This window comes from Heterocephalus glaber, unplaced genomic scaffold (genome assembly GCF_053883595.1).
Source record: "Heterocephalus glaber isolate CG9 unplaced genomic scaffold, H.glaber_assembly_v1.0 deba00001537, whole genome shotgun sequence".
Classification (NCBI taxonomy): Eukaryota; Metazoa; Chordata; class Mammalia; order Rodentia; family Bathyergidae; genus Heterocephalus; species Heterocephalus glaber.
In genome coordinates this window covers 2,060,065-2,130,560 of record NW_028258332.1, presented here as the reverse complement: position 1 = coordinate 2,130,560, position 70,496 = coordinate 2,060,065, and the positions used below count along the sequence as shown (strand labels likewise).

Below are 70,496 nucleotides of genomic sequence, written 5' to 3'. Positions count from 1 at the left end.
GTAGGGGTAGTGGGAGGGGCAGGGGAAAGGAAAGAAGGGAAAGGAAAAATGATGAAAAATGGAAAAAATGGAAATAAAGTCTTTGTAAATAGGGAAGGGTGGAGGGCATGAAGAGAGGGCTAGGAATGGGGAAAAAATAAGAACCAAGATGCATTATGTAAAGGTACAATTCCCAATGAGAAATGTAATTGTGTTGTATACCTACAATGTACCAATAAAAGAATTTAATACAAAAAAAAAAGGATAAACTTGAGTCATTTGCAGGAAAACAGCTGTACCTTGAGATCATAATTTTAAGTGAAATATAGCAGACACACAAGCACAAATACCACATAACTTCTCTTACATGGAGAAACCGGAAGCATAAACAATTTCTTAAAAATCAGAATAATAGGCCCATAGTAGGAAACAGGGAGACAGTTCATTTGTAAATGGGAAAGGGATCTGGAGACCAGGAAGGAGAATGAAAAGCATGCAGACGTGTTGCGTGCATGTTCCAACTCCCTAATGTGAATGGAACTGTTATGTACTGCAGATATGGAGTAACAAGAACACTGAGAAACTCTCCTGCCTGCAGCCAGCTCCACACAGATCTCAGGGTGTGAGAGAGCGTCTGCAGGCCCCTGTTCAACATGACTCCATGAAGAAAATGCGGCCGGTTCTGTCAGGCGGGAGGCTCTGGCTTAGCTGTGAGAATTTGTATGTAGGGTGACCACCAAGTGAAAGCATGCCGAGCCCAAAATATAGCCATAGTTTTTCCCAAGAAAATACAGGGAAGTGTCATGGTGCGCCCTCCTGCCTGAGGCCCCCTCAGGACGGGCTGTGTCAGCGAGCAGAGTCACACAAAACACAGAGAGGGAAAACACCTAGCGGAAAGTTCAACCTTTCCAAAAATTAAGCTCATAAAATATTTTTGAGCAAATGACTCTGCTTTTAACAGTTATTTACTGGTTTTTATAGCCCAATGTTAACCAAAGTCATAAAAATATAATGACTTAGACCGAGCAAACTAGCAGAGCTTTTCAATTTTCGCTCCCAGAATAACACCGCATGGTTTTAATGTTTACTTGGGATTGTTTGAATGTCCCCAAAATGTGTTATGATTTGTTGCAGAAATTAGAATTTGTTCAAGAGAAAAACAAGACACATTGTATCTCTGCCCAGTTTCCCACCCACAACCCCAGGACACTGGCTTTTGTCCCCAGTGTCCCCAGGTGCCAGCCCAGCTAATGAGGCTGACACTGGGCGGGAGCCTCACTGATCAGACACAAACCTTTAACAGCCCTCTCCTAGAGCCGCCTGCCACACAGAGCAGGCATTCCTGCAGCAGATCTGCTGCATAGGAAAGCTTCCTGCTCGTTCCGACTTCCAGGCCAGATTGCTAAAGGTTGCGTAAAATGAGGCCTTCCACAGGCCTGGACAGCAGCTGCCCCCAAGAGATAGAAAGTGCTTCGCCCATGCCTCACCTGTGCGAGAAGCAGGAGGCGATGTTACTGCAGGGCCTGCACAGCACGGTCCTGGGCCAGGGCAGGAGGTTGCTGGAAACCCAGCCTGCCCTGGCCCACAGGCTAGGCCCGGGGCATCCACCAGAACCTCTGACACTCCGGCCTCCACCGGCTCCTCCCGGAGGTCCATGCGGTGTCCATGTACCGAGCTGGGCCCCTGTCCTGCAGGGCAGCGTTGACGCTGGACAGCATTCAGAGGCAGGAGGCTGGGAGCTCTCTGGAGCCAGCATCATGGCTTTGCCTGCCTGGGGGGGGGCAGGGGGGGGCAGCCATGTGCCACACCTCACCTTCTCAGTACCTGGGGCTGCAGGAACCCAGCCCAAACAGCCCAGTGTCTCCTGACAGCCACCAGCCTGCCAGGGCCAGGGATTTGCTCTGCCTCTGTTGGGGACTAAGTGCCAGCCTGGCTTCCTGGCCACCTACAGGTGTGGGTCCCACTGAGCTAGGCCCCAAAGCCCCTGCACAGGCAGGGGAGAGAGGACCCCACCCAGTGGGGACGAACCCTGTCAACTCGGGACGCGCTGCACAGTTGGCTGCAGCCTGGCCCCCTGGGAACTCTACTCCCTGGGAAGGTGGCAGAAAGTGCAGCGGCCTGGTGGGATGCAGTGCAGTCCTCACCATGAATTCTTGTCCTCCCTGCACCCCAGAAAAATGCAGAGAGCAGTTGGAGTTAGGGGAAGGGGACTGTGGGTGTCTTCAGCTGCGCTGTCCTGGCTGCCTCAATGTCCGAATGGACTCAAAACGTTTCCCTCTCGTGGTCATTTTGACTCGGGAAGAGCCAGAGCACAACGTGGCAGATCGGTGGATGAGGACACCACTATGCTTTTCCAGCTGCCTTTCAATTAAACTCCCAGGAAAGAGGACTCCAGCACTGCTTCAGAAAGCGGCCCGAACAAGGGGATGAACGTGTTACAGAGAGGAGAGGGTTCTGAGGGGAGCTCTTGGTCATGTGTCTTTTACTGTAGTAAGTTTTTTCATATAAATGTCCATGGTATATTTTGGTCACTGCTTGTAAAGCGCGCCTCACGGCATCCTGGAACTAAGCGTCCTCTTCTTCTACTTTCATTTTGTACAGGGCCTTCCACGCTGGCACAGCAGGAGCATGCGGGTGTGAAGAAATTGACTGCCTTTCGCCAGCCCAGCTGGGGATTGCAGCTGGAAGAGGAGCTCCCAGCTGTAGCTAAGTGACTTCGGGTCACTGGCCCTTGCTGTGCATTCACCTCGGGCCCCGTCCCTGCCTCCCTTGGGTGGGCAGGGCTCGGCATCCCGCTGGCCGCTGAGCAGAGCCTGTTCCTGGACTCGGTGGCGCTGCCTCCTGTGCTGTGCCGAGGCCCTGTCCCAGGCTGCATGGAGCCACGAGCAGAAAAGCCTGCGTCTGACGACTGTGGAGAGAGCAGGCAGGCGACACTGCTCCCCATGCGGCTCCTGTGGGTCCCTTCCCCCGGCGGCGGAGGTGTTGGACACCATCCAAGGGAGCCCCGTCTGCAGTCCGAGCCTTCCGAGGCCTCCGAGGCCGTGAAAGGTGTCTGGAAACATCAGAGAAAGCGGAGCTGCCCACACCCATTTGTGCGACAGCTCGGTTAGCACACTGCGCTGCACGTGCACCAGGACGCGGCGTTCAGTGGGAAGCAGATTAGGTGCTGGCGAGGTCCTCTCCTTCCAGCCGGGCTCTCCCGAGCCACTCGGCCTTGGGGTGGCGCTCTGCTGGCTCTTGGTGGTCCGTGGGCAGCAGAGAGGACTGTGACTGCAGGAGGAGGGCCACGTGGGCCACGTCCAGAGCTCAGGGCGCTGGGGTCCCGGCCTGCTCCCACCATGGGGCTCGGTGATGGGGCTCCAGTCAGGCACCTGGTGACGGCTCCGCGGTCTGTGTCTGTCGCACATGCTGTGTGCCGCAGGGCCCAGGACCCCGGGGTACCTCTGGCATCTGCCCCAGCCCGGAGGGCACAGCGGGCAACCCCAGCCCACGCAGCCGGGGATTTCGGCAAAGTGTGCCACTTAGAAGCAACCCTTTGAAGGGCAATTTGGCCCAGTCCCGCCCTGGTCGATGTAATCCCTCTGGTGAAAGACAGGAGCCTGCGTGTGAAGGAGAAGCCCGGGGCCGGGCGGGAGGGAGACCGACTGGGCATGAGCAGACCCGGCCCAGGGCGCGTGCCTCGGCTTCCACCTGGCTCCCCATCGGCCCTGTCTCCCGGGTTCTGCTGGTCCGAGCCACCCCTGCCCGGCCAGGGCAGCCCGAGTCAGGGGCACCCGCAGCTCAGGCCCCTTCGCCGGCCTCCTTCCCTCGCCTTTCCCGGTTCCGGCAGAAGGGCTGAGCTCGAGGCCAGGGCTCAGTCCCTTCCTCCCCCAAGAGCGGGAGCGCCCCGGTGAAGGCGCCTGCACAGGTTCCCAAGCCTGGATCCTGGCACGTTTGTTGAATGACTCTTGGCCCTCCTCTGTCGGCAGGTGGACAAACAGGGACAGGGATGGGAGAGCACGGGCTCAGGACAGCCGCGATCCACCCCACACCACAGGGGAACGTGAAGCCTGCAGCTGAGTCGGCCCCAGCGGTCCCGCAAAGCCTCTGCCTGGACTGGACACAGCTTTCCTCTTCCTGCCGGGCCTTGCTCCGGCCGCTGCCTGCACCTCGCTCTGATACCACAGCTCCCGGGAGTCAGGTGGGGACAGAGGGAGCGGTCCCCTGCCTAGGGGGCTCCTGGAGCAGCCCTGCAGGGCCCTGAGACCAAAGCCCCTGGGCAATGGCACCCGAACTGTGGCCCTGAGGGCCTCAAGGTAGCTGCTAGGACTACAGAGCCTGCTAGGGCTTCTCTGCACCCCAGGAGACGTGGCCACCGCTCGGGACCTGAGTGGGCCCTGTTTGGGAAAGGCCCGTGCCGGGGAATCAGGTTGAAGTCTGGAGTGGCTGCCAGGATTTCAGCGGGGCAGCGTGCCAAGCCATCACCAGACTCACAAGAGAGAAGAGGACCGGAGGGGAGGGGAGGGGAGGTGGGACTGGAGGGAGGTGGCTCAGCTGGGGTGGAGCAGGCACAGGAGCCCCCTCCCCGGAGCCCAAGGGAGCCCAGAGTTGGGCTGTGGCCTCCAGAACTGGGGGAGCAAGGTCCAGAGCCAGAAACAGGCAAGGGGGACCCACCAGAAGATGGTGACACTCCAGGGAGGCTCGAGAGGCCAGCCCAGAGGGCACAGGCACTGCACGGAACCAGACAGCATGCCTTCCTTCTTTACAGCTGGGTAATGTTCCTTGGTGTGCCTGTCTCTGTGGTGCATGAGACTCTCTTTGTCAGACTTAGGAGTGAATCTGACTTGGGCATGTTCTCCTCGAGCAGCACTCGTTCATAAATAGGGGACTTACTGCACCCCGTTTCCTTTGTCCATTCGTCTGGTGATGGGCATCTGGGCTGCTCGCAGGGTGTAGCTGGGAGTGGAGCTGCTGAAAACAGGACGTGCAGTTTCTCTGTAGGTGGATGGCTTCAACTCGTCCAGGAAGATCCCCAGGAGGGGTACAGCTGGGTCCACAGAATCTCTCATTTTAGTTTGTTGGGGAATCTCCGTACTGATTTCCACAATGTCAGACACAAAAAGTCAAACATCACATGGTTTCCCTTATATGAGAAACCCGAAATATACAGAAAGAATAAAATAAAGGGGAGACAGTAGGAAGCAGAGGCAGACTTTCTGGAGATGGGGAGGTGGCCAGGGAAGGGGGTTGAGGGGTAGAGCTGACCAAGGCGTGATACCCGTGTGCACCAATTTCCCAAAAGGGATGTAACCAGTATGTGTCACAAACGTATACTGATGTAAAAGAAAAGAAGTGGATCCTCCCCTGGAAGCTCGCCGTGGCTGGTGGGCAGACAGCAGGCTTGGGAGGGGAACGTGGCCCTGGGCAGGACCTGGCCGCTGTCCCTTCCCTCGTGCTTTTCAGCCCCACCCCAGGAAAGCAAAGCGCTGTCCCACTGGGGCTGGGTTCGCTCTCTAACTGTGTCCCAGCTTCCTCTGTGGGTGGCCGTGGCTCAGGGGAAAGGGACCCAAGGAAAGGACAGAGGTTTCTGAGACTCAGGCAGCGAAAGCAGGGATGCTTATGGGTTCTGTGACCAGTGGGGCACGAGGTGGGCCCACAAGAGGAGCAGCATGCTTTAGGAAACCAAAGTTTGTGAAACCATTTTATGTGCTCAAACCAAACAAGGGGCCAGCGTGCCAGCAGTGGTCACCAGGAAGCCCCTGCCCCCGTCTGCCCCACTCACCTTCAGAGCCCGGACACCGAGTCCAGTCCTGACTGCTTGCAACCGGGTTCCCGAGGGAGAGTGTGGTTCCTCACAGGGTCCTTTCGCGGGAGGGCGTGAAACCACTGAGATACCTTTGTAACCGGCCTCCATGTTAATTTTAAAAAATCGGTATGATGCACTGCTGGCCGAATATAGTGTAGCTCTGTAATACAAATGAGACCCCCCTTCGATGCCTTTGAACTGCAGTGTGTCAGGAATAGGGTGTTCAGGTTAAAAGATATCGAATGGGAACACCAGGATTTACATGAAATTATCACTCTGACTTTGATAGGGCCCTGGACTGACTCAAAAGAGCAAGCTTCTCATGAGGCTGGCTCATTCCCTTGAAAGGGCCTTGATCTGTGAGCAGCCATCTATTAATTATATTACAGATAAGGTAAATAAAAGTGTGCAATAGGAAGATCAGAGCAACCTTTCTTCTGGAGCAGACGCAAGGTAGGAAGGAGCCTGTGAAGTCCGGCTGGGAGCGAGGGCCGATCAGCATTCCGGAAGCAGAGGCTGCATTTGGCTCGACACATGATGGGGAGATCTGAGGTTTAGTGGCTGGGAGCAGACCTGAAAGGGAAGCAGAGAGCACAGAGCAGGCCCAGCAGCCCAAGACTGAGGCCAGGCGTGGAGCGGGACAGGCTCCTCTCAGGGTGGTGGTCACTCGTATTTTAATAGGCTTTATTTTTTAGAGTAGGGTTAGGTTCACAGGATGGATTGGGAAGTGCAGAGTTCTCATACCCTCCTACCCCCTGCAGAAATCCACCACCTCCCGGCTAGCGATGGGTCTGCTCCCGCCACCTGCATGGACGAGTGTCCACGCCCCAGGCCCATGGCTTGCAAGAGGCTTTCTACATTACTCTGCCCACACATCGTCCCAGGCCTTCAACACCAACCCTGCCTTACTCTGATCGCTGCTGTGACAACCCACTGTGGATGGAGTGGCTCAGACTGCCCGTCCACAGGTCTGGAGTGCAAGTCCAGCATGGCGGCCCCGAGGGTTGGTGGCTGGTGAGGGGCAGCTGCGGACTGAACGCGTCCCCACAGCACCTCAGCTGGGGCTTCACCCGCAACGCAGCAGGGCCGAGGGGAGAGCTCAGGGCACTCAGTGAGGAGGCTGTGCCCTGGTGACTGTGTGGTTGCCGCTCTCCCCGGGAGTGAGTGTTCTCCAGTGAGTCGCCCCCCCCCGTCCCGTGAGCTCTTGCCCCTGTGCCTTCTGCCACTGCTCGGATGCTGACCAGGATGGGGATGGTGGTTCTTCCCAGCTCCTGGACTGTGAACTAGATAAAACTCTTTCCTTCACAAATCACACGGCCTGTGGTATCTGTCACAGCAGTGAAGCAGGCTAAGAATCCACATTCTGGCTCACAGATGCTCTGGCTGTGTCCTCGGGGAGGACAGATGTTCTCTCGGGAACTACAAAAGGACACTAATCCTGTGAAGGGGCCCCAGCCACAGGACCTCCCATGGTAGCACCATCGCCCAGGAGCAAGGGGTCACTGCACAGTCTGGGGAAGACAGGCCCTCAGTCCCTTTCGAAGACCCGGGGCCTCCTGTAGGGCACACCCATCACCCAGGATCTGGGACTGGGACTCTGCAATGTCGGGGCACAAAAACAACACTTCTCCCTGCTCTACGATGGCATCCAGGGTCTCTACAGTGACTTGCCCCTACGTGGGAGGAGTTCCCGGCTTTGGAGAACCTTCTTAAGAGCCAGATACCTCCTGGGGGCAGGCTTCAGGTGCCAGGTTGTGAGTGGGGGCCTGGGCTTGGGGGCCTGCACTTGGTAAAAGCCTGAAGCGGGTCTACGTGGGCTGCCTCCGAGCCCACAGAGGAGCAACACAGCCATTGTCCATGCTGCTGTGCCCTGGTTGCTTCCCGCTGAGGCCTCTCGGGGCCTGGGGACAGGGTCTGCCTGGGTCTTGTGTGGTCTTCTGTCTGCTCCTGCCTGTGTCCTGATCTCCGCTTGTATGAGGACACTGGTCACCTTGACTGGCACCCACCCAACAGCCCCTTGTCAACATAGCCAGCCTTTAAAACCTCTTCCCCACAGACACAGCCGTTCTGAGTCCCGGGCAAAGACCTGAGCACTCGCATCTGCCTGGAGTCACAGCTCAGCCCAGGCCCTGAGGATGGAGCAGGTTAGGAAGCAGTTATGAAGCTCCAGGCTGGGGTCCCCTGGCCTGGAGGACTCACCCCAACTACAGCTCCCACCACCGTAGCCCACCAAGGTCAGCATGAAGCTCCATTCTCCCCGACCTTAGTTGCTTAGAGTCCTCGAGAGCAGGCCCTGACTCTGCCTTAGCAGCTGTAACTCCCGGGCAGAGCCTGGAAAAGCTCTGCCAACTCGAGCTTCCCTTTCCCACCTGCCTGCTTCTCAGCCATGTTCCTGTGTGAAGCCTGGGCTCCTACTTCCGCTGCCCCTGACACGGGGCTGTGCGTGTCTTTGGTTAACCTTGTGGTGCAGTGGCCTGTGCTGCAAACCCCTGGGCCTCTCAGCAACAGATGGGAAACCAGGAAATGCACAGCAGCAGAGGCCCCTCTGCCCCTCATCCACGCCAGTGCATTGCGTGCAGGTAGAAGCCAAGTGCATGGCCTTATTTTTAACTATGACTGATTAGTTGATTCCTTCCGTTTGATGTTTCTCAGAAACCCTTCTCTCTGGTGGCTGAAGACTCTGAATGAAGTCTTCCCCTGCAGTCTTCCTGGCTTCATGCAGTCCAGGCAGGGCAGGGACCAGCCGGCTCTGCTGCTGAGGTGAAACCCGGCACAAGACCGTTAGGACAGGACTAGGTCCCCTGACAAGGGCGAGGCCCGGGCGGCTGTGAATCGGGACAATGCAGTAGCAGATCCAGGACAAAAATATTTTCAATGGATGGCTTTTATCAGGAATACGTCAGAGCTGCTCTGGGTAAGTCTAACTCACATTTCAGAAAGAAATAAGCGCTGACTACCGTGTTGGGGAGGGAACAAGTACTGCCGGGGGGCCCTTTTAACAGTGCCTTAAACGCACCCAAGGGAAGACGGGCTCGGGACAAGGACGTCCACCTTCTTACCTGACCCCGGTCCCCAGAGCGCAGTCTGAGAGCAAAAACCAGGGCCCTGGACATCAGCCCTCTAAGGGACAAGGAGGACCTGCACCTACGAGCTGCTCACCTTGGTCTTACATTGCAGCGTCAGGGCCGGCAAGAGCAGCGAGGGTGGAGCCCATCCGGAGCAAGCTGCCTGCCAGAGAGACAGACTCTGCAGCTGGAGGAGCAGGAGGACATCTCCACCTCTTCCCCGAAATGTCCTAGGCAAAACCAAAGCTCCTGCTCCGGGAACATGGCTCCAACATAGCCCAGACCCGATTCCATGCAGCACAGCAGCCTCAGAAACACCACTGAGCGCCCCCAGGACTCTCCTTCCCCACAGGGCACGACCTTGGCCTGGGCCCTCACCCCTTCTGAGAGCCATAGCACCCAGGCTTGGATGGACCACTGATTCCATGAGCTGCTTGAATTCAGAACTGCTTTCCACTGTGCCTTTGACTTCCTTCAGGATTTACTTCTGCAGAGACCATAATGATAAACTGCATCAATCACCCATTTGTAGCTATAGAGAACCCAATTCCATAAAAATTTGTTTAGCCTATTTTGATGCTGATCTTTTCACTGGAAGGGGGAAGAGCTAAAGGAACCGAGTGGACTGCAGGGCAGCCGAGCGCCGGCTGCCTCCCTGACTCAGAGCGCTCTGTTACCGATGCAGCAATGACATTTCCGATGGAAAAATCAATCCCCCCTCACTCCTTTTAACCTCTGGTGCCTCCTTCTTCCCTCACCCGGATCCAGATAACATCACTCGCCATGAAAGCCAGACAGAACAGCCTTGGGCATGTCCAGGGGACACGCGGCGCATCTGACTGAGCAGACTCGCTTTCCTCCGGCTTCGAGAGCTGCTGGACCCAATCGTACCTTTCAGCTTTGCCTATTAACACCACTGTTCCTGGGGAAAACTAAAGCCTGTTCCTGTTAATAATGCAAGCCAGAGAGAGCACAGGCGGCTGGTGCTGGAGGACGGTGACCACTTGATTACTGGACATGGAGCCCCCAACCTCGCACAGCACTGGCTACCTCAACCCCTGCCCGGCCCGGCCCACTGCAGAGCATGGCGGTTTTAAGGCACAGGTCTAAAAGCTCTAGGGCACTAGGAGGAAACAGCAAGGTCTCGAGTGCCTCTGAGACCCAAGCAGCCATCGGGAATAGCGGAAGCCTGGCACAGAGCTAGCACAGCCTCGGCTTTGCAGGAAGAGCGCAGCCAGGGCCACACACACCATACCTCACATCCCAGGAGCACCGTGTGTCCCAGCCAGGGCCGCCTTCCGACAGGGACAGCTGCACTGCACCGGGAACCACACCTGCTGGCTTCCCTGAGTGTCCTGCTCACCCAGCTCCGGACTCCAGCGGCAGCGGACATGTAGCAGGGTGCAGGCCAGCGCTGCAGACTGGGCAGCCTGGGCCCTGCGGGAGCTCAGTGTGTCCTCTCCTGGCAGAGAAAACCATAGCCCATCAGCGTGGTCCTCGCTGCAGAATGGAGATCAGGACGCTCTCCTCTGTCTGTATCAATGATTTCCCTAAGCGCTGACACCTCTCCCCGGAACCGGGCTGTTCATGGTACAGTAGTGGCTTTCTCATGCTGGCTCTGCTCACCAAAGTGCCACGACTGAGGGCTTCAGACAGGAAGTGGCCACTTGGCCCAGCTGGGCAGGTGGGGCTCTCTTGTCCCTTCAGCAGCTCTCCAGGTGCCTCCTCCCTGGTTCATGGATGTCAAGTGACAGGAAGTGTAAGACAGTTTTCAAAGCCTCTTCCTAGGCTCCAGTCCCATCCGGGAGGCTCCATCCTCCTCCCTGAACCCCCTTTCTGGCCCCTAGGGCCATCAGCAGTCACATTTCAACACAGGAACTGTGAACCACACGCCTTTCAGTGCAGTCATTAACTATTACAACGCCAGTGTCATGGCTTCAGTCCCTTTTCAGAACAGACCCTTCATGCTCCTGTGTGACCCCTGGTTCTTTTGAGAGGACCACTGAGGCTCCTGGGTGTGGGTGTCAGATTATAACCTCCTCAGATTGATACTTCCCTAGCCCTTCCAGGCTGCCTGTACCGTAGCTAATGAGTGCCAAAGGTAAAGCTTTCCAACAATGGAGGGCAGTGAAGGTGGGTATCGTGGGCTGTACCTAGATGTTCCCCCAAAGGCTCCTGTGCTCATGGCTGGGACTTCGGGGAGGTGGCCGGATCTAGGGTGTGTGACTCTGGAATCAAGGGTGGGTGTCTTAGTTACTTTTCTCATTGCTGAGGCAAAATACCCAACACCCAAAGTTTAAGGAGGGGTTTATTTGGCTCGCAGTACGTAGAGGTTTTAGTTCATAGGAGGCCGGCTCCAAGCAGGCGGGCCTGACAGAGGGCATCACAGGGGAGAAACAGTGCATCGCAAAGAGGAAGGCAGCAAGGCAGCAGGCCACGTGACAGGACAGGAGGGGCTCTCTTTCTGTCCCTTGTGTCCTATCCAAGCTCTACATCCCTGGGGCGGCAGCACTGGCCCAGGGCAGGGCTCCCTTGGCCCTACCCAGAACGGCACCAAGCCAGTCAGTGGGCTGATTTAGCACTCTCATCCTTGATCCCAGCACCACATACTCTAGATCCAGCCACCTCTGAAAAGCCCCATGACCGCATGCGGCTTTGGGGGCATCCAGACACAGCCATAACCACGTTAGCCCACTGATAGGTTTAGCACAGTTCTGGGTGTGGGTAATGGGAAGGCCCACCTGGGTGTGGCTGGCACCACCCAAAAGGCTTGTAGCCTGGAGGGGACAAACGGAAAGGGAGGCTCCCTGTTGCTGCTTCCTGCCGGCCCTGCCATGGACTGATTCTCCCCTCTGATGCTCCTCTGCCTTGTGGAGTTGAGTAAGGACTTAAAGCCCTTCAAACTGTCAGCTAGAACAACCTCTCTGCCTTTGACTTGTCCCGGGAAAGAGGGAATAACTAAGACAATGGGGCGTTAGTCCAGGTGGCAGGTGACTGGGACCAGGCCATTGCTTCTTGATTTTGGCTAACAACAAAGGCAGAAGTGGCATCAGGGGAGCTGGCCATAGTAGAGAACACCTATAATTCCAGTATTCTGGGAGGCTGAGGCAGGAGGATCTGAGTTCTAGCCCAACCCTGGTAATTTAGGAAGCTTGTGAGCATTATCTCAAAATAAAAAATAGAGAAAGCTTGGGAGTCAGGAGAGTTACTGGAAGTGGGACACACAGTACTTCTAAGAAGCTATAGGATGATGGAAAGAGAAATAAAAAGCCTTCAGGATTTCAGCCTGAGCCCTGGAAGAAGGTGGGCAGTTCTTGCCATTCGTTCTGAAGGGGCGGGTCTGAGGTGGAGACCAGCACCTCTGTAGGCTCCAGGCTGGGAGGGCCCTTTAGACACCAGGTGAGGATGCAGGGCAGCGGGCAAGGTCCAGGGCATGGGGGTCTGGATTCCAGGTCACTTGCCATTAAAGCTATTTTAAGTCCTCCAAAGCAGGAGAGGAAACCCAGGGAGAGAGTGAGTAGAAAGGAGAAGATGACCCAGGAAGGCTTAGCATGAGAGGGTGGGGCAGAGGCAGCCACTGTGCAGGGCAGAGGCAGCCAGCGTGCCTGAAGAACAACAGGGCAGGAAACACCAGAGCCCTCGCTCAGCATCCGCAGGGCACAGTCCCGGACCCAGGAGCCAAATCCCTGGCCTGGAAGCCCTCATGTATGAGGTGTCTGCATGGACCTTCCCTTCCTCCTGAGGATGCCACAGCGTCTCCAGGTGACGTCTGACACATGACACATGCAAATGCTGCACAGCAGCTGCCCTGGCACTTAGGGAAGGGGAGCATGCATTCTGCATCTTCAGTGCACACCAACCGTCAGGGCGAACCACAGGGACAGCTGTGCTGCTGGGAGCCTCAGAGATTCCTCACAGCTATGAGGACAGAGGAGGCCAGAGCCACCAAGAGGCTGAGCGGGGGCGAGAGACAGCACCCCACCGATCCACAGGAGTGGCCCAGGCTGAGCTCAGACATTCCCAAGCCGGCACTGAGGGAGACGGGGCTGTTTATCAGGTGGAAAGAAGAGAGCAAGCCCAGGAGAGAGCCCAGAGGAGAAACCAGGTCCCCAAAGCAGTGGAGGACACGGGGTCCAGGGGACTCATCCTCCCTGTGTGGGGCAGGTCGGGGCTGTAGCTAAGAGTGGGACCCTGTCAGTGGCTGACTGAGCCCCTCCTTCCTGTGTCAGTGGCTGACTGAGCCTGGTGGCCCCTCCTTCCAGGCAGGGACCCAAAGCCGGGCCGGGCCGCGCTTCTCAGTGTTCCTCCTGCCCCACAAAGACATGCAGGGAGCTTGCCGGCGGGTCCAGAGGTAAGCCTGTCCTGGACTGGAGCTCTCCCCAGAGTCTCCATGATGCCCACTCACCAGGCTGAGGAATCCCAGGGAGGGCAGGAGGCAGCCACAGTCTTGCAGATGCTGTGGGCAAACCTGTGTCAGCACCGGCCTGGCCGCACCCAACTCTCACTCCCTAACATCCACCCCGGGTGGGACAAGAGCCTGGGGCTGGCCTTGAGGGCTCCCTGAACACTGAGTGGGTGTGGGATCCGCTTAGCCCCGCACTGAGGGTTCTCCTGACCCTCACAGGCTCTCAGGAGGTTTGTACTGCTCAGACAGAGGCCAGGAGCGGAGGACTGCTATCCCGAGGCCTGTGCTAGTGACCTGTGAGCCTGGAGCTGCATCAACAGCCCGCAACCTCTGTGTGTCCTTAAGGGGACACAGTGTCCCACCTGGCGAGTGGGCAGGGCAGACAGAGGCAGGTGCTGGGGCCCTGGCAGCATCACCAAGCAGCTAAATCAGCTGGGAGACTCCTACCTTCAAGGAGTCCCACTGGGGTGGGGCAAATGACCACAGCATTTCTGCCACCTCTGGGGACACTTCCTTTTACAGCAGGAAACGAGCCAAGCCCTGAAGTCACACACGCTTGCTGTCCTCCCATGTATGTGTCCAGAGCGGCCTGCTTGGAAGGTGTGCGAGCCACAGCACATGACCCCAAGTGAGGACTCCTGCCGGACTGGAAGTGCCTCCTCTTCCTCACACCAGGGGCCGGCCCAGGTCCCTGTGACAACCCAGACCCCTCTTGCAGAGCACGGTAGACACCCAGTTGGTGACAACTGACCTTTGACTCTAGAGCAGAATAAAATAGAAATAAGCATGTCGCACACGCTCCTGGTGAGGGTGTTTCCAGGAAGCCTCTCTTCAGCCATAAGAGTACACGTGTGTGACATGAGTGTGTGTGTGTGCATGTGTGCGTGTTGCGTGTGTGTTTTATTTCTGTGCTGTGAGCCAGTCTGCTTTGTAGCTCTGAGAAGGATAAGCACGCTTGAAGCCATACGCTGAAGGGTCCCCACCTGAGACTACAGGAGCTGCTGCTGCCAATAGAGGAAGAACACCAGCAGCCACACCCCAACTGGTCCACCCAGTGAATTTCTTGGTTATTTCTGAGTATAAAATAATTTCATGCTGTTAATTAGAAGAATCCTATGGGGTTCGACCTCTAAAAGAGCTGTATGAGAGAAACAGCAAGAGAGGCAAGTCAGTCCATAGGTTTTAAAAATTGAAATGATGCTAACTTACCATCCAGACTGTGACGTCCTCGGACAGGCGGTGTGCTGTGGGCTGCGCAGTCCCTGGGAACTGCGCCTGGCAGCTGAGGGCAGCAGGGCCTCGCCCCAAGCAGACAGAGAGCCAGTGTGCGCCGGGCAGGGAGAGCACTGTGCTGCCCGGCTAATGCCTTTTACTGCCACCCATGTCATGGCCTCGACATGAGACCACGTAAGCATGTTTTTGTGAAGAGTCATTCCCAGGCTTCTGTGGGAAGTGGGTGACTGAAGTCAAAGGTTTGCGGCCAGTAAGGACCTGGCCCTTGTTACTGTTTTGATGCCAGGTAGAGTGAGGGGTGGAGCCTCGATGGGGCCTGGGGCCTGCTAGACACATTTGAGGCTCCAGTGCATGACTCTCGGATGCACAGCTTGGGGACCAGGTGAGCCACATGAGGCGGCACTTGCTGGGGAGGAGCACAGGGCCCCTGTGTGCCAGGCCCATCCTGTGCCCAGAACACGGGGCGCTGTCTTTGAGGCCCCCAGTCTGGTGAGGGCTGCTCTGTGTCTGTGATGGTCTGAATACACATCTTTGGCAAAGTGGTTTTGCATCTGCCTGGTTGGGCTGGGACACACACACACACACACACACACACACACACACACACACAAATGCCCAGTTTTACAGGACACTCAGGGTACAATCCCAGGTCTCACAGTGAGCCAGCTCAATAGATTTTATAACCGGAAGTGGAAATTATTCCAGAAATAGTTGCAGTATGTTCTGATTGTGGAATGTTTCTTTTTTCATTAAAAACTGTCAGAAGCACATCCAAATGGAATGAAGGAGCAGCACCCACCACTTAAGAAGAAAGCACACTTATATTTTTGTAAATTCCTCCGCAGAGTGTTTCATGGTATCTGTATCTAAAGATGCAGATGCGGCTACATACCCCTCTTTCCAGATCTGGCATCAAATAGCAGCGTTGTCCGTATATCTTCCGTCACTGGCGTTCAGAGGTAACTATGTTCATCTCTGGCCATCGCTTCTCACACTTCTGCTCTGTGGTGACAGCGTCCTATACCCTCTCCCAGCTGTTTGGAAGCACAGCAAACCGTGGTCTGCAGCCGCCAGCCTCCCATGTGCAGAATGGACCCTCCCTGCGGCTGTGACACCCACCCCTGACCCCCCCCACCCCCCAACCCCGCCGAGCGCCTCTCCCTCATCCCGCCCTCCGCGCCTCCCGTCCCTGGAAACCACCCACGTACCCTCCCTTCCCCTATTATTACACGGCAATTACAGATAAAATAAAGGTCATTGGAAAACTTTCTACTGTGAAATCATCACTTTGTGACTTGTTTTTTAATTCCTGCGTCACTTTCCATCAGATGGTCGCCTCAGTCATTCCATTAATCGCCTCACGGAGCTGTTTTCGTTTCTGTCTGCAGTCCTAGAGGTGGAGCCCAGGGCCTTGCACGCGGGTCAGTTCCCTACACCGCTGAGCCCAGCCCTCGCACCCGGACTCTGAAGCTGATCCCCAGCTCCTCCCCTTGTAAATAGCCCCCAGCTCAGATCTCTGCGAAAGCTCAGAGTCGCTGCCCTCTGCCTTGCACTAGTCTCCCTATGACTCCCTCTCCTCCTCCTCAACTCTCCATCTCTCTTCTTCTTGCAGTTTAAGCGGGAGAATTCCCTGAACTGCTCTGGGTTGGAAGCTGAAGTTGGTGTTGTGGCCCTGGGAGGGGGGCAACACTAGGTGCAGACTGAGGTCAGGCTGACATCGGGGCTGCCCTGGCTGGTGTGCAGGCATCTGCGTCCCTCGGCGGGGCTGGCAAGGCCAGACTTCCCAAGGTGGCAGGGCTGGCTCCTCAGGGTGGAGCCCGGGGGCAGGGCACAGCATCTGCCCGTGACACCAGGACAAGGTGCCATGTGGAGATGTCAGTGTCTCCTCCCTCTTAGGAGCCCTGATGTTTCAGATCTGGCCCTTGTCCCACCTGTTGATTGTGGGCTCTGAGCACAGGGGTTGAAGGAATCCAGCCTTTCTCTTGAGCAGGCTGTGTGTGGCTAACAGGGCACATGTGCCCATGTGTCCATGTGGCCCAGGACCCGGCTCATCCGAGCCCAGCTTTGGTCTCCAGCGTGGAGCTCCTGCCTCCCCGGCTGATCCTAAGGGCCACGGGCTCCTGTGTGTGTGACAGCGGTCTCGAGGCAGCACTGGGCCCGGAAGCAAAGGTGAGGGTGAGAACTGTGCCCTGGCGACCGCAGAAGGAAGCAGACCCAGAAAGGCAACTTTGTCTTTTTCCAAAATAACCAAGAGTGGTGGGAGTGTAGACTGGTGCAACCACTGTGGAAATCAGTATGGAGATACCTCAAAGAACTAGGACTGGACGTCCCATCTGACCCCGCTATTCCCCTGCTGGGGATCTCCCCCAAAGAATTAAAAGAATGTAATGAATATAAGAAGTATGCTTATAGTGGCACAGTTGGTAATAGCTAAAGCTTGGAAGCAGCCCAAGTGCTCATTAATGGATGAATGGATAAAGAAGATGTGGAGTTTTTTATACAACAGAGTACCACTCAGCCATAAAGAATGAGAAATGAGATATTTGTAGCTAAGTGGATGCACATTGAGACCATACTCTTAAATTAAATAAATAGGACACGAGAAACTGAAAGCGTAAATGAGGACCAAAACGTGTAATAGATATTGTGAAATAGGAAGAAAATGTTGAAAGGGGAAGGGGAACTAGGGAGAGAAGTGGGGGGAAGGAAAGAAGGTAAAGAAAAAAGAAGGAAAAATGGAAACAAAGCTTTTGTAAATAAGGAGGGGTGGAGGGGGTGAAGAGGGGAAGGGAATGGGAAAAAATAAGAACCAAGATATACCGTGGACAGGTACAAATTCTCTATGGTGAGTGTGATCATTGTGTGCATCTAAATGTGCCAGTAAACTTAATTAATTAAAAAATAAAATAAGCAACAGTGCCTAGGGCTGTTTGCTTCTCAACATGGTGTGGAGTCTGCTGCACTGATGCCTGGGGTGGGCAGGGCAGTGGACCCACTCCCCTGCCCAGGGGCCCGGGAAGGCGGGAGCCCTGGCTGACCTCCAGGGCCAGACCCCATCTTCCTGGACATTTCCATAGCCTGCAGGAAGCTGACAGTGGTGGGACCCTTCCCTCTAGTCTCGGGCTGCGACTCCATACTTGAGCTTGGGGCAAAGGTTGCTGAATGTCCTGGATGCACAGCATGGCTGCCTCGGGCCAGAGCAGCCATCTGAAAACCAGGCCCCATGTGGAACTGAGGACAGAGAGGCCCCTCCACATGGTGGCCTCTACTTCCCTGCTTCCTGGGGTGCCTACCCAGAAGTTGGGGGATCCGAAGTACCAGGGAACATCCCCTACTCCCAGCCCAGATGCAGGTCGGGTAGACTCCCCCTTGTCGCAGGGGTTAAGGGTGACAGCACAGTCAGGGAAGAACACAGAGATGGGGGCAGTCAGAGGCCTCAATCCCAGGGCTCCCCGAGACAGTGACATCCGGCTGTCCCTCTGCTCCTGCCCTGGGGCCTGCAGACCCTGCTCGGCCACAGGCCAGAGGCTGGTGCCCAGGACTCGAACCTTGGGCCTTGCTGAGGCTCAGGACACTACCAGCTCTCACGGAGGTGGACATCAGACCCAAGAAGACGGTGGCCTGGGGGACAGTGCTGTCACATGGACAGAGACATCATAAACTGGGATGAGTTCACGTGTGAAAGACACACAGCACCGGAGCAAGAAAGCGCTCCGGGCTGGGAGGCCCCCAGGGAGGCGCAGGGACGGGCTGCTCTGTGCAGCGAAGGTTGCCCTGGGCCAAGTTCAGGGTGAGAGTGACTAGGGGGATGAAGTCACTTACAGGGTACCGAGGGCCAGGCAGCAAGAAGGTCCCAGTGTCCCTCGAGCGTACAGACATCTGCTGCTGAGCAGAGCAAAGCCTGGGCGGGAACCTTGGGACCAGAACCATGAGCCATTCGTACCCTCCAGGTTAGGGCTGCAAACCACATTTTGATCACGAGATCGGGTCTCCTGAGGCGTCGTCCTCCTGGTCAAGGAGACAAGTGCCTCGGAGGGTGGGGGAAAGTGGCGGGTTGACGCTCGCTGGCCCAGACAAAACTGGGGAGGCTCAGCTGTGGCTCTTCAGCTCCCGCTCTGAGCCGGTGTGTCTTCTCCTCTGTGGCCATGGGGCACTGCTGGCAGTCGTCCCATAACATTTTAATATTTACCCCGTGCTCTGTTATGAGAACACACGTCTCGGACACAGCTCGAGGCACTGGACGCAAATGAGCAGTTGTGCTCACTTTGTAGTGGCCTGAATGTAGCATCAGATGTGCAAACTGTGGCGGGAGGTTTCGGCGGGGCATGAAGCCGAGCCACGTGCCGCACGCTATTTGTGGCAGGTGTGACCATCGGCGGGTGATGACATTTCCTCCACACCAGCCAGTCTGTGCCTCGACTTGGAAGTCTGTGCGATTCCTGGAGGAACCCTGTTTTCTTCCTGGCCTCACATGGTCTCAACATCGGCAGTTATCAACTGCTTTACTTTTTCAGTCAGACACGATCCTGCCCACTGCAGATGTGCCCAGGGCCGCTTCGGAGTGGCCTGCAGAGGCCTTGCTAAGTGTGCAGGCCCACGTGCTAAAAATAAGTGCAGCGGGGTGTGCGCTTTTCCTTTCTACTCAGTCCAGCTACACGTACCCGCACACATTCCTCCGTGCATATAAATAGCTGGCTGTCCCGTGGGCTCCATGCCTCTCAGCCCCAGGACCTTTCCTCTTCATGCCAACGCCCCCTCGCTGAGCTCCCCGCCCCCAGACACCCATCAACTGCTCTGCAAACGCAAGTTTATTGCAGAATGGCTGCAGCTTTATTAAGTAACTGGATTTACAGGCAATAACATAATCAATATAACATTAATATAGCACATAATTAAATAAGATTCCTACAAGGCCCTGCCTGTATCTTGAAATATAGAGATGTTAATTGTTTTCACCGACGGCATTAACTGGAAAGATCTGAGACCAAACTTGGAAGAACACAGTTCAGTTGTTCTTGGTTTCTACCTATGTCGTCTGCATGGCCCGGGGAATGGACCCGGCAGCCCTGGAGAATGCTGGGTCCCCTCCGAACCCTGCTGCCCCTGCTCCCCCAGGCCCTGGGCGCAGTCACCAAGCCCCAAGTGCTCTCAGGATGTGTCAAGGACCAGAGGCAAAGGACTAGCTGCATCTCAGAGGCTCCCCCAGTAGCAAAGACACCCCCTTCACCCACCATGGAGGGGAGACTCCTGCTCCTGCCATCCGGGTACGGGGGCGCAGCCCCCAGGACCCAGCATAACACTCAGAGATGGGGAGCAGCGTATGGGTGACTGCCCTGGCCAGCGGTGGCCCAGCCACCGGCCAAGGTCCATGCAGAGGATGGGGCGCAGCAGGTGAGTGGGGGCCACACTCTTGGTAGAAGGAGGACCCAGGAGACCGGGGCAAACTGACCGGCTGCGAGCTCCTCAGCCCTGCCTTAGGAGGAGCGCAGTCTGCGTGACCCCGGAAATCAATGTCTCCTTCCGGCAGGCAGGCAGTCCAAATGCGGGCCGCACACGCCAGCCTGTGCCATGGGCACAGAAACTGCGGCGGAGAAGAGAGACAACACAGCGGCCTGAGGAGAGAGAACTCACAACCTGTCGACACCTTTCTGTTTCGTTTTATTTTTTGAGACTGTGGTGAAACCCAAGGTCTTTGCCCTGAGCTACAGCCTCGTCGTCCCGCTGTTTTTTCTTTTTTGACTGCTCTATGCTTGCCATAATCATTATATTCATCTTGGGAATGGGCACCACACACATCACATCTCAGTCATTTTTACTTCCTTTTCTCCCTGTTCTCCCAGCTCTTTTTAAATTTTTTAAAAAGTTTTATTTTGAGATAGAGTCTCTCACTCACTGAATTTCTAGGCTGAATTTCCAGGCTGGGCTTAAACGTCCACTTCTCCTCTCTCGGCCTCTGGGAGTACTGGGATTACAGGTGTGCCGTGCCATTCCTGGCTGCAACCCATCTCCTCCCATCCCCTGGCAGGCTGTGTCGCTAGCTGAGCAGAGAAACCCTGGGTTCCAAGGAGAGTTCTTCAGCAGTCCCACCAGAGACATGCGAATGACAGTCCAGCAAGACCCTACAAACCTGTCCCTGCTTGAAACTACAAATAACGCCAGGCACCCAGCACCTGCTTTTCAGAGACCAGCAGTTGTGGCCATCGTGAGTCAGTCCAGCTTCTCCACACATGAGTCCCCAGTCACGGTCATCGTGTTTCCCCAGGCTGCCGCTTGCACGTGCATGGAGGGCCACGTGTCTGGGCTGACCTGGGTGGTCGCTCTCTAAGGCGTGGGGTGGCTTCACTTCCCTGTCACAAGAGCTACTGCTTCTGCCCATGAGCTGCATGTAAGCTCCCGAGAGGAAGCTCCCTCAGAATCTCCAACCAGTGTGCTCCTCAGAGGGCAGCAGGCAGGGCGGGGGACAAAGTCATTGCCACCCTGGCCAGAGGGCAGAGGTGGGGCAGTCCCCACTGTCCTTCCCAGATGAACCCCTCCCTGAGCCCAGAAAAATGGTCTTACAACTGCTGCTCAGGAAAGCTGAGGGGTTAAAAACCTGAGCAAAGGCCATGTGCCGGGAAGAAGGCTGTGCAGCTCTGAGAACGCTCCCTTCTGCTGCCCAGGGAGGAGAGAGAGTACAGAGTGATTCTGAAGGCCTCCGAGGGATTTCTGCACATTGAAAGCCATCTGAAATGAACAGGGCACAGCGATAGCTGTAAATGTATCAGCAACACGGGCTTGGACTCAGCCCCGCCAAGCCCTTCGAGGGTGTACCCCACCGCAGTGTCCCAGGGCCTCACCCTTTCACAAGTCACTTGGGGTCCCACGCACAGGGGACACACACGCAGTCCTGTGTCCAACTCATTTTGCACTCTGCTGTGAACATTTTTGTTGTTTTCTTGTTTTTAGCAGATATTTGAGGCCCAAGAAACTAGTTTGTAAAAACTCTGCAGAAGGGACTAGGACCTGTTTCCCTAGAGCAAATGAACTCCAGTCCCCACAGGTTCCACGCCTGCAAACCTGGCTGAGTCTTCATTCCCGCTTTGACTTGCAGCGCCAGTGGCAGAGGGAAGACTACAAGGGCAACAGGAGTGAGCTCCATTAGCTCCGGGTTGCGGCTCTTTGGGGAAGTTTGCCTGAGTTTTGCTCTCCTTGCCTTCTTTCGGGAGCCATCCGTGTCCGGTGCTCAGGGCTCACTCCCATGTCGCACACAGTTGTTACTTCACTCTCAAATCATGTCATCATCCCTGTCACCCATGCGCCCTTCACCACGTGGGTGTTCTGCACGCCCTAGGCCCGGCCATTCAGTAAACGAGAAATGCTCTCCTGTAAACCTTCAGCTAAGTCTTGGACAGCCGCCACCTACTTTTGGAATTAGCAACTGCATGAATAGTAAAAGAGGAAAAACTGTAGTGCACAATTAAAGGTAAACCATATGCACACATAGTCAGCGACCCTCAGGGGCAGGGACCTGGGACCTGGAGCGTCCCTGGATTGCCGGGCTCGGGGAGGCTGCCGTGGCCCGTGACAAATGGGCCATCTCAGTACATCTTGGTTCCCAGGGTGAGTGAGGATCCAGGCAGCAATTCATTGTGCCCATTTCCACTGCCAGGAGTTGATAAATGGCCCTGAGGCCCGAGATGCAGCAGGGCGTTGTGCAGATCTGCACTGCTGTGGATGATCTGCAGTGGCCAACGTGTCCCCAAGGAGCCAGCCAGAGCTAGGGAGCATTGCAGATGCCCCAAAGATGTCCTCCCTCTGGCTCGCATAAATAGTTTTCACATTAAAGATTAATTTGCTGGGCTCTGCAATGCTGTAGCACCTTCCAGTCCCAGTTCAAGTGTTAATTAAACCGGAAGACTGACACCAGAGCCTGGTGGCCGACACTCCTTCAGCAGGATGGGTTTGCCTCACTCAGAACCCAGGCTGTGTGGGGGCCCCCATCAGCCTCAGGGTGACTCAGAAGAAGGGCTCCCACAGCCCCTGCAAAACCAGGAATTAGGACAGGGCTGGGGTCTGCACTTGAACAAGCTCCAGGGGTCCTTCTGCACCTCCTCCAGGACACATGCATGTGGGAGCAATGTGGGGAGTGGTGTCAACAGGGTAGATCACCCAGGAAGAAGCCCCTCAGCCTGCGCGTGCACGCACACACACACACACACACACACCCTGTCCTGGGCATCTCTCTTGAAGACCTGGTCTGGGCTCTGAGCACATGCTCCAGTCCCCCGCACCTGAGGATGCTCCCCTGATAAAGGCTCCCCTTCATCATCTCACCGTGACCTAGCAGGGTGGTACAGCCTTTCTCCAGGGAACCTCCCTACCTGCAGGATCAGGCAGCTTGCATTTCCTGTCAGGGAGAATGCCGGCACACAGCGAGTTGTGCAATTCCAAGAGTCCACTATATTCCCATCAACAGGGCTCCACACTCCCACACTGACAGGCTCTGGTGTGTAATTACTCTCGGTCCAGGTGCAAACATACCTAATGCTCCCCCAGGAGCACTGAAGTCAGAGCAGGGCATTCTTTTTGTATGCTAAACATACTTCTCCTGCATGCTTCCATATGCATCACTGCCATTATCACCACATTTATCATTAGCTTTTCTCCTTTCATAAATAAAGTGCGGTCTGCTGAGCTATCTGAGGTTAAACTTGCAAACTCCATCCCAACACCTTGCTGAGCAAGGAAGCTAGACTGCTGACCACGGGCAGCCTCAGAAGGAAAGATGATGAGTCCCTCTGGGAAAAACAAAAACAAAAGCATTTGGGGCGCAAGGGAAGTGGTCAGCACGCTGGTCCAGCCCTGCAGAATCGCCAGCAAAGAACTGTTCAGTGTGGAGAATGGCACATGGAAGTGGCAGACTGATTCATAAACAAAAATATCCTTAAAATGTTCTTGACATCTGGATCACAATGTCAGGGTCACTCGAGTGGGCTGAGAGCAGAGAAGCAAGGGACGTCTCGGATGGATTCACGTCTTCCCCAGGGGCGATGCAGCGGGCAAGCAGTCCGGGCACCTCAACACGGCAGACACCCTGACTCCCCCTTCTATGCTGAGACTGGCAGAGGCTGCCATGTCCCTGCCCGGGGACCCCAGTCAGGAGCCCTGCTGAGGTGCATTCACTGTAAGGAAACTTTGGAGCTGGAAACCAGCACAACTTCCAGCTCTGCACCCTTGATGCCGAGGTCCCACTTACAGGCAGGAAATAAATGCACGCATGTTGACACCAATAAGTAAGAACTGTGTGTGTGAGGAGGAGCAGGAAAAAGACCTCACCAGGAACTTGAACTTGCCTGGTCTAACCTCCTTTAAACCCCTGCCTTCAATTATGCCATCCTGAATCTACATGGACACTAATATGTTTACATTGCTGGCTTTCATTTTATTTTCTTATAACTCACTGCAGGATGGCAAAGTCAAAACACCACCATTCTGATGAGCAGGACACATGTGTGGTGAATCCACACAGACGCAATTAATGTCCTGGTGGTATTTTTACACTGGGGCCTAATGCAGGTCCCCATTATATAAACAAAAACTCCAGATAGGTCCTGCTGCCTGATAAAAAATAAATCAGATTGTAGAGGGCTGTGTTGGCCGAGGACTGCTACAGGCGATGACTTGTAACAAGGCATCCCAACACTAATTATGAAGCTTATTAAAGAGAACTGCGGAACAATCACGTTAAAGAAGGCTGGCCTCGGGCACAGGCAGTCCGGTCACCTAGCTCCACGGAAGGGATCACGCCAGCCCAGCCAGTGTGCGGATCGAATCACGGGAACGATGTCATTGTGCCTGGCAAATTGGACAGGATAAAGCTGAGGAGAGGCAGGTGAGGCTCGCAGCCGCTCGGTAATAATTCACACATCAGAGCTCTCCCTCCGCAGGAGCATCTGCCGGGAAGCGCCGGGCAACTGTCAGGCACAAACACTGCCGACACAGTATTTTATTATTAAACTTACTTGGGATCTTCTCTAAGGTTGCAAAAGCAATATTTCACTGTACTCTTTCAGGAGGGTAGAGAAAAGAAGATTAATAAAGATGTTAGGGAGCTGAACTGCTGTGAGATTTGTTTAATTATTCCCCACAGCACTGGCCCAGCAATCTGCTGACATTTAGCCCCGACCTCGCAAATCCTCAGTAAATATTAATATATCAGCTCAAACAGGCGCCGTTGTTTTATTGGTTCATGGAGCTCGGAGAGATTCACCACAGCAGTGCAGAACAATGTGCAGAACTGAGGAGGACAGCCGCTTTGATTCCACCTTCTGCTGCACTCAGAAGAGGGGCACGGAGGTGCCGAGTGGCCATGAAGCTGCACTTCACACGCCTCCGCCTCCCTCTGTGCGCTGCTGGAGTGAGCCCCAAAGCACAGGCGGAGATTAGAAGGCAGGCAGAGGTGGGGAGACCACACTTCCTTATCTGGGAGAGTGAGATGCTAGGAATCCGGAAGTCTGAGCTCGGGCTGGTCAGCACCTCCGTGGAGTGAAAGGGAGGGAGCCGAGCCCGCATCAGCCCTCCTGCCTGCGACCCAGGCCCACAGTCTGAGAGCAGATCTGAGAATGGAAATGACTGAGAGGTGGCTGAGAGGCCCTAAAAGGGGAAGAAAGGCTGCTTTTCAAAAATTGCCCTGGGTGTGTGTGTGCTTGTGTGCATGTGCACTGTGCGTGTGCATGTGTGTGAATATGTGTATGTGCACGTAGCTGTGAGCATCCGTGTGGGTAGTGCTGATGCTTCTCTTCCTGGTGCCCGGATTTAGATATCCGTTATTGACTCGGCCCAGCGTGAGTATTCTGAAATCCCTGATGGCCAAGTTGGCCAAGCTGTGGGCCTAGGAGCCCTCAGAGCTGCAGGGAGGGAGGAGGGGATGCCCTGGCCACATTTGGGTTTCAGATGTCCTGTGCCGCAGAGTTAATGCGTGATTAATTTTATTCATAAAAATGTTAATCACTTCATTGTGAGGTCTTTTTAACATTCAGTGCAGCGAGCACCTTGTTAATTTCCCTTGCCCACCATCTCGCAGATGTATTTAATATTTTCAGATGTTGCTTCGGCTGTCCACGGAGCTGGCAGTTAAGCATACGTTTAAATTTCAATAACAAGCAAAGCTACAGAAGCAACAAACAAGGAAACAGCAGAGACATCAAGCCTGAAACTGACTGATGTGGGGAGAGGTCCACATATTGTCCAGTTACCAGCCACCTGGGCACCTTCCGGGCACTGAAGGGCCCAGTGCCTGGGTCTACACATCACAAACCCTCAGCCAGGAAAGTGAGCTGTTCCCACTCCGGAGGGCACAGCAAGATAGAAATTTCAGAAAGAGCAATCAAAGCGCTCCTTCCCTCCCTGAATTGTGAAGGTCCAAGCCTGCCTCCTGCCCTGGCCCAGTGGGTGGTGGGCTATGTCCCTGCGCTCCCCAGAGGGTGTCTGTCTGGTGGTGAGTCTCCCGTTTCCCTGGGCCCTGGTGCTGCCTGGACATTGTGTCCCCACGGCCAGAGTGCTCGGGACTCCGCTAACAGATCAGAGGACGGGTCTGCAGAAGCCCACCCGAGGCTTGCCCTTAGCCCTGCCACGGCCAGGGTCTGGGCCGAGTTCAGGCTGCGCCCCCAGGACCCAGCCTTCCTGTCCTTCAGGCTGGCAGTTGGTTGCCGCGCAGGGGCCTGGAGCACACAGCTTCGCAGACTCTGGGTGCCCTGCTGGTTCCCACTTCCAGCCAGGCCTGGGGTCCTTCCCCTCCCTGGGTCCCCGCTGCAGGGACGCTGATGAAGAAGCCACGTGGGCACACACAGGAGGAAGCAGAGCTGCCTCCTCGCCAGCCCTCAAGCACAGGCCGGGATGTGAGCCCTGCAGGCAGCCCCTCCACGGCCCCTGCCTGCCCACGGTGACTCTCAGGGCTGTCAGGAGCCCTTCCGCCATCAAACGCGACTGTTTAAAAATACATCCCATGCCTGCTCCGGTAGACAGACAAATGTACAGATATTGTCTAGGAACTCCTTGTCTTCCATCTAAGTTACCTTTTTGTGTCCATCTGGAAACAAATCGGGCCACTTTCGAGGGCCCCTGAAAGTGGGGTCCCGAGCTCAGTGGGGTCTCCACCCACCTACAGGTCCAGCCTCCCGGCAGGGCAGATAGCCCTGTACTTCCGGAGTCCTCCTCCCTGTGGAAGGTCCCTGCGCCTGTCCACAGGCTACAAAAGGCCCAGCAGCCCCCACAGGGTGACCTTTGAGGCCTTTCAACTGCACAGCCATAATTAGAGGGCAGGAAGGCTCCGTGGGCCAAGAGGACCCCAGCTGAGCAGGGCTGGGATTGTGGGCTTTTACTAAAAGGTGGCTGCTGACCTGATGCCCCGGGGTGAGCAGCCTTAGCCAGGGAACTTCTGGGTTGGAGGGGGCAGAGGGGCGCCTTGGCGCTGGGCTTCCTCCTTCCACGTAACCCACATCACAGGCACATCAGGGAAGCCCTCGAGGTGGGTGGGCTTTGCCACCCCAAAAGGAGCCCCCCATCCTCCCACTCCCTCCCTGGGCTGGAGCCAGACAGGACCCAGGCCACCAGGAGCTCAGGTAGTGTCAGGACCCACAGCCTGCTCCTCCTTGACCACAGAGGCCCAGAGCCCAGCTGTCTCCTGGCCCAGCGCTCCATCCCGGAAGTGGCCGGAAACCCAGGGAGGTTGGTCTGTCCTGGTACAGCCCTAGCCCAAGTGGCCTCGAAGCCCAAAGCTGCCAGAGGAGCCACCCACTTCTGTCCCCAGCCCAGCAAATTGATGCTCCCCGGGCTTGGCCTCCTCTTCCCGATGCCCACATGCTGTAGCCACTGGGAAAAGGGCCTGCCACTCTCCAGAGCACAACTCGGTTTCCAAACTCATCTTCAGTTTCCAAGGACCCATCTTGGATCCTTGCTCCTGCCTTGTGAGACCAGGCAGCCTGCACCTCAGGAAAGGGAGGAGAGGCAGCGGCTGGGGACTGATAGGACAGCACTGCACCTGCACGGAGGTTTCCAGCCAGGGCCCAGGGCAGCCCTTTGCTCCTCCTGCGGCAGGGCACGGCCTCCCCAGGCACCTACACTGTCCTGTCTTCTTGTCCTTCCTCCTCACAGCCTCCCTGCCCCCAGCACCCTCTCTCTCTCTGCCAGAGTCCCACGCACAAGGACAAGGGAACTTCACAGGGCATGATTCATCAGTGGCTGCCCCTCCAAGCCAAGGCGAGGATTACATTCATCAGTGTCAGACCACTAAAACCGAGATATGAATATGAATTCTCCATATTGCAGGGGAGATAAATGTGTGGGTGAATATAATTGATCGGAGGAGGAGGAGGGAGGGCAGGATGAGAGCGGGGGATCTCAGCTGCTCTGCGGGTCAGGGTTGGGGAGGGCTCAAGGCTGGCGGTGCCTCAGTGGCTGGGCAGAAGCACGCTGGCCCTCTCTGTCACCATGCAGGGCCTCTGAGACCAGAGGTGCGTCCTGCCCCCCACACAAACGCTCCTGAAGAGAAGGTTTACCAGCAACAGAGGCTGCTCTGGACACATAGGTGTCCTTTCTAGGGGAACCTCAGCCCCTCCGCTTCACCCTGAAGGGTCCTGAGTGGGGTGGGGTGGGGGAGGCTCCATGGCAGACAGAAACCCGGCAGGAACTTGCAAAGCTTCTGTGGTAGCTGCAAAGAGTCCCCCAAGCTTCCCCCCCCCACACGCAGGGTTTTCAGGAGATGGAATCCCTGGACCCATGGGGTGACCCGCCCCCCCACCAGCCTCCGTAGATCAGGGCTGAGAAAGATGGAAGAAATGGCTCACAAAGGACAAAATGCGTTTTAAGGCTTGATCAAAAATTAATTTCTAGCTTTTTGATGGAGTGAAATAATTCTGAGGCTGGAAGGCCGATTTCTGTACACAGGAAGCCCAGTTCTCAGCAGGCCCCTCGGACCTTTCCGGACATGGAGACCACCAGTCCCGTGGGCTGAGCCCCAGCACCCATGCAATGGGCCTGGGGCCCTCAAGTGTCTTGCACAGAAAAATAGAATAGAAAAGAACGGCAGTGGGGTGTGCATGCCCGGCCGGCCTGCCCTGGCTGATTCAGGGACAATGGCCCAGCCAGCCAGTTGCAGACGTCCATGGGAATCCACCTGCTGCCTCCGGGAGCCCAGGGCAGGGCTGTGCCGGACACTGCGGGTGCCTGGCCAGCAGGGTCACCATTCTTTTTCAGAAGTGCAGGACACGGCGGCCACGGAGCTTTAGAGCAGAAGTCTGGCCAAGGACACAGGAGCCCTGCGGCCTCGGCTGTCGGGGTGAGGTCCAGACCCGACCCAGGACCTCTGGCCTGGGGAGGCCCAGGAAGCCAGTCCTTTAGGGACAGACTGGGGACCTCTCTGACTCACCAAGCTGCACCCAGAGAAACAGCTAAACAGCTGGGGGGTGGGGCGGGGCGCCCAGGCCACACTCCCCCAAGCCAGCAGCCTGCCCAGGAGGCCGGGAGACCCCCAGAACACACATACACGGCACGACCTCTGGGACACAGAGCAAGTCGCTCGCCACAAATCCTGGCGCTTCCCTAAGGGGTTCCAAAGCCCAAGACTCCCACATTTGCACCACGCCCCAAAGCGGCCTGGCGTGGTCAAGGCCCCATTCCCCTTTCCAACCATAGAGGGCGCTTCGAGCACGTCCATTCTGGCCGCGAAGCCGCTGGCCGCCGGTCGCAGCCCCAGCCGGGCCATCCAGGCCACCCGCGGCCCGGCTGCTCCTGGCTCCATCACCGGCCAACCCCGCGCCCCGCGAGCTCCCACGGGCGGCGTCCAAGAGCGCTGCGGGGCGCGCTGCCTCACCGGAGCCGGGGAGTCCCAGAGGGAGGGGACCCTTCCCGCCCTCCGTAGGGGCCCGCGAGAGTGCGCAGGAGCGCTGGGGACCCTGCTCGGGCTGGCTGAGCGGCCCCAGGGTCCACGGGCAGCGCGCTCTACCGAGAGCACCGGGTGCCCAGCACAGGCTCGGGTGGGGCGTCCGGGGAGGTCGGGCAGCCTCGCGGCTCCAAGCATCCTGCTTGGCAGTTTCCACGAGGCTGCTGTTCTCGGTTCTCTGAGACTCCGCAGGCATCTGCGCCCCAGGGCCCTGCGCCTGGTTCCACAGCCGGCGCCCCGCCCGCGCCTCCCCGCGCGGCCCCGGCCTACAGCTGGGATCGAGAGCTCCGCTGGCTCGGGAGCCTAAAGGGGCGACCCTGGCAGGCCAAAGCCTCAGGCCTTTCTTGCACGACCTCGAAAGTGCAGCCCTTCCTGCCGGTCCAGGGACTTCGAAAGACCCTCACATTCCTCCAGGTTACACTTAACCAAGTAACCGAAAAAAATCCAAAGCGTATTTATGCCCATTATCCCCACACTGCGCAGCGACCCTGCGCCAGGACACACTGTCCACACAGCCAGGTATAAACTGATCTCGAATTTGAAGTTCTCCTTTGGGGGTGCGACTGGAAATTCTTTTCATTTTCCCCCACTTTGGTCCAATTTTAAAAAATCATTCTGTGCACTAAAATTGAACTCATTTCTGTTCTGAAAGCCAAGCCCCAGATAAAAGCTCCTCTGAACCGAACCTCGCACCGAATTCAACTGCCAAGCAGAAACTGCGAGTGACGACATTCACCACTTCGGCCTTCGCCACCACCAGGGACCCACAGGATCGCTCCGTGGCCGGTCCGGTCCCAGGCCACTGCCGGGACCCCACCACGAGGATGCCGGGCACGCGTGACCCCCAGTCTCGGCGCGCGCGCAAGCGCACACACAGCAGCGGGGACGCGGGGCTTCGTTTCACTTAGTTTATTAGACAAAAATATATGATTTAGACGAGTTCGCTGACGCGCTATTTACAATCTGAAATCACTCTATATACAGAAAGGAAAACAAAGGAAAAGAAGACACAAGCGCGTGGGGCGTCTGCGGGGTCAGATCGTCCACCCGAGCCGGCCCGCGCGTGACCGCTGCCGAGCCGAGCCGCAGGCGGAGAGGCCACGCGGACCGGACGAGCCCCTTTCTGCAGCAAGCGATGGGTGAGAGGATCTTGACGTCCCGGTCGCAGTCGTCCTTTACACCAGTCCTTAATATTTGTCGTAATTGCTCCCGGCCCCCTCCCTCCCTCCCCAACGCCTCCCCTCCCCCCGAGAAGTGAGAGCGGCCCCGATCAGGCCGACGGGAGCGCAGCCAGGATCCGCGGCGTCCCCTCCTGCGGGGCCAGCGAGCTGCGGAGAAAGGCGAGCAGGCGCGGGGTCAGGGAGCGCGCCCGCCGGCTCCGCTCCGCTCCCTCCGCTCCCTCCGCTCCGCTCCGGAGAAGCCCGGCCCGGGCCCCGCCTCCCCGGCCCCCGCCCCCGCCCCGGGCGAAGAAGGCACTCACTTGTCGCGCACCGGCTGGAAGGGCGACTGGAGCGGCTGCGCCGGCGAGTCCGGCCTGGGGACCAGGTCTCTCTCTGAGGGGAGAGGAGGGGAGGATGGTGCTGGGCAAGGGCGCCCTGCCCGGCCCCGCCCGCTCGGCACGCGCCGCGGCCCGGGACTGAGCCCCCCCTCCCCTCCCGGCCTGCCTACCTGGGGGCGCAGGGCTGGCGCGGGCCGAGGCCTTGTCCACGTGGAGTGGCCCGGGGGTGACGGCGACCGGCGGCTGTGGCTGCGGCGGCGCGGGCAGGTGCGGCCCGTGGGGCGCGGCGTGGGGCGCCCCGACGCCCAGGAAGGAGCGCATGTTCAGCAGCGAGCCCTGCGCGAGGAACGCGCCGTTGGTCCAGTTGGAGAACTTGCCGATGTGGCAGGTGTACAGTCCGTGGCTGGGCAGAAAGGCGGGGTGCTGCAGCGGCGCGCCCGTGGGGGGCCCGTGAGCTCCGGGGTGGCCCGCGGGAGGAGGCGGGGACGCCTTGGGCGCGCCGTCGGGGCTCGTGGCCGTCTCCGCCAGCGACCAGATCTTCGGCTTGCTGTGCTGTGTGCCCTGCAGGCCGCCGGCCGAGGCGCCCGGGCTCAGCAGCCGCGTGCTGCCGGGCTCTGCGAGCTCCTTGGCCAGGCCCAGGGGCGAGTCTTGGGGCTTGAGCACGTCCGGCGCCGCCAGCGGCGAGCCCCGCTCCCGGGCCAGGGCGCTGGGGGCTGCGGGCGGGCGCGGCCCCTCGGCCTTGTCCTCGTCGTCCTCGTTGCTCTGGTCCCCGTCGTGCTCGTCGATCTTGTCTATGTCGATGCTCTCCAGGTCTATCTCCTCGTCGTCCTCGGCCTTCTCGGGGTCGCCCTCCGTGTCGCTGCCGAAAAGGGCACCGTCCTCCTGGTCCTTGCTGCGCGCCCCCCACGTCACCTTGTTCTCCTTCTTGAGGCGCCGGCGCGCGTTGGCGAACCAGGTGGAGACCTGCGTGAGGGTCATCTTGGTGATGATGGCCAGCATGATCTTCTCGCCCTTGGTGGGGTAGGGGTTCTTGCGGTGCTCGTTCAGCCAGGCCTTCAGCGTGCTGGTACTCTCGCGCGTGGCGTTCTTGGGCCTCCCGGGGTCCCCGTACTGGAACTGGCCATAGGGGTAATAGGCTGGGGCCGTGTGGGCTGCGAAGGTGGCTGGGTGCACCCCGGGGTTGTCCTTGAGTTCGTACTGCGAGCCCTGCAGCCAAGGCAGGAGCAAGAGAGGGGAGGAGAGGAGAGGCGAGAGAAGAGAGAGGCGAGTGAGACACAAGTGCCCCAGAGCTAGGCGCGTCAGGCAGCAGCCCCCTGGGTGCCAGGTCCGCTGGGGCTCCAGGCTGTTCCCTGGACCCCCCCAGCACGGAAGACCCCCACCCCACTACTAAAGAGCCTGAGACTCCAGGGGCTGAGCCCCCCACCGACATTTGGGGGGGGTCACTCTAGAGAACCCTGTAAAAGGCCTGCCCGCCTTTCCAGATGAGCTGGGCAGGAGCCTGGGGCCCTTTGGAATTTCCCTGAGCCCCCTAGGTGTCTACCAGCAGCAGCTCTCGATTTCCAAGTTTATCTTAGCTAGCTGGAGGACAAACCCTTGTAACTAGTTTCTCCAAAAACGGCACCCCGTTCTCAAGCCCCCCTTCCGCCCTGAAGGGGTCAATCAAAATAAACCTTCTCGCTGTTTTTGTTTTGTTTTGTTTTGTTTCCCAACTGCAAATCCGCCAGCAATTTAAAACGAAACCAGCAGCCCTTTCACCTTCAAAGTAATCTGCACGGAAGGGCTTGCCCACACTTAGAGGCCTGTCCTGGTGACAGGTAATTTAAAATTTTAATCCTGGTCATCAACAACAATAACAAAAGCACCATTTTTGAAAAATACAAAAGAAAGGCTTATCCTGTAAAATATTAACTCGAGGGAGGGCCTGAGGAGCTGGCCGGCAGCGAGAGGGAAACCTGTTCAATTTCCCGGGCCTCTTCTCTCTCCTTACTTTTATCCCTTAAGTTTGACTTTGATCTGGAGCAGACAAACACAAACTGTTTGCAGGCATACAGAGGCAGTGATTTTATCTGCAATCAATATTCTTTTTATCATCAGCAGTAAAACACAGCAAGTCAAATTATCCCATCAGGTTTTTTGGTAAATAACATTTTATCTTTCTAACAACCTCATTAGGCCTCATTATCACCATAAATTGCTCGGACAGACGCTCGCTCACAATTTTATCTCTGGACTTCCAAATACCCAATCATAACAGCTAGAAACTCAGGCCTAGAGGCCCATTGGGATTTCGGCTCCCTTCCCAAGAACCCGCTGGAGACCTGCAGATAACACAGGCACCTTGGGGAGAGCATTTTTAAATATTTTCCCCTTAGTAAAAGAAATCCAGCCTTGCCCTTTCCCACTTCGCCACAAAAGGAGCGATCTCAGATCTCACTGCATAACTCCTTCCCTGCCTTCCTCCCGAGCAGGCTCAGGCAGGGTTCCCAAGTGGCTGGCAACTGAATTCAAAATTTCGGCTAAAAAAGAATCCTCCAAATCAAAACCATCCAGTGACTGCGCTAGCGAAGGGGCACTCCGGACCCTGACAAACTTATAAAGAGCAGATTTCTTTGACTAATTACAGCAGTTTGGTGACTGAGGCTGCTCAGAGGGCCGCAGGGCCCAGATTTCGTTTCTGCTGGGTCTCAGCGAAGTGTAACTTACGTCTTTCAACTGGTTTTGGTTGTAATTGTAAGGGAGGCATTTCGGTCTCGCCTCTGCGGGGAATTTTTTTTTGAAAGGACACCTAGTAAATCTCTCCTCGCTTCCCCGCGGTCCGGGCCGCAGAACAAATGGGGGCTGCTCTTTCTGGACAGCGAGAGAGCCGAAAGGCAGCTGGGCGGGCTGCAGGGAAATAAGCTCGCTTTCAAAACTACAAGAAAAGTTGCAGGGCTACACGCCCGCGGCTCGGCTCCACACCGTCGGCGGTATTTAGTCCAGGTCTCTGCGTCACGGATGGAGGACGATCCGGGTGCCTGGAAATTGCTATCCAGCCCGCAGCGACGCAGGAGGGGCCTCTCTCCTCCGCCCGCTCTCCGCGCAGTTCACCAGCGGCCCGAAGTTTAAGCAGCAACGACCTTGGAATCAATCGCGCGAAGGAAAAAGGGCCTTTGGCCAGGCCGGCCCAAGCCCCCATGGAGAATGAAATTTGCTGCTGCCTCCCCCATCGGACACCTGGGACGGAAAGGGCACCATTTATTTTAGGCACAGGGACTGTTTTCTCGAAGCCTCCCTCCATTATGTAACTCGGGGAGAAAAGTGCTTTTCTTTCGGTGCAAATGAAATGAAAACTTTGGCAACTTAGCAAAGCAGAAGCAAACACCGGTTCAAGCGCCCACATTTATTTCAACTCCGCATTTTTAAATCTCCAATTCGCACCCACGCCGCGAGACACCTCTCCGCACCGCCTGATTCGACACCGTCTATTGTTCGGGTTCCTTTGACGGACACCACTGTGCTTCCGGGGATCCCTCCGGCAAACTCCGCCACAACTACCTGGCTCTGCCAAAGACCGAGAGGATCGAGCCTCATCCGCCCAGATCCAAGCTGGCGAGCCAGGCGAGCAGAGCCCTGGTTTCCGGGCGGGGCCGCTGGGGCCCGCGGCCTCCCAGGCGCCCAGGCCTCGCCGGGAGAATCGGGCCGCCCCCGGGCCTGCTCCCGGCCCCTCCGCCTCTCCGGACTCGGGTGACCCCCTGCCAGCCCGGGTCTCGATGGCTCGGCGGGGCCTCTCCGCTCCCCGGCCCGGGCGCGCGGCCTGGCCCCAGCCCGGCCCCCCAGCAGGACCTGCCCGCGCCGAGCCCACCGTCGCCGGCCCTCGCGCGCGCCCGGGCCTGGGAGGCGGGGGCGCGGGGCCGCGCACTCACCATCTGGGAGAAGAGGCTGAGGTCGGCGGCGTAGGGCAGGAAGGCGCTGTAGCTGGGCGCGCCCGCGTACGGCCCGGCCGCCGCGTACATACCCAGCACCGAGGTGACCGCGGCCGCGCCCGCGCCCAGCTCCGCCGCCCCGGGCCGGCCCGACGAGGCTGCGGCGGCGGCGGCCGCCGCCAGGACACCCGGGCGCTCGCCGGTGTAGGCGCCCGGCCCCGGGGCGCCCAGGTACTGCGGGTAGCCCAGCTGCGGGAAGGACATGTCCGCGGCGCGGGCTCCGGGCCGGCGGGCCTGCGGGGCGAGGGGGGCGCTGGCCGGCCGGGCGGGGCCGTCGCTGCTCCTCGGCCCGGTGCTCGCAGGCGCCCCGCTCCCGGCTGCGCCCGGCTCCGCGATCGCGCGCCGACTGCGGCGGCCGCCTCCGCTCGGCCGCCGGGCGCTCAGACACATTTGAAGTTGATGCTTTGATTGGCACCCGAGCGAGGCCCCGCCCCGCCCCGCCCCGCCCCCGCCGGCCCGGCCGCCCCGCCCCGCCCCCGCCGGCCCGGCGAGCACGTGGTGCCCGCGCCCGCCCGCCCGGCCGCCTCCTCCGCCCTCCGCCCGCCGACAACCTGTGGGCCGAGCCGGCCGGCGCTGCAGAGCCCCTGGCGGTTTCCGCGGCCCCCCGCGCCGCCGCTCCGAGGCGCGGTGCGTGTCCCCGCGGCCTCTGGGCATCCTTAGCTCCCGGCCTCAGCGTCCGAGTGCGTGCAGACGCGGAAAGCGGCCGAGCCTGCGGGCTCCTCCGGTTGTGAAAACTTGGCGGAGCCACTGCGCGCGCGGGGGCGGCGCTGGAGTCGTCGCGGACCGGGGTGGCCTGGGCGCACTGGCCTGTCCCCGGCGGGCAGGCGAGGCCCGGAGAGAACTTCGGGAGGCGCGGACCGCCCGGCCCCGTGCGCCCCTCTCTTCCCTCGGCCTCAGCGCTGCTCCGTCCTCAGCCCGGAGTGAGCAGAGAGCGGACCCCGCGGTGGCGCACGGCCAGGCTGCTTCCCGTGGCCTGGGAGCGGCTGAGCTACTCTGGGCCAAGCCGGCAAAACAGTGTGCCCTTCGCCGGCCTGCGGAGCCCGCGAGGACCCCGCAGGCCGAGTGCCGCCAGCTGGGACCCCCCCGGGCCGCTTTGAGGCCACTGGCTGAGACCCGGGCCCAGCGCCCCGCAGCGTCCGCCCTCGGCCCGCGGGGTTCTCCCTCACGCGGACCTGCCACGTGGCCTGGACGGAGGCCGTTCGGCCTGGGCATCAGGATGAAGCCTGGTCCTGGGTCTACACTGGGGCGGGCCCTGTCCCTGGTGAGCAGAGCCACAGCTCCCTGGTCTGCAGCTGTGAGGATGCTCCAGGCCTAGGGACTCGGACAGCACCAGGAAGTCTCGCCTGGGATTAGCGACAGTGTGACCCGCGAGAGTAATTACTGCTTACCCGCTCCGAAATTACCAGCTTCGGTTCTCTGACCTGCCCGGGGCTTCTTCCTGTCCACGCCCCTCCCTGCTGCCCCCCTCCCGGCCAAGGCCAGGGCCCCGTGCCGGCTTTGGCAGATTTCGGGTGGCCTTCAGTGAGCTGGCGCCGCCCGCTCTGGGAGTCCCCACCCTGCTTCCTCGCCAGGAACCCCAAGCAGGGCCCACTTCCCTCTTCTTTGCACCCCAAGGAACCCCAGCGCTGCCTGGACCTGGGACTGTCTCTCCAGCGTCCTGCTAAGCAAACACCAGTGTGGCATTTCAAGGTGACAGGTAAACACAGGTGAGGTAAGCCCTGGAGGGTGGCCGGCCTGCGGGACAGGTGGAATCTGCATCCCAGACACCTCTCTGGTGTCAGGTTGCTACCTCCTGCTCCTACTCTGCATCTGCCCACCCATCTGCAGGGCCGCTGGTCCCGCCCAGCCGCTGTGAGGTGAAGAAGCTCTGGGGCCTGGACAGGGGTGGGGTGCGCTTTGTCCGGACTCCACGGTTCTTCCAGTGTCCCCGCCTCGGGGGCACGAGCTGAGGGGTCCTGGACCCTGCACGATGTCAGTATGGTAACACAGGGCAGGCGGCCTGGGCACCAGCAAGGCTGCCGGCCATCCCGCCCCCCCCCCGAGAGCGGGCGAGGGCTGTGGATTCTGCCTCACTCTCTGACTAGGACAGGGGCTGGGGTTACTCCCCACTGCACCCCACCCCTGCAAGCTGGAGCTACAGGAGGGGGAGGGGGAGAGAGGGAGGGCCTTGCCTGCAAATTGTCCCTGGAAGAGGGAAGGGGAGGGCGCAGGGCAGGGTGGGAGCCACAAACTTGACCCTGCGCCTCAGGAGTTCCGAGGCGGCCCTGCCACTCCCATTGGGCGTCAGTTGGTCCAGCAGTTAAGCGGGGCCCATAGCCCCAAGGCCCATCTGGGAGAAGGGCTCCGCAGGCCTCGGGTCTGCCTGAATCCTTTTCAGAGGGTCCCGGGCTGTCTCCAAGGGGACAAACAGGCTCACCGGCTTGCTTGGTCTCTGCTGGCCCAAGAGGACGAGCGGGTCCGGGCTCCCCAGCGAAGCGGAGGAAGACGTCGGGAGGGCGGGGGACCCGCGAGCCAGGCCCCTCCCCGACCCACCGCCTCCGAAGCCGCCTCCCTGAGCGGACCTAGGGGTCGCTGCGAGGTGAGATCTGAGCTCCGCCCTGCCAAGTCCTGCAGAGGGCCCTGACGCCGGCGGTGGAGGAGACCGGACTTCGGCTGGGGACCCGGTGCACCCGGGTGCGTGGGCAGAGCCGCAGCAAGGCGGGCGGGGAGCGCTGGTAGGGAAAGGCGCGCTGGTTTTCAAGTTTCGGGCTCCTTTGGGTCCTTTACCAAGAACTGCCCTCCTGTCCACCACCCTCCCAGGACGGAGTCTTCCCCGGCCCCGGGGGTTTCTAAGTGAAAACCCCGAAATAATTCTCCAGGATTCCGAGGTTCTGCTGCCCAGAGGCCTCAAAGGAGAAAGAGGAGGCTGGGGAGGGGACATTTGGAGTCAGGGCCCCCGCATCCATGTGGCCCCGGTTGTCTTCCTTGCGCGTTGTCATCCACGCGTGGACTGTGCCGTGGACCCCAGCCCGGCCTCCGCCCGGCCGCGCCCTGCTTTAGGAGTCTGGGTAGTGATCATCAGGACTCTGCACCTTTCCCCAGTAGGAGCTGGGGTGTCACCCGCTGGGGACCGGGCCATGGACAAGTACTGGGTGGTCGGTGGTGTCCAAGGAGACCCTCGCCGAGCGCAGACTGCAGCCCCACGCGTGGAACCGTCTGGGCACCCGGGCCCCTCGAGGCCTGGACCCGTGAGTGAGGCCCTCTGTGCTTGTGGCTGGAGTCGCCGGGAGCTCAGGGAGGCAACACCCAGCCCCCAGGCCCAGAGGCACAGAATGATCCCCAGGCGTCACAGTAGGACGGTCCCCAAGCCCTCAGAGTGGCCTGAGCTCCAGCGAGCGCGGTGGGGCCTGCAGGACCACAGTGTGGCTGTCCCGAGTGTCACAGGAAGCGCATTACATGCGTGTGCACACACGTAAATATTTTATAAATCTCCCCTTAATTAACCAGATCATCTCCATTACGCCTCCGACAGGATCGGCAGCGACGGCGAGCATTTTCAGGGTTTATAATTTGATGTCACCAGACGGTTGCTCCGGGGCAGAGGCACAATTGCCGTGCCAGCTGCGCTTGTATTTATTTGTTTTCTGCGGTGTTCCTGTAGGGCTCCATTATGCAGTTTTTAATTAGTTTGTGTTTGTATTTCACCCGTCCCAAATCAATGCCATCCCGGAGCAAGGCGATGTAAATTCTTGCAGTACAGGTGTTGCAGCCTGCTCCGTACACCAGCGAACGCGTGTCTGACAAATGAAAGCCGGGCTGCCATGCAGCGGCTGTCAGCTCTCCCCAGCCAGAGTCGCAGATCAAAGCCCTGGGTGAGAGGGTGGGGAGGCAGCCCTGAGCCGCCCAAGGGGAGCTGGGCGGGCGGAGCCTTGTGGGCGCTCGCTCTGCGTTTCCCTGGGGTCCTGGGATCCTTTAGCTGTTGCTGCTCTGTGCTGCCCTTGAGGCCTGGAGGACAGGGCTCTGGAGGCCCGGCCCGGAGCAGGGCGTCCTGCCGTCACGGGGTCTCTCTAACTGAGGAGCAGTCACCAGCATAGTCTTGCACAGCCAGCCCCTCGCTGAGTTTGCTGGCTTTTCTCTCTTGAAACGACTTCCTTGGAGAGCATTCAAATCTGGCCCTCTTGTCACAGGGGATTCTTGCAAAGCTTTCTTTCTTTCTTTTTCTCTTTCTGTTTTCTTTTTTTTCTTTCTTTCTTTTTTGGTTAGGAATAAGAGCCTGTTCATCTTTAACTAGGCCAATAGAAATTATGATTCAACAGCAGTGTATATTTAATTAGGGTAATCTCACTTGAATTTAATTACCTAATGAATTATTTGTTTAAAAGGTACGACATCTTGTTTGCCAAGTGCCAGGGAGGCAGGCCTCTGATAAGGACTTCAGTGCTCAGGGCACTGCAGCGGGAAGCAGGCAAGCTGAGGGGCTAGGCTTGCGCTGGGACTGGTACAGCAGCCTAGCCCTAGCCATGGGGGGGTGTCATTCCCATCTGCAGCACAGAACCCTCTCCTGCTCTTGTGCACAGTGACAGCCTCGGACTCTCCGGCTTACTGGGCTGCTTTGCTGGAGAAGTTATTCCGTGCTGTTCTCAGTGGCATTTTCCTCCTCCTCTGGCCAGAAGGGACGGTTATCTGCTAGAGGGGTCACCTTCAGATTAGCATTATGGTGAAGAGGCAAAGCGGGCATGAATCTCCAGTGCCCAGCACCCGAGTGCCCTTCCCGGACCCTGACACAGCCACACCAGTGGCCGGAAGTCTTCCCAAGAAGCGTGAAACCCACGCCATACGTTACAGCCCAGACTCGGCCCTTAACCTTTGGTTCTGCACGGGGGCCAGGTCCTTTCTTCTCATTTCCCAAAACAAGAGCAGCCAGCGAGCCTCCCACCCTCTCATCAGAAAGAAAAGAGAAGGAGAACACCTCAGTCACCACAGCTGGACTTCGCTGCTTTTTTCATTAATATTTCATTAACCAAATAATTTACTTTAATTGCAGTTTGGGGCATTATTGTAACATAAATATTAAATATTATTAATATAGCATCCAACCAAGTAGGAATGGGCTTATGAAAAAATACAACACTTGATAAGATTAATTTTAAATTCTTCTTAGAATCCCTGATTTGTATCATAGCTGTTTATTTCTTTAAATTGATGCTCTAATGACCAATAGGGGTTAAATTATAATATAATCATAATCACATGCAGTGATGGCCACAGTAGCATCTTTCTTCCAAAGAACCGGAGCTGCGTAAACTTATTTTTAAGCTTATTTGTGAATTTACATCACAGGTTCTTCCAAATCACAACTGACAGTAATGACCAGAGAGAGCACGTGAGATACCAGCCGAAGAACAATAATATATTTGTCAGATCTGAGCAAACCCAAAGATGATTTCCTAGAAGATCCTCAAAGGGAACAAGTTGTGTGGGAAGGAGGGAAGGAAAATACTAACTGGTGTGTTCATGCTTGACTCTTCCCAAAACGTTTGAAATCGAGACCAGACAGGGTTCCATTTCCCATGACTTCCTGTCAGCCCTCAACCTTTCTATGTTGAAGATAAAAGCCTGCCTGCTAGAAATTCCTTTTAGAACTCTGTGGACATATATGCACACATGTATATCCCAAGCAGATGGTTTAGTGCCTTCCGGTTTTCTGAGAGATGCATGTGCCAGACCTCAGAGGGTGATAAGTTGTGATCTGTTCACCAGACTCTTGGGGACATCAGGTCAACAAAAACATCTGACAAGTTAACATCAAGGTTGGCAGGTGCAGTGGACGTTCAGGGGAAAGTTTCTGGGGAGCTCTGAAGACTTTTAGGTCACCCACAACTTCCCAAAAACATTCTTCTGGAACAAAATGGGGTGTGAAATGGATCTCAGGAGGAAATTTACACTATCCCTTCACCCACGGGTCCTTGACTCGTTCTTGCGGTGACTTTGCCTCTCGTTTAGCTGTCCCCAAGGTCAACTCCAGAGCTGCTTCAGATGATAGCTCATGGCTGGAGTCCTGAGCCCCATCCTTCCTTTGTAGGACCACATGAAACAGGGCCTCCCCATCTCCCACCCTTACACCAGCCTGGAGAGGCTGTGTGTACAAATGTGTGACAGGCCAAAGCAGGGAAGCATTGAGGCTGGGGCGGGAAAGTTTCCTTCTGCCTGACACACTGCCAGGGGTAAGGGCTCATAGTGCAGAACACATCTGTGTCCAAGCAGAAGGCCAATCGAGGCAGAATCCACAGTGAGGACGAAGCGCCCCTCCCCTGTCCTCCCTGTTCTGCCCAGTGTCCCTCCAAGACCTTCCAAGCCCACTGTCCCACTGTCTTGCAAATAACTGAATGGCTGCCAGGTGGATCATAGCTTCAAAATTTGTATCCATTTATTTGTTTGCAGTACTGGAGGTTGAACCCAGAGTCTTGCCCTGAGCTGCATCCCCGGACGTTTTCATGTCCTTATTTTGAGACAGGGCCTCATTGAGTCACCCAGGCTGGGCTTGAACTTCTCCTAGCAGTGTCCCAGGTGGACGGCTGACTCTGCAGTGAGGTTTTCTAACCCTTCTCATGAACAGCTGCTGTTCCCAGCTGCTGCTGCAGCAGAGCCAGGACCTTCAGAGCCCTGCCCTCCGAATCGGGTCCCCAGCGCTGTGTGAACAAAGCTCTGCGCTGGGCTTTTAGAACAAGCAGCACTCTCTCGCATCCTGAGGTTGCCTGGGCAGGTTCAGGCTCTGCTGAGCACCTGCCTTGGCGGGGCAGCCGCCTTTACACTGTGTCCTCTGTGCATGGCCAGGCCTGGCCAGCCGGAGTTCCAATCTCCTCTCCACCTTCCTTGGTATTGGGGAATGGAGCTCAAAGCCTCAGAGCTGCATCCTCGACCCTTTTTCTAAATTTTGAGATAGGGTCTCATTAAGTTACTAAGTTGCCCATGCTGGTTTAGAAGCTGTGATCTTCCTGCCCCAGGCTCCCAGTGCCTGGCTCCAAATGGTCTCTTTTTATAGGGACAGCAGTCAGACTGGATTAAGAGCCAAGTTAAAGCTGCATTTTAGCATAGTCACCTCTTTGAAGGCTCCGTCTCCAAATACAGCCACACTGATACACTGCAGCTTAGGGTTTCAACATAGGAATTTGGGGGATGGGGTGCATAGCTCACCCAGGACAGCACCCAGGGCCAAAGACCCCCGCCCCGTGCCAGGCCATCACCCTGTCCCACACACAGCTCATGGTGCGGTACATCCTGCAGCTTTGGGGCAGAAGGTCTGGAAAGAAGCTCGGAAATTCTCCCTCCAGCCTTGGTAGACTGTGTTAGTCTGCACATTAAACCCTCCTAACCTTGGCTGTCATCGAAGGCCGAACTTGCCACTCTGATGTGGTCTCTGCAACTCCAAGGGACTCTTGTGTTCGTGCAGTTTATAAGCTCTCCAGATGGAGAATGTGCACCCTGGAGGAAATGAATTTTGTTCCTGCCCCTGGGGATGCCTGTGTCTCACCGCACATCCCCAGGGTGCTCATGTGCCGACCCTGCCCCAATCACGATGCCATTTAGGGTGTGGGAATCTAAGCTACCCATTAAGTTCCATTTCCTCGGCCTTGCAGAGAAAGAAACCTACAGTGCTTCCCCCATCGGCTGGGTCCCCCGCTCCAGACTTTTGGGTGTACTTTAGGCTTGGCTGAGAAAAATCGCCATAAAAAGAGGAAATCCACATGCCCTCCTGCCTCCCCTCGCAGCTGCACTCCTGCCAGCACTGGCGTTTTCACTGCAGCCCTGATAGTGGTGACGCAGGATCAGTGATGGTCCTACAAGCTGAAGACTTGGTGACATTATCTAGGGTTGCGTTAAGTGGTTTGTCTAAGGTCGCCCGGCAAGTGGTAATAAATCCAGGATTAGCACCTTGGCACACTGCTCGGCAGTCTGTGCGCCTGGCCAGGCAGACCGCACGGTTGGTCTCTTGATGCATCGCTCTCCCCTAGACCCTGCAGAGCCCGACCTCCACCCCAGCCAGCGGCTCCTGTTGCCACAGGGCCAGAGCAGCACATGGCTGTCGCTGGCTCCTGGGGCCCAGCCTGCCTTCCCCCGTGCCTCCCTTCTTTCCTTCCTTTCCTTTCTCTGTCCCTCCCTCCCTCCCTTCCTTTCCTCCTTTCTCTCTTCTTTCTCTTTTATTCATTTATTCTTTTAAGCCTTTGTGGAGAATCACTGTAAGAAATGGAAATTATCTTGTGCTGCCAGAGAAACAAAGAAGAATTAGACAGTTGCCTAAGTATCTAAGGGTGTAAATCAGACCATTAATGGAACACGTGCAGACACCTCGTTATTCTAAAAGGTGGGCATAAGCATCAGGGCAGATCCCGTTATTGTTACACTGTCCCAGCTGCAGATCCCCATTCACCTCCCCCATGTGCCACCGGGTCCACTGCCCCTCTCCAGTGCCCTTTTCCTGGATCCCTTCTGCCTTCAGGCACTCCAGGCTGGGCCAAGTTCCAGGCCTGACCCTTGAGCCTCCTTGAGCCAGACCATCCATTCCCTGGGAGAGCCAGGGGTGGGCCAGGCCCCACCCAGCCTGGCTTCCCACCCTCTGCCGCTCCTGTCTCCCAGTCCTCCGTGGGCAGAAGAGTGGGCAGCTGGCTCTGAGGCAGGGAAATGCAGGAGCTTGGGCAGGTGGGCTTACCTCTGGTGGGTTAGAAGAGGCACCCACTGGACAGAATGGGAACGTGCCAGGTTGCTGTCATGCTCAGGATTTAATTCTGTTGTCCTCAGTGGAGCTGATACCCAAAGCCTCCAGGCGTCTGTACAGTGCTGCATCCACACCTGGCCTTCCCGGGCCAGACTCCGATCTTCTAGACATTGGCTCAGTAGGCAGAATCTTACAGTACTTGGTTAATTCTTTCTGATGTATAAAATGTGAACAGAAACCTGAAACACCAGCAGGTGTGTCCTTGAATCTGAGCACCCTAAGGAGCCTGCTGACGGGAAGGCCCAGCGAGTTGCCGTCTAGAGTGGCCAGTGTCCAGTGAGTTATTTAGAAGGTAGCTCGTTAAAACTTCATTTCAAAGGTGGCAATGTATTAAAAGCCTAGCTCAAACTTTAAAATTCTTCTCAGAGTCTTGTGAGAGCCATTGTCTAAAATATAATTGGAAGCATTTATGGGACCTCTGACTTTATCACCTCATTGGAGTTTCTCTGGGTTGCTAGGTTTTTCTGCCCTGTGTCTGTTCGAAAAGGGTCGCGTTGCTGTGGAGGAAGAAGCGGGACCTGCCTGGCAGCCCCAGTGTCTTTGTGGTGATCAAGGGCGTCTAAGTGGTTGCTGGGAGAGTCTCTTCCTGTGCATGTTCCTTAAATTTGCTGTCTGCCCAGTAAATTAGCACGTCTTGCTCTTTTCCCAAGTCTTCTGCTTCTATGGGTGACCTGGAGGGCCCTTCCCTACCTGCTCCGATTCTGTACTGGGCAGCCCTCTCCTCTGCCCCTTCCACGCTCCCAGCCGGACAGGTTTCCTCTTTGCATTTCAAGTGAAACATTGAGACCCTGAACTGCAACCGCATGTTGATGAGTCTTTCCTTCAGCGCCGATTCAACGCTGTTGGAATCACAAGTGATCAAATGAAAGGGGGTGCAACTGCCAGGGTTTAATGTAGCTTAACTGAAAACTCCCCTCACTGAGGACACAAGGGGAGAGGAGAGAGCTCCTAAAATTACTTCAGTTGCTCTTGCTCACGATGGAGTTCTCCGATGTGTCTCAGTTAATTGCGCTCTGAGTTTCTAGGAACTTTCATCTAGGATCTCTGGAGTCCATTGGAGGTCCTGGCACCCTCCTGTGCTGTCTGCTTCTATAAGCTAGTCCAGGCTGAGGCAGGAGTGTCTCCCAATTGGCTGCCAGAAGCCCAGATTGAAACGGCAAAGTGCAGAGCTGAGCTGAGCTGAGCTTCTCCTCCAGTGGCTGCAGGCACTGCAGGATCCAGCAGCCTCCCCTTCCACCTTCCAGTGCCACCTTCCCCCTACTTCCTGTTGTCTTAGAGGCTCTGCCCACATGCGACCTCTGTCCAGCCAGCGCCCCAGCTGGAGAGGGAAGAGAATTCCCTCTGCACCTACAGGGCACAGAAAATACCTGATCAGCCAAGCAGGCTCTGCACAAAGACTGGTCCCCAGCCAGCATGCCGTCACCAAATGAAAGATGAAGTGACACGCATTGGCCCCCGCACATGGGCTGCACAGTCTCCCCATGCCCAGCTCATTCCCATGCCTCAGCGTTTACTCTTCAAGAGGAGCTCATGTGACTCAGGGAACTCATTCCCCTCAGGCTTTACTCTGTTGCTAGTTACTTACAAAATCAGGTTGTACCCATATAGATTCTCACAGCTGCAAGCAGCAAAGTATCTGACCAGTCAGGGCATAAGTAAAAAAGTAACTATTGTCTTAGATAAGCAGCCTGAGGACTCCTGGTCCATGGGTTAATGTGCAGACCCTTTCTGGTTTACTTACCATGCTCAGCTCGTTGATATGGTCCCGTGGCTCCCACACCTCTGAACACCACATCACCAGAGAGACCCGAGGAGATAAGGAGGAAAAGAGGAATAAAGGACGGGTTACAAATATCTGAAAGAATAATCTTTCCCAGAAACCCCTCAGGAGACCTAGCTACTGGGGAGGACACATCACTGCCTGCAGGGGCACTCGGGTCTTCAGCTTCTTTGGGGAAAGTGGTGGTCTCCAGGGAGAGATCCACTGGGAGGAGGCGGGCGGTGGGGAGAGGGAGAAGAGAAAAACAAATGCCTCCCACGTGAGACTGTGACAACCCCTCGTGGCCGCCATCCCACTCTTTACCCTAAGAGCTCAACACTTTATGCTCCCTCTTACATCTGAAGTCATACGGTCTTTGTTTTTTGGGACTAGTCTACTTCACTTGGCATAATGTCCTCCAGGTGCACCCACATCATCCCAAATGACAAATCTCCTCCTTTTAAAGGCAGAGCCATTTTCTTTTGTGTCTGTGATGTGTTTCTTCATGCTCTTGTCTACTAATGGCTGCCTAGGCTGATCTGTGGCTTTGCTACTGAGAGCCCTGCTGCTGTGGGCAAGAGGTACAGACCACTCTGGACACAGATTCCAGGGCCTGTGGGCAGGGCTGCTCAGAGACAGTTGCTAGAGCAGGAGGCAGGTCTATTTTAAGTCTGTGAAGGAACTTCCATCATAGTCACTTTCTTGTCACTGGGACACAAGACCCAACACCCACAACCAAGGGAGGAGAGGGCTACTTGGGCTCATGGTTTACTTTCAGCCCATGGTCAGCTGCTCCAAGGCAGGACGGCACAGCAGAGGGGCCTGGCAGAGGAGAGCTGCCCACGGCATGGTGGGGAGGGAGGGAGAGACTCAAGGGAGGAGTGGAGTCCAGGCCACACCCCAGTGACAGCCTCTTCTACCCAGGCGCTGCCTCCTAACAGCAAGCCAGCTCTGCTCCCCCAGACCCAGTCATCTTCCAAAGTCCTGCCTCCAAGGACATGAAGCTTTAGGAGAAATCGCAGCAAGCTCCATGCTGGTGTCTGTGAAGGCTGTCGACCTCACCCCCACAGTGGGGCACAAGGCTGTCTTTTCACACCTCAAAACCTGTTCCACTTCCGTCAGCAGCATGCAAGGGCTCACTCTTCTCCACATCCTTGCCAGCCCTGGTAGCTCATCTTTTTGAAAACAACCATTCTAATAGAGTGAGGTGAAACCTCTCTGTGGCTCAGATTTGCACTTCTCTAGTGATGAATGATACTGAGGGTTTTCCTTGCACCTGGTACTGTTTCTATGTCTTCTCTTGAGAAAAATGTCTATTCAGGTATTTTGTCCTTTTTTAGATAGAGTTAATTGTTGTCTTGCTGCTGAGTCATTTCAACTTCTTAGAAATTCTCAGAATTATTCCCTTTTCATATATATAGTTTACAGAAAGTTTAATTAAGTTATTTGTCTCCTTTTGCTGTGTTGACTTTGCTTTTCAGGTTATATTCAAAATATCACTGCTAAGGCCAGTGATGGTGAGCGTTTTAGAGTTGAGTGCCCAAACTGCAACCCAAAACTCCCTTATTTGTTGCAAAGTGCCAACACCGCAATTAAACCTGAATAATGAGGTTTTAGTTTAGAAAAAAAAAAACCCTCATATGTTAACATCTTTCGTCTTAAAAGAAAAACAAATAATGCCATAAAGTCTTTCTTTTATGTTTTTCTTAATAGCTTTGTAGTTTCAGATATAATGTTTAAGTTTTGCCACCCATTTTGACTTTATTTTTGTATATTGTAAGAACTAGAGGTCTACTTTCAATCTTCTGCCTGTGACTATCCAGTGTTTGCAATACCATTTATTGAAGACATGGTTCTTTCCCCTATTCCCCTAGTGTCTCTGGCAACTTTGTTGAAGGACAGTTGTGTGTAAATATATTAATTTATTTCTGACCTTTCTATTCTGTTTCATTGATCTATTTTCTCTTCTTATGCCTGTACCATGTTGTTTTAATACATGTGGTTTTGTGGTATATTTTGAAAATAAGTAGTAAGATGCTTTCTCATTTGTTCTTTTCCCTCAAGATTGCTTTGGCTATGCAGGATCTGTTGTAGTTTCACATAAATTTTAGAAATGCTTTTTCTATTTCTGGGAAAATGTCTATTTTGATGGGAATTACACTGAATTTGTAGATTGATTTGGAAAGTATAGATATTTGAACAATATTAATCTTTCCAATCCATGAACATAGTATATCTTTCCATTTACTTGTGTCTTTTTCAATTTCTTTCATCAGTATTTTATAGTTTTCAATGTAAAGATCTTTCACTTTCTTGAATAAATTTACTTCTAGTTATTTTATTTGCCTTGTAGGCTATTGTAAATGGTATTGTTTTCTTGAGTTCTTTTTCAGATAGTTCCCTATATTCTATTTTATGTTGATTTTATATTTTGCAACTTCACTGAATTTGTTAATTGGATATGACACTTATTTTGGTGACATCTTTAAGATTTTTGATATATAAGATGAGTTGTTTGAAAGAAAAAGAATACTATAACTTCTTTGTTTCTAATCTGGATATATATATTTTCTCACCAAATTTCTCCAACAAGGCCTTGTGGCACTATGTCCATTAGAAACAGTGAAAGCAAGCATATTTATCTTGTTCTAGATCTTAGAGGAAAAGTGTCTAATTTTACTCAATATATTAGCTGTGGTTTTGCTGTACTTGGTCTGTATCATGTACAAGAACTCTTCAATACATAAATTGTCCAACGTTTTTAACATAAAGGGATTTTGAATTGTGTCAAATATTTTTTTCTGCATCTATTGAAAAGAATGTGTGGCTTTTGTTCTTTGCTATGTTAATGTGATGTATCACAGTTATTGATTCATTATGCCAGTCTCCTCTCATGCCTAGAATGAGGCCCCCTTGAAGCTGTTAAATTTGGGTTGATAGTATTTGGTTAAGGGTTTTATGTCAGTCTAGTTAGGCAGAATTCATTTTGCAGCTGTTGCATGGAATGCTCTTTAAATATCTGTGAGGTCTATTTAGTCTGGGGGACATCTTAAATTATGTTAATATTTTTGTTCTGGATCTGCCAATTGATGAAAATGGAAGGTTGAACTCTCATTTGTTATTGTATACCACAGTATCTCACTTTTAGCTCCATTAATAGTTGCTTTCCATATTTAGGTATTGCAAAGTTGAGTGCATATCTATTTATACTTGTCTCATCCTTCAATTGAACTGACACAATTATCTTATATAATGACATTCTTCCTGCTCCTCCTGCCTCTTTTTCTCCTTCTTCTCCTCCTGATTCTTCTTTTCACAGTTTTTGACTCAAAGTATCTTATCTGATATAACTACTTTTGATTTCTATTTGCACTCCTTCACTTTCAGTCCATGAATGTTCCTGTTAGTCAGTTTCTCCATTGTTGGTGCAAAATATCTGACATTCAAAACTTACAGGAGGAGAAGTTTGTTTTGGCTCACAGTTTCAGTGGGTTCAGTTCATGGTCAGCTGGCTAGAAGGCAGAAATGGTACTCACTCTGTGGCAACCAGCAAGCAAAGAGAAAAAGTAGAAACTAGGGAAAAGAATACACCCTTCCAGGCTCCAACTCCTATCAGCACATTCAGCCATGAACTCATTCAGGGATGGATCCACTGATGAGTATAGAAAACCAATGATCCAATCACCTTCCTCATAATAAGACTTTTAGGGGACATTTTAGATCTAAACCATAGCAATGTCCTATTTATGGGTGAAGAGAGTTTCTTATAGGCAGCATAGTTGAGTCTTATTTTTTAAATCCATTTAACCATTATATGCCTTTCAGTAGTGGAGTTTATTCCATTACATTCAAGGTAAGTAATGATAGATAAGAAACTAATATGCCAATTTGCTAATAGTTTTCTAGTTGTTCTGTAGGTAATTTTCTTTCTTCCTTTTTTACTGTATTTCTTTGTGGTTAAGTGATATTCTGTAGTAGTATGTTTTGATGTCTTGCCCTTTACTTTTAGTATATCTCTTACAGATTTTTGTTTTGTGGTTACTATGAGGCTGATAAAAATCTTATAACAATGACAAGTTTTTTAAGCTGATAATAACTTAAATCACAAAAAAAACTATATAACTCCACCTCTCACATTTAAAAATTTTTTTGTTATGTTTATCTTTTTATGCAGAGGACTGTAATACTGATTATGCCCAAATCAGGCTATAAAAAGTCAATCCCACAATTGGCTTGCTTATAGAAGTGAGTCTGGATAAACCCCATGTGCTAAGGTCAGAGTAACTCACACCCAAATTCTGTTCCCACAACTAAAATCTTCTGACTAGACTGACAGTATTTTCATTACAAACATATATTTTATCTGTTCTGTTCCTAATTTGAGAATGCTTTGTCTTGTCCTTTATATGCCTTGTTTACATTAATTTCCATAGAAACCACTCATAGCTTACCTTTTTTTTTCCCATTAAGTTCATTGGTACATTTTAGGTATAAAATCTAGTTACATTCATCTTTGGGATCTTGTACCATTACATGAGTATTTTGGTTCTTTTTCTTCCCCCTTCCCTTGCCCTCCCTTCACCCCCTTCACCCTTCCCTATTTGCAAAGACTTTGTTTCCATTTTTTTCGTTTTCTCATATTTTTCTTTTCCCTTTTTTCCTTTCCCCTACCCCTCCCACTTCCCCTACTCCTTTAGACCTTTTCTTCCTGTTACACAATATCAATTATACATTTTTAAAATTACAATATCAAGATCTAGGAGACATTACCACAGATTTTACAGAATTTAAAAGGATATAGAAAGCATATTTCAAAAATCTGTTTTGAAATAAATTTGACAACTTCTAAGAAGTACCTTGGAAGACAAATTAATGAAACTAACTCTGGAAGAAATATAAAATTTGAAGAGCACCTATTAAAGGAAGTATATTCCTAGCTTGAAAACCTACCTATATGACAACAGCAGGCTCATATACATTTTAGCTAATAAATTATATCAAACAATTAAAGCAGAAAAAAGAAGGAACACTTCTCCCCTCATTTTACAAACTCAATATTGTGCTAATCCTAAAACTGGATAAAGATAATAGAAGAAAAAGTATGAACATAGATAGAAATTTGTTTAACAAAATAAACTATTAGAAGTCAGATCTGGCAGTATGTAGAAAGTGGTTTTATTATAGGTATGGCAGTGTTGGTTCAGCATTGGAAGATCTACCCCCCAAGACATCATTTTAACAGAGGAAAGCAGAAAGCCATATGATCCTGTCACTAGTTGGAGAGAAGGTATTGGACTAAATTCTACAGCTGTTCATGGTAAAAGCTATCAGGAGACTAGAAGTAGAACAGAACCTTCTCAACAGATTAAAGACATGCACTCCATACTTCCAGTGAGAACGCCTTCTATGAATGGAAAAGATACGATGCTTTCTCCTTAAGGTGGGGAACAAGGGCAGATATGCTTACTCTTTATCTGTCCATTAAACTTTGAAACCTAGGCCCCACCAAAATAGTCTGGCAATAAAATGACACAATTAGGATAGGATTGGCAAGGTAGAAGCAAAATCTTTATATGTAGATGAAATGACCATCTACAGAGAAAATACTAAGAAATCTAGGAGCTCCTAGAACTTGTACTTGAATTTAGCAGGATTAGAAAACACAGGGTATATATAAAAACTCAGGTCTGTGTATATTTGCTATAAATGAAGAATTGGATATTGAAATTTAAAAGTTATGTAGGAGTACAAAGGACCTAGAAAAGTGGAAAAAAGACAAAACAAAACCAGTGTTGGAAGACGTTTAGTACCTAATTTTAAGACTTCTTCTAAAGCTACAGTAATCAAGGCAGTGTTGGTATAAGGAAAGACATATAGATCATTGGAATAAAACAGACAATCTAGAAATAGAATCACACATATATGGTCCACTGAGTTTTGAAAGCTTATTTAACATCAGCATTTTATAGAACATAAACTCAATTCAAGAGCTGAGGAAGAGATAGTGTTTTCAGCAAATGGCACTAAAACACCTGGTATCCGTATATAAAAAATTAACCTCAACCTTTTATTTCCATACATGAAAATAACTTGAAGGGATCTATGAACCTAAATATGAAAGCCTAAAAGTATAAAACTTTAAGAAGAAATTATAAGGGAAAATGTTTATGAATTCAGGGTACAATATCCTAGGCAAGAACTACCTAGGATACAAAAGACATGATGTATAAAAGAAAAATCTGATAAATGAGATTCCATCAAAATTTAGAACTTTAAATGACATCATTTAAATGAAAAGTAGTCCTTAAACAGACCATATTTACAATGCATATAACCTATGAGCAGAATATATAAAGAATTCTTAGAGCTCATTAATAGACAACCCAATTAAAAAGTAGACATAAGAAGATGATAAATAGCCTGTACAGCACAAGGAAAGGTGTGCAACTCTAGAATCAGAAAAATACTAATCAGTACAATAACAAGACTGAATTATACACTCATTAGGGAGATGAAGTTAAAAGTTTTAAAAACCTTGTCATGACTTTTTCTTTTTGTTGGATTCTCCCCCTTTGCGTTTAACTTGTCACGCCCGATGGATTCATTCTGCTGGGTTTCCTGGGGTTGTGATCCTCATTGTCTTTTCCTAGGGTATTGTCTAAAATTTTTTGGAGTGCTGGTTTGATATTCATGAAGTTCCTGAGGTACTCTTTATCATGAAAGTATCTTATTTCTCCATCAATTTTGAAAGACAGTTTTGCAGGGTACATCAATCTGGGTTGGAGGCTGTTTTCCTTTAGGGCTTGAAATACATCACTCCAAGCTCTTCTTGCCTTGAGGGTCTGCATTGAGAAGTTTGCTGTGATTCTGATGGGCTTTCCTTTGTATGTGATTTGTTTCTTTTCTCTCCCTGCTTGTAGAATTTTGTTCTTCTGTTGGATTTCTGGAATCCTTACTATTATATGCCTATGTGTAGATTTTTTTTGATTAAGGCTAGATGGAGTCCTATATGCCTCACTTATCTGTATGTCAAGTTCTTTTCCCCTGCTTGGGAAGTTTTCTGCCATCACTTCTGTGAACATTTTTTTTTATGTCATCAGCACTCTCTCCTGTTTCTTCATTGACTCCAATCAGTCTTATGTTATTCTTCTTTGCATCGTCTAGCAGCTGCTAGATTGATTTCTCATGTTCCTTTACAATTTTAAAGCAATTTTTCTTTTCCTGGTCACTAATTGCAATCTTTTCTTCTATATCTGAAATTCTATCCTCACATTGGTTCATTCTGCTGTGCAGACTTTTGATGGAGTTTTTAATCTCCTAGAAATCTGTTTGCATCTGTTTTATGGATTCCATTTGTTTCCTATGTTGGGATTCCATCATGTTCCTCAGATCCTCTATTTTTTTTATCTGTATCCTCTCTAGATTTATTAATCATGTCTTGCACCATGAGCACAATCTTTGCTGTTATCTGAGTAATTATTTCTGATTTAATTTTTCCCAGATCATCTTTTGTTGCCAGTTCAGAGAGTCCAGGTGGTTGAGCATCAGATTGTTCCATCTCGTTTCCCTTTGGGGTTGCTGTAGGTGATCCAGAAGCCTGTTTTTGAGGCTTGTTTATGTGTCTTCTCATTTCCACAGGGGGGAGGGGGTTGTGCTTCTAGTGCTCACATGGCTCACATTCTCTGACCTAGGAGCTTGGGATGGTGGCAAAGGAGCTTCCTTCTGGGTCCTGCGACCAGCTCTAGCTTACCTTTAACCCAGTTGATTGCCAAAAAACGTCAATGCCTCAGACTAGCCAGCATCTTTGTTGGTTACACAGGCATTGGTTGTCCTGGCACCCTGCTTTCTCTCTCTTAGTTCTGTCTCTTAGTGTATTTTTTCTCAGGCCTGTGTCATATACTGGGCAGGTGGGTACTGGAACCTGACTACAGGGGTCTCTGGCATTTCTGTATGAACTTTCCTTAACAAATAATTATTATTTTTTGTTAGTTTTTCTTTCAACTCTCATATTAAAGATATGAATGATTTGCATACCACTATTACCTTATTAGAGTATTCAATATTTGACTGTGTTTTTGGTATTTCAGGGAGTACCATATTGTCCAGTGTTTTCCTATTGTTCATATTTTTCTGTTCATATTTCCTATTTTCTTTCAGCTTGAAGAACTCCCTGCAGTATTCCTATGAGAAAGATCTGGTGGCAATCAACTCCCTTAGCTTTGCCTGCAAAGTCTTTCTTCTTCACTTCTGAAGGACAGATTTTATGAGTGAAATATTCTTGGTGGTAAATTTTGTTTCCTTCAGCCTATTTAATATAGTTTGACTTTCTCCTGGCCTGTAAATTCCTGCTGAGAAGTCTGCTGCAAGGTATATTGGGATGCCCTTGTATACAACTTGTTTCTTTTTTCTTGATGCCCTCAGAATCCTCTCTGTGTCTTTGATCTTGACAACCTCATTATAATACATAATGGGGTAGTCTTGCATGAGTTGTATCTGATTTCAGACCTTTGACCATCTTGTACCAGGGTATACATATCCTTCTCCAGGTTTAGAAAGTTTTATGCTGTTTTTATTTAAATAAATATATTTCCTTGCTTTTTCTCTATTTCATCTTGAACACCAGTAACTCACACATTTTCTCTTTTATTGTTGACCTGTATTTTACATATGCTTTCTTTATTTTTTAATTCTATCTTCTTTTTTTCTCTTCTGACTATGTTTCTATATAACCTATCCTTGAATTTACAAATTATTTTTTCATTTGATTAGTTATGCTGTTCATTTTCTGTATTGTATTTTTTGTTATACTCTATGTATATTTCAGCTCCAGGATTTCCACTGATTTTCCAAGTATTCATATCTTTCTGTTAAATTTGTCTGCTAAATTTCTTGTCTCTCCATTTTTCTTTTCTTTACCTTTCTTTTCCTTTCTTTTTGCTTTCTCTCACTCCTTTTTTTTTTTTTTTTTTTTTTTTTTTGTGGTACTGATATAGGGGGAAGAGATATAACTCCCAAGCCTACTAGATATCTGAAACATGAGTTTGTGTTCTCTAAAATCATAGAATGAATTTTGGGAAAAATGGAGGTTAAGAGTAGGAAAAATTTGGGGGAGAAAGAAAGCTTCTGCCTAAGAGAGACAGAAGGGGGACCAGAAAGTGGGTTGCCTGCCCACCCCACTTTTCAAAGATGTTTTATACAGCAAAGCCATGTGGTGAGGTGGGTACGAAGTGGGACAAAACTATAAGACCCAGTGGAAATTTACAAGGTGGGCATGAGGTGGGAGAAATCCATGACCAACCAATAAGATTACAAGTACAGTCACCCAGGTAATATTAATTAAATGGGAATAAAATGGGAAGACAAGTCACAGACGAGAAATTTCCCATTTAGAATATCAGCCACTGCTATCTATCTCTGGGGAAAGTAGTACTTCTTTTCCTTTTTATAATGCTAACCAGTGAATGTGCCTCAATTGTTCTGCATGTTGGTTCCTTGCTGTGTTGGCTCCTGGAGGGCTGGTGCCTTAAGGGAGGCCCTGTCTACCTGCCAACAAGATACCTAATTAACTTACCTATCTATAATAGTACTAGGAGTTCAACCTAGGGCCTTTGCCCAGAGACACTTCCCCAACATTTAAATTTTTTTTTTGAATTTTGAGGCAAGATATTGTTAGGTTGCTATATTGCCCAAGCTGAGCTCAAGCATCCTGTTCTCCTGCCTCAGCTTCTTAGACAGATGGTACTATAGGTGTGTGTTGTCATACCTAGCTTCTCTGTCTTTTCTTGAAGTTCACAGAGCTTTCTTAAAACACCTATTTTCAGTTCTCTGTTTGGCAGTTATTAGAGCATTATCTCTTGAGGATCAGTCAGTGCACCTTATTTGATCTGTGTGCTGACATTGTTTCCAGGTTCTCCTTGGCCTTTGAGGACATGCAAGGATGTCTGTGCATGGAACAAATAGGTGTGTGTCACTCCTTTACTGTCTGGCTTTACCTGGAAACATACAAAATGCACAGGCAGGTCTTCTTTGGGGTCCACAAGTGCACCACTGCTGCAGGTTTGCAGTGTCAGCGATGGCACTAAGCCCAAGGCCGCCACTGCACTGCCCCAGACTGGATCCTTTAGCCACCAAGGCTGGCATCATGCTGGGTTGGGACCTGGGCTGGCTACTGAGAGATGTCTGCCACTGCAGATCAGTGAGGATCCACTCCAGAGCTGGCCTGTCCTGCTATGTCCGTGGCATCCTGCCCCACACTGATGGGTCTAGAGACTTAGTCTGCAGATGCTGGCCTGAGACAGGGTGATGGGTGTCCAACCCAGAGTAGACCCTGAGCTGCTGGGTCTGGCACTGGCTTCCCAGGGTGATTCCATGCCTACTTCTGTCTTTTTCCCTGAGGTAAACAATGTCTCTCTCCGCATTATGCTGCCCAGGGTTGGAAGGGTTGTGACCAAGGTAAAGCAAAGCTGTTTTCTACCCTTTCCTAGGTTTCTTCTCCCATTTTATGCTATAACCAGGTACTGTGACCTCTCACCCAGTTCCTTTGCTCAGGTGACAGTATTCCCCTGTGGTGACAAGTGTCCAGCTCCATGGTTCTGCAGGGGTTTGATCACAGGAGAACCCTATTCCTCCATCTTGCTATCCCCACCACCTCTGCAGAGATTCTGTTTAAATCTTTAGCCCATTTTTTTATTTTGCCGTACTGAGGACAGAAAAACTAATTTTTTTTGCTTCTTCTCTCTCTCTCTCTCTCTCTCTCTGCCACCTCCTCTCTTCCTCTCTACTTCCCTCCCACTCTCTTTCTTTCTTTCTCTCCTTCCTCCTTCCCTTTCTTCTTTCCATGCTGACAATCAGACCTCATGCCTCACACATGCTAACACTGAGCCACAACCCCAAAACTCTAATTTCTATTGATTTTGTGTCTGCATGTGGTGTGAAATACAGCTTCAATTTCATTCTTTGATATATGGATACAAGTTTTCCAACTTTATTATCCTCTAGATACTTATTGGTTTCCTCCAACCTTTCTTTTTTTCTTTCTTTATTTTTTTTATTTTAATGTAATATAAGTAGATATTAATAAAGAACACATAAAAAGCACTTCTCTATGAAAAAAATAAAACAAAATAGTTGAAGAATACCAATAGTTGACATATTGTGTATCATGATCTTAATAAAATGGCCAAAATGTTACTCAGAGCACTCATCATAGACAAAGAAGACTAAAACTTACCTATCATTCTGTGGTTGATGGAGATGAGGAAAGAGGGTGAATATACAGAAGAAATAAAAGTGGAAAGGGAGCAGGAGTAACAGTGCAGACTTCTGGCGGTAGACATTTTTCGATAAGGTGAAATTTTCTTTCTAACCTCTCCGGGTCTAGTCTATCAATTCTACTCTTGTACAATACCGTTTATGGGTGTGGCCAAGAGTATGGTATCAATGCTGCAATGTGAAAAAAAAGTTTGTGTGTGTGCATGCGTGTGTGTGCACATGCACATGTCTTTGGAATGTAAGTCATTTGCTTTACTTTTTTATTCATTAAGTTTATTGGTATATTTTAGGTATACATTTTCTTTATTTGTTTTGTTTCATTTTGTTTTCCCAGTAACCGGGATCAAATTCAAGACCTTGTGCTTGCCAGGCAGGCGCGGTGCCACTGAGCTACATCCTGGCCCAGTCATTTATTTTAAAGTAGTTTTGAAAGTTTCACATTTAAATGAATACAACTCTGAATATATTTGAAAAATTATTACCTTCAACTTGTCCTTGAAACATTCCCATATCTGCTTAAAGTGGGATTGGCTACAGGCAGAATTGATCCCCAGGGAAGAAGCCAACAGTGCTGCAAAATACCAGCATTCAAAATGCTGTTGTCACCAAGGACCTCTCTCCTCACACTGCGCATGTCAGGTGGAAGGGCCCATTCATCCCACGAGGATCCCTTCCTCCCTTGCTTTGTCCTGGAGTAGTCCCCGTGCTGTTCTGATGTACTTTTGAGTACAGAGCAGAAACAAGGAAATTCCTGGCAATCTCTTCTGCCATTTTGCAGAGATGTGGTGTTTTATTTTTCTGAGCTTTGTTGTTGTTGTCTTGTTTCATTTTATTTTTAACTTAATTTTAGTTTAAGATACAGAAAGAGTAGCATGATCCAATCACTATTCTTGAAGCTTCCGGAGGAAATCTGGGCTTTGCGTGTCAGGCTTCTCAAGCCCAACTCTTCACTGATGTAATTTCCTGACTTCTGACATGAAATCGGCTTCCCTGTATGGACAGGGCAGCCCCATGCTCGTGACAATGCCGACAGAGAGCAGTGGGGCACCTCCAGGGGCAGGCGCCTGAGCACTGGGATTGACAGGGTGAAGTTCAGCCAGTGGGTGTGGGGTGACTCATCTCCCATCTATGTATTTAAAAATAGACACTTCCTCCAAAGATAGTTAAATATGGAAAAAATGTAATCTGTGATTTGTACTTTATTTTACTACTAATTGAGACAGGAGGTTTTGTAAAAATATTGGGTAATGACTTTGGCAAACTTGTCAGAATGAAAATGCCTATGTGAAATTTGAGGGTCATTGTTTCTTTTAAAAGTTTGTTTCCACCCATGACTTATCCAGAGGGGTGTTTACTCTCTGTCAGGGGGAGAACAGCTCTCTGACAGCAGGTGCTGGCGGAGGAGTCCTGACAGGGCAGAGAGTGCCACTTCTGTCGCCAGGCATACTCTTTCTGACACCTGTCTCGGGAGCCAAGGCTGTGCCAAGGCAGGCTGATGCCTGGGGCAGGCTGTCAATTGGGCATCGTCTCGCCTTCCATTATCCAGCAGCTGATAAAAAATAAAATAAAGTTTAAAATTTGACATGATTCACCAAGTTAGTCACCACAAGTTTGCATAGAATTCGATTTTGGAGCTGGGGCTGGGCTTCCCGGTGGGAAGCACAGCAGGGTCTCCTGCCGCTGGGCTCCTCTCCAGCTGTGGCTGGTGATTTCTCAAGGGCACAGTGGGCTGGAAAGGCAGTGCGGCCCACAGGGAAGAGGCCGACCCTCTTCTCCCCAGGGCTTCCAGATATGCATGGTGCTGTGAGGCAGGAGGTGCTTACTGCTCAGAGTCCGGCAGCTCTCAACCTGGGTGCTTGTGCCCGGTGGCTGTGCCACTATTCTGGCTGGGATAGGAGAGTGTGTCACAGTGTCACAGTCTCTTCCATCTCCCTCTTGAAACTTGAAACAAGCATTAGCGTGGGATGCAGTGCAGAGCTGTTCACCACAAGAGAAGGGAGGAACAGGGTCCCCAGACGGGATCCACTAAGCAAAGAGACAACCGATTTAGCCAGCAGCAGTTCTGCACGTGGTGCCCTAGCTGAGTGGAGTGGTGAGCAGAGCGTGGTCCACTCCAGGCCTGGCTGCTGTTTCCTACTCCACAGCCCACTGTCTGAAAGATCCACCGCCGAATGCAGAAATTCGCTGTCATTGATTTTTTTATTTGGTAAAAATAGTTTGGAGACATTTCAGAAAATACAGAAAATGATAAAAGAGAAATATTCTTCCTTCTTTGATAAGATCCTAGGCAATATCCATCTTTTTGTCAGGCATGCAAACACAAACATAAATAAAATTAAGGTCATATTTTATATGCTGTTTTTATCTAGACTTTTAAAATTAAAATATAAACATTTCCTTATGTTGCATAAGATTCTTAGAAATCTGTCATCCTCAGAAAAAAACCAATCTATTTAGTTATTCTTTTATCCATAGTCTATGAATGGGCTTGGGAATTTTTATATCTAATTAATGAAGTTATTGATAATTGCATACCTTAACCTTGGTCTGCAGCTTCAATTAACTTTGTAGGGCAGATCTCTAGAAATAAAATTCTCAGAACAAAGGATGCACATTTAAAAAGAATGAAGATGTTGAGTCCATGCACCAGGTCCCCATGACGATTGTAATCATTATATATTGCAAATGTGGGCGAATACAAATAAAAATTAAAGACTTTCGATAAATATTACTAGTTATATATCACCCAAATTTAGATTAACATATACATTCTTCATTGGTTTAGGAGGATTTCATCTCTTCATATGCTCCCAAAGAGTGAGCATTTTAATGGAAAGTCACCAACACAAATACTGCGAATGTCACATTTGATAGGCTAATGCTGTGGTTTCACCAGTGCTGCCTTAACAACCAAGGTGTACTGCAGGACCCAAAATGGCAGACTTGCTGCACGGGACTTTTCCATGTAAGTGTAGAGATAGCAGAGTAACACTGTAAGTGTGACTCCTCGGTTTCACCAGGCACATTTTAAGGGTCCAGTGGTCACATGACGCTGACAGATGGGGTGCTGGACGGTGTCCCTCGGGCCCATCTGCCTGCATGCAGAAAGTTCTGCAGGGCAGTGAGTTCTAGGATGCACCCAGTGGTGGTCGGGCTGCAAGGCCTTCCTGGTTCTGCAGACCTGGTGCCGTGCATTCTGCACTTTGGGCTGCACATGGAAATTCTTCTCTGCCGGCCTCGTCAGTGTCCATTTCCTCCACCGAGTGTGTCAAACACCCTGCTCCTGAGCAGGAGGACGTGTGGCACACTCAGCCTAGGGCAGAAGGCGTTTCTCGGGGACACGGCTTACATCTGAGGTCACCACCTTCACAGGTTCATCCTGTGTCAGGCTGACCTTAAAAAGTATTCGATCTTGGTGAGGATCAAATGACTCCTGCCTCACCATTTTGAGATTTACATTGGTTAGGTTTCCTGCACAGCACCTCTCCCAGCTGGGCCCTCTGAGCCCAGTGGGGCACAGGCTCCTCTTCCCCCTTTGACCATGGCACCCCGAGTGTTTGCATGACTGTTCTTTTGCCACCACGGTTGGAACAGTGCGAGGGGAAAGGGCAGCTCTCAGGACCGCAGTGGGGCCTCCAGAAACTGCGGCTGTAAGATCCCGAGGCCTCAGGACAGACCCTGATTGCTAATTGACATGCCTATATCATGGTAGGAAGCAAAAGACGTTTGTACTTTCTGATATGAGATTCTGATATGGATTTTTAAACACTAGGTCTTAAGAACTGTTGGCTCATGTGGTTCCCTAGACTCTGCCTAGTGTTCCCTAGTGTCTTTGCTAGAATGCACCCAGCCAGCTGTGACATGAGGGGACACTGTGCCCCAAGATGGCTGGGGCTGGAGAGAACTCGGGAGGCTACGTGTGCCCTGGTGCTTGCTGATGTCACCCAGCCGTGAGGCCGAGCCCCCTGCACCTTGGGGTTATCCCCTTGGACCACAGGGGAAGCCCTAAATTCTGTGAAGGCAGACCTCTGACAGATTGGACCTTCTCCTCCTGCCAGCTGGAGAGCTGTCCTCAGTGAAATTGATGCGAGAGCTCATGATAAAGTGGCCAATAATGAAGTCCCTGCTGCCTTATTTATTAAGCGCTGTGTGGCACCCGGCATGTGCATGGAGGGGCCCTCTTCCAACAGCGGGGGTCTGGCAGTGACTGGGTCTGCTCAGTCTGTGTGCAGCCCTTGTCAGGCAGGGTTAGCAGAGCCCTGAGGGCTTAGCTGTGGTCGGGCCGAGGCACCCTGCCATGGGGGGTCTCAGGGACAACTGAGCCACAGCTGCCTGTGGGTGGCCAGCGTGTCTTGGTTTCCCAGCACTCTAGTCTTGGAAATTCCAGGTCCCAGGAGCTCTCTAGACAGCGGGTCTCTCTACATTCTCGAGAGGGTGAGCCTGCTGCTCCTTTTGCTTTGGTTGGTGGCAGTGTGATCTTCACTTAATGTCCATAAATGGGGCTTTGGTGGCATGGGCTCTGCCCAATGAGGTTTGCAGGGCCAGGGGGGCCACAGCAGGAAGACCCTCCCGCTCTCCACTTCACTGCTAGGGAGTAGCCAAGATGTCTCCATCTTGGCCGGGCCACTTGGGGGCCCTTAGCCTGGACCTGGGGAGGCTGCAGGATCCCCCCACAACCTGGGGTTTAAAGGCAGACTCAGCAGCTGCCTGGCAGAGGAGGGGGCTGGTAGGAGAGGTGTGGAGACTGATTCCCTAATCTGAGTGTCTGAGTCAGGGCCCTGGGACAAGCACAGGCCCCTAAAACTCGGTCAGCCTCAGGCGCCTGAGTACCTTCTGTCTCCAGGGAAATGCTCTTCGCATTCTTTCTGGCTCATTAAAGGGTAGGAGAGTATTAAATAATTTTATCTGAAATCTGAAGTAGTCGATGAGTAGGGTAAATGTTTGGCTTTCTTTTTGTGGTGTTGAGAGATGCCTTTGATTTCCAGTGCTTGCTAATCTTTCAGTTTTCCTGAATACGGGTAATTCTATTATAAAGTAACAGGGGAAAGTAAACGTACGGTGGGATTTTAATTGCATATAATTACTTGGTATGCCAAAGTATTTTACAATTGAGATAATTTGCCTGAAAGTGTTGGTATTTAGTGAATAGAATTTATGGTAATTCCCTAATTTTCCTCCAACTTCTTAGTAATCTTTACAAGGAAGTAGACACACAGTCAGAATTCTGAACCGAAACAAAACTATACATGAAAGTGCTTAAAATGTATCTGTTTGTCTTTGTTTCAATAGGAATCCAAAACAAAGTTAATCTGATCAGCCAGGATCAATAGAGAAGGGAGTGAAGATCCGAAGTTCTTTGAAGCTGGTAAAGGCAGGGGAATAATCCTTGCAAACAATGGAGACCTTTAATTCACAGGCTCCAGCTCCGAGTGCCATTGTGTGGTGGATTTGCTGGGCTTCAGGTTTTCCCTGGGACTGCGAGCAGGTGCAGCCGCAGAGCCGAAGTCCCCGTGTGGACCCCCTGGCCGCCCTGGCCAGTGGAAGTCACCATTAATCCAGCTTTGTGCACTGACAATGGAGACTGCACACACGGGCCTTCCCCTATATGGCTTTACTCCAGGGCCTTTCTCTTACCTGGGCACTGGCTATCCCAAGGAAGACACATGGAAACCAACAAGGCAAGTTCAGTTTCACATCTGAAAATCAAGCATGCACAGAGAGAATTCTGACCTGAAGCCACGTGGACAGCACTCGAGGGGCAGCTAGGGTACGAGCACACCAGGCCTGGAGCGCAGGACACCGAGCTCTCTGCCGGGACCCAGCCCACCCTCACCTGTGTGGGCAGCAGGCTCATCCAGGCCTCTGCATCTGCACCTCCCACCAGAGTCTAAGAACAGCACCCTCCAGAGAGAGCCGTCCAGGACAGCCTGACTCAGAGGTCACCCAGATGTGACAGCTCCAGCTGAGTCTCTGGCATCTGGAGGAGGTGGGGAGGAACCACGAGGCATCCAGGGCAGATTTGCTCTTGGCAGGGCCTTGCTGCTCCTCTGTCCTCCTTCTGACCAAAAACTCCCCTCCCCTGCATGGTCCCTTCAACTTTCCCTGGCCTCACTGGGTAAATATTTCCTATCACAACCATGCACACGATACGGGCTCCCTTCTCACTCCCAGGAGTGGCAGAGAACTTGTAGAGATGGAGCCCTACTGGTATGCGCACGAGTGGGCAGAGAGGCTCTCCTTGCAGCAGGCTTCGCTGGCCGTGGAGTGTGGGAAGGCCAGGCGCTCCCCGAGCCGAGGACAGTGTTGCTGTGAGGAGAGCTGGGACACTCGTGGGCTTTCCCGCTGTTGCAGGAGATCCTCCTTCACAGTGGCTTCTCACCTTCCCCAGTCCACAGCGGACACTCCCTGGTGTCCACAGAGAGCTGGGCACTGCTGTCCTCTGGTAAAACAGAGGCCCTGAGCTTGCTGCCAGGAACTCAGAACAGGAGACAGCAAGGGCGATGCTGCCTGCGGAGGTGGGTCAAGGGGGTTGCTGCGTGGGGGCCGTGGGCTCAGCCTGTTCCCTCTTGGGCTCCTCTCCAGGGTGGAGGGGTGTCAGCTGTGTTCCTCTGCTTTCTCCTCCCTGAGACACAATTCCAACCCCACAGCTTAAAGGAAGAGAAGTTTAATTTGCTCCTGGGTTCTGTCCATGTTCAGCTGTTCCACAGTAGAGCCATAGTGGAAGGGCCTGGCGGAGCAAAGCTGCTTAATGTCAGAGCAGAAACAGATGGAGGAACACCATGAACGAGGAAGGGTGAGGGCCTAGCACAGCACCCAAAGCCACGCCTCCATGACCCTGCACACGCACAAAAGCAGGCTCTACTAGTCTGCTAGGTGGCTCCGAATGCAGAGCGTCTACTCACAGGGGTAATGGTCACATCACTGACCATGTCAGTGACCGTGAAGCCCGTTCCATGACTGACCAGAAAGCCACACTCGGAGGACCTCAAAAGTGGCAGGGGTGAGGCCCAGCTGGGCGGGGGCCCAGGCTCATGAGAGCCAGAGCTCCAGGCGGGTGTGAAGGGCTGACCACAGGGGCATGGAGCTCAGTGGACTGCAGCTTGTGGGGCCTCTGCTGCCTCCTCTCCAGAGCCACCCTAGGTGCTGGAGACCAGTGTCTGGGAGGAGCCAGCAGGGACAGCCACAAGGGCAGCCAGGCCCAGAAGGGCTGGGTCCCCTCGAGGTCCTATGCGGCTTCTGCTATCCTTCTGGGTCACCGCAGGCTGGAGCGTGTGCAGAGGAAGCACCCGAGTCCGTGTAAGTTCTAGTTTCTGAGTGATGGCTCTCAGTTGCCAACTCCCAGCCTTCCTGCCAAGCACGAAGTAAAGAAGACCTAGCCTTTGTGGGTAAACATCAAAGTCTTTGCAGGACAGCCACCATGCTGGCAGTAGCTAAATAAGGAGCAAACCCTAGTCCTGAGTGAGATCCCTGGAAACCTGTTTTTTTCTTACAGTGCTGAGGGCCACTTCTAGCCCTCTCATTTTATCTAGCACCCTGGAAGTCATCATGGTGCATAAGATGTGCAAAGCATCCTTTGCAGTATGTCACCCTGCCTCAGTTAGGACATCGTCTTCTTATCCAGACTAGGAAATGAGGCCTACAGAAGCCCAAAGACTCATTTCAGGGCATCACAGGGAAAACAACCACAGGTGTCTTCCTATGTAGATACCCCAGGCAGAGTAAAGGCAGCTGAACACCCTAAAGACTCCCGCAGAAGACTTACTGAGAACTGGGCACACCTCCAGTGTCAGTGGCCAGCAGGTTCTCAGCTTCTCAAAGCTCCATGAGGGGAAATAGCAGTGCCATTGCATGGTCTTAGGCTCCTGAATATTGCAAAAGTCCAACTTTAACCTCAGTCAGTTATGCCCGTCCATGGTGCTATCATAAAGAGCAGTGACCTGCATCAGCAGCCCCTCTTCCCCTCTCATCTCTGACAGGCACTCTGATCTTCACTGTCTTCATTTATAGCTCCATCTTTTCTGACTGTCATATAGCCACATATGATGTAGTCCTTTTATATTGGCTTCTTGGAGGGATATACATTTAAGTCTCCTCCATGGTTTTTCACAGCTTCATAGTTCATTTCTTTTAGCATTGAATATGATTCCAGGTCATGATGTTGCTTTTTTAAAAAAAAAATCTATTGAATTGAAGGACATCTGAGTTGCTTTCAAGTTTTAGAGATTATGACTTAATATACTATGAAGGTACTGTCTTAGTTTTCTCATTGCTGAGACAAAATACCTGACACCCAGAAGTTAAAGGAGGAAAGGTTTATTTCAGCTCACACTTTGTAGAGGTTTTAGTCCATAGTCAACTAGCTCCAAGCCAGGGCAGCACGGCAGAGGTGCATGATGGAGGAGAAACAGTCCCTGGCATGGCAGGCAGGAATCAGGAGTCAGCAGCATCAAGCCTCCCTTTTCCTTTTATCCCATTCATCCTATATGCCTATTGATTGGTGCCACCTATACCCAGGGTGAGGCTTCCATTACCCACCCAGCTGCAGTGAACACAGGTTCCTCTTGCTCACTTGCTTGCCAGGTTTTGGGGATGTCAGTGCTCTGTATTTTGGTCACTGTAATAGGGGTGTAGTGATATCTCAGTTCTTAATCCCTGATAACATGTTATGTGAAATATCTTTTCCTATATTTATATGCCACCAGCAAATTTTCTTTGGTGACATGTGTTAAAGTCTTTAGCCTATTTTTAAAATTGTTTTTTCCTATAAGCTCTTTGCATATTTTGAATCTCAGTTTCTCATCGGATAAATCTTTCGCACATATTTTTTTCTACTCTATGACTTCTCTTTTTATTTTCTTGAGAGTGTCTTTTACAGGGAAAATGTATTTAATTTTAATAAAGTTGAGCTTATCAGTTCTTTTTGTGGATTATACCTGTGGTGTTGTATCAAAAAGGGCATTGATAAACTTAAAGTCATCTAGATTTTTTCCTATGCTTCATTCTAGGAGTGCATCAGGCTTTCTTGTTACTGGGACAAAATACTTAAAGGAGAGGTTTATTTGGGTCATAGCTTCTAGTGTATCAGTCTAAAGTCAGCTGGCTTAAAGGTAGAAAAGGCATGGTTCAAGGGCCTGGAGGAGGACAACAGTTCACCCCATAGGAGCCAGAAAGCAGGGAGGGAGAGAGAGAGAGAGAGAGAGAGAGAGAGAGAGAGAGAGAGAGAGGAGCCAGGAACAAGAATACAACCCTCCAGTTCATTCTAGGTCACATCCCAGTGACCACCCTCTTTAGCCCTCCTCTTATAACATGGGACTTTCAGGGGAGATTTTAGATATAATACATAACGAGGAGTTTATACTTTTGGGATTTACATTTAGGTCTGTGCCCCATTTTGAGTTAATACTGGTGAAGGTATAAGGCAGTGATGGTGACTCTTTTAGATCTTGCAATGATAACAAACAGCTGGCTGTGGCATGTGAGCTATAGGTTTACCACCACTGGTGTAAGGTATGTTTCTGGATTCACTGGTTTTACATGTGGATGTCTTGTTGTTCCACTCCACATACTGACAAGAAGCTGTTTTCTCCACTGCATTGACTCTACTTCTTGTCAAAGACCAGCTGAGTCTATGTGGTCTATTTCTGGGTTCTCTATTTTGCTCCATTGATCTTTCACGCCAAAACCCAAACCAGACTATCATGACTACTATAGGTTGGTCATTAGTTTTGAGGACAGATAGAGTCAGTCCCCCAGCCCTGTTGGTTAATCTGAGTGTTCCACCTCTCTATGTAAACTTTACTATCAGTTTGTTGATGTTTACAAAATAATTGGCTGGATTTGTTATTGACATTGTGTTTAGTTTATAAATTAAGTTGAGAGAAACTGGCATCTGGACAGTATTGACATTTCCTATCCATGAACATGGAATATCCCTCCATTATCTTAGTCTTTGTTTATTATTATTATTGTTATTATTATTTCTTTCAACTGAGTTTTGTAGCTTTCCTTATATAGAGCTTATATATATTTTGTTACATTTCTACCTCAGTGATTCAGATTTTGGAGGTATCAATATAATTGTTATGTTTTAAATATCAAAGTTCACTCATTTATTGCAGGTATAGAGGAAACAATTGACTATTATATATTAACATTGTATCTTATTACCTCACTATAATATCTTATTACTGTAGTTCAAAAACATTTTATTGATTCATTTGGTCTTATATGTAGATAGTCATGTCATCTGTGAACAAAGATAGTTTTATTTCTTCCTTTGCACTCTGTATACCTTTTATTTCCCACTCTTATTTCATTGCATTAGTTATGACTTCCAGTACAGTAATGAAAAAAGTACTAAGAGGAAGAATCTGTGATCCATTCCTTCTTTTTAATCTTAGTAGAAGAACTTCTAGTTTCTCACAATTAAGTGTGATGTTAGCTGTAGAATTTTTTTTCAAGTTGCAGAAGTTTTTTTCTAACTCACTGAGTTTTTAAAATTATGAACAGGGTTTGTATCATGTCAAATGTTTTTCCTACTTCTATTGATGAGGTAATATTTCCTTCATTATCTTGCTGATGTGATGAATTACATTAATTATTTTTCACTGTACAATCTGCATATCTGAAATAAATAAACCCCATTTGGTTGTGGTATAATCCTTTTAAAACATTGTTAGATTTAATTTTCATTATTTTTTCATTTATGTTTAAAACATTTATTGGTTTGTTTTTTATTTTCTTCTGATGACTTTATCTGGTTTTGATATTATGGTAATAATTGCCTTATAAATAGAAAATGTTTCCTGTGTTTCTATTTCCTGGAAGTGTTTGAGGAGAATTGGTATAATTTATTTTGGTAGAATCACTAATAAATTCATCTGAGGTTGTTGCTCTTTGTTTTGACAGGCTTTTAAGTATTGACTCAATTTCACATGCATACACACACACACACACACACACACAAATTGCCTATTTTTTCTTGTGTGAATGTTGGCACATGATGTCTTTCCAGGAATCTTTTTATTCATCCAAAATGTCACATCTTTGAACATGGAAGTGTCCATAATATCCCTGTATTATCCTTTTAATAATATATAGGATCTTGAATGGTGTGTTCTCTTTTTTATCTGGTGTTATTAATTTGTGTTCTCTCTCTTCTTTGTTACCATGGAAAAATGCTTATTGATTTATTGATGTTTAAAAAGAACTTGCTTTTGGCTTTATTTATTTTTCTCTTTGGATTTTCTGTTTTAATTTTCAAAAACTTCTCTTCTGATTTTATTTTGTTTTTATTCTTCTTACTCTGAATACAATCTATTGTTTCTACTTTCCCAAAACAGAAGCTTAGATAACTGATTCTGAATTTTTCTTTTTTCCTAATATATGCATTCAATGATAAAAATTTCCCTCTAAACATTGTTTTCATTGTATCCAGAAAATTTGATAAATTGTGTTTTTATATTTCTTTAGTTCAGGACATTTAAAAAATTTCCTTGAGGTTTCTTATTTAGCCACTGTATTATTTAGAAGTGTGTTGTAAAATCTGCAGGTTTCTTGGCATTTTTCAGACATAAATCCATTAGTAATTTAATTTCATTGTCTGACAACAGACATTGTATGATACCTGTTATTTTAGACTTGTTAAGGTGTGTCATTCGGCCCAGAATGTGGTCTATTTTGAATGTTCCATTATGGCTTAAGAAGCCTATTCTACTACTATGGTGACATATGCTATAGATGTCAATTAGATTCAATTGATTGATTGTGTTATTGAGTTCAACTATGTCCTTTTTGACTTTCTATCAGCTAGATCTGTCTATTTTGACAGAGCTGTGTTGAAATCTCCAACTGTTAGTGGATGATTAATTTCTCCTTTCAGTGTTTCAGTTTTTGTCTCATGCGTTTTGATACTTTGTTGTTAGACACATGCAGCTTCAAGAATGTTATGTTTCCATAGAGTTCTGTCTTATTTCTAAAAACTTTCTCTTGCTTTAAATCTGCTATATGTGAACTTAATACAGCTACTCTCACTTTGTCTTTATCAGTGATGAAATGACATACCTTTCTCCATATATTAAGTGCTTTTATATTAAAATTGGATTTCTTGTAGACATATGTTTGAGTTTGTTTTTTGATCCACCTTGGAAATCTCTATCTCTTGCTTGGTGTAATTAGACCACTGACATTTAAGGTGATTATTGATATATATGGATTAATATCTACTATATTCATTAATATTTTCTATATTTTGCTCTCATTTCTTCTTACTTTTGTTTTCTGCCTTTTTTTGTCTTTAGTTGAGCATTTTATATGATTTCATTTTTTTCTTTCTTAGCACACTAATTATTTTGACATTTTACTTTTTAATTTTGTAATAACTATTCTTAAATCTGCAATATGTCTTTAGGATTAATCCACACCCACTTTCAAATGGCACTCACCCCTTCATGAGCACTGCAGTAATCTTTTAATAATGGATTAGGTTTAAGTCTTTTCTTCTGTTCCTTGTATTATTGCTGTCAATTGCTTCACTTATAATGCTACATTGTTTGCATTATTATTTGTATTATACATACATGGTTGGTATTATTCTGAATAAGTCTGTTAGATCAAATAAGAATAAGAAAAATGAGTTTTATTTTAATTTTACTTATTCCTTCTTTGGTGCTCCTCTGTTTCTCTGAAGATCTGAGTTTTCAGAATATTTTATTTTTATTCTTTTTAAATAACTGCTTTTACCATTTCTTGAAGGGTACATCTATTGGTAAAATTTACTCAACCTGTGTTTGTCTGAGAAGTATTTATTTCTCCTTAAGTTTTGAAGGATAGTATTTTTAGATTCAGAATTCTAGATACTTTTCACTTTGAAATTTACATATTTTACTCAACTCTCTTCTGTGGTTTCTGAGAATTCAGATATAATTTCTAATTTTTCTCCTTTGTAGGTAAGATGGTTTTCCCCTTCTCTGATTTTTTAAGGCTTTTTCTTTAATTTTAGATTTTCTGCAGTTTGAATATGATATAACTAGATGTTGTTGTTTTCTTTCTTCTTTCTTTTTTTCTTTACTTCTTTCTCTTTCTTTCTTTCTTTCCTTCCTTCCTTCCTTCTTTCCTTTCTTTCTCCCTTCTGTTTTTCTCTTCTGGAATTCCCATACATGTGTCTCACATCTTTTGTGGATGTTCCAAAGTATCTTGCTCTGAATTTTTCTTAAGCCTGTTTTTCTCTTTGCTTTTTATTTGGTACTTTGCATTTACTCAAGTTGAGAAATTCTTTTCTTAGCCATGTTCAGTCTGCTAGTAAGCCCTTCAAATACCTCTTTTGCGTCTAGCATAGTATTTTTGAGGTATTTAAACATTCTTTCTTATAACTTCAGTTTCTCTGCTTACATTACCTTCTGCTCTTGTGCATTCTCTATTTTGCCCATTAGAATTTTTACCATATTCACTGTCCTTGTTTTAAATTCCCAGTCAGATAGTTCCAGCATTCCTGCCCTATCAGAGTAGTTTTGATGCTTGCTCTAACTCTTGAAATTGTGGTTTTAGCTTTTAGTCTGCTTTGTTTTTTCTTAACAACTGGATATGATGTATTGGGTGGAAATAGGCCCTCAGAAGTGTGATGGTAAGATATGGGGGCGCATTCTAGGATCCTATGAATAGTTCTTAGTCCCTTGGTGGACCTCTGCCTTTGACCAGTGAACTTTACAAGTTCACAGCTTCTCAGTTTTCCCTCCCCTCCTAGGTGGGACAGGTTGGCCAGAGTGGGATGCACATGGTGATTTCCTTCTCCCATGTGGAAGGCCAGAGCTGGCTGCAGTTGGGGATTTTTCTTACCTAGGTCAGCAGGCTCTGATAACCCATTGAAGGTTAG

General features: G+C 51.3%; 1 protein-coding gene and 1 long non-coding RNA gene across 2 annotated transcripts; one reads left to right on the top strand and one right to left on the bottom strand.

Annotated features, from left to right (window-relative positions):
- Window positions 1-30,278: 30,278 nt before the first annotated feature.
- Window positions 30,279-35,090, bottom strand: Irx1 (iroquois homeobox 1). The gene is made up of 4 exons (XM_004845148.3): window positions 34,785-35,090; window positions 31,053-32,088; window positions 30,865-30,937; window positions 30,279-30,712 (listed from the first exon to the last, which is right to left on the bottom strand). Exons 1-4 carry the CDS (start codon window positions 35,046-35,048, stop codon window positions 30,655-30,657), a joined length of 1,431 nt encoding a protein of 476 aa, XP_004845205.1. The 5' UTR covers window positions 35,049-35,090; the 3' UTR covers window positions 30,279-30,654.
- Window positions 35,091-35,404: 314 nt separating this feature from the next.
- Window positions 35,405-40,074, top strand: LOC110349270 (uncharacterized). The gene is made up of 2 exons (XR_015442165.1): window positions 35,405-36,550; window positions 36,672-40,074. It is a non-coding gene; the product is annotated as an uncharacterized LOC110349270 (long non-coding RNA).
- Window positions 40,075-70,496: the final 30,422 nt, after the last annotated feature.

Coding starts and splice junctions, on each gene's coding strand:
- Irx1 (XM_004845148.3), bottom strand. CDS start 35,048: ATGTCCTTCCCGCAGCTGGGCTACCCGCAGTACCTGGGCGCCCCGGGG. Junction 30,938..31,052: donor CGCCAGCCCTGCGCCCCCAG/GTAGGCAGGCCG, acceptor CTCTCCCCTCAG/AGAGAGACCTGGTCCCCAGG. Junction 30,713..30,864: donor TTCCAGCCGGTGCGCGACAA/GTGAGTGCCTTC, acceptor CTTTCTCCGCAG/CTCGCTGGCCCCGCAGGAGG.